The sequence below is a fragment of the Protomyctophum bolini genome (assembly GCF_963924005.1).
Source record: "Protomyctophum bolini genome assembly, chromosome: 2".
Taxonomy (NCBI): Eukaryota; Metazoa; Chordata; class Actinopteri; order Myctophiformes; family Myctophidae; genus Protomyctophum; species Protomyctophum bolini.
In genome coordinates this window covers 39,626,267-39,679,770 of record NC_137863.1, presented here as the reverse complement: position 1 = coordinate 39,679,770, position 53,504 = coordinate 39,626,267, and the positions used below count along the sequence as shown (strand labels likewise).

The 53,504-nt window shown below is 42.3% G+C and overlaps 1 protein-coding gene across 2 annotated transcripts; it reads left to right on the top strand.

Moving 5' to 3' along the window:
* The first annotated feature begins 27,007 nt into the window (after positions 1 to 27,007).
* Positions 27,008 to 41,753, top strand: LOC308328728 (nerve growth factor-like). 2 transcript variants are annotated; one of them, XM_080782833.1, is made up of 3 exons: positions 27,008 to 27,123; positions 38,974 to 39,126; positions 41,050 to 41,753. In XM_080782833.1, exon 3 carries the CDS (start codon positions 41,061 to 41,063, stop codon positions 41,688 to 41,690), a length of 630 nt encoding a protein of 209 aa, XP_080638959.1. In that variant the 5' UTR covers positions 27,008 to 27,123; positions 38,974 to 39,126; positions 41,050 to 41,060; the 3' UTR covers positions 41,691 to 41,753. The 2 variants fall into 2 exon arrangements, with proteins under 2 accessions (XP_080638959.1, XP_080638958.1); XM_080782832.1 differs by having other exon boundaries at positions 27,033 to 27,123; positions 38,957 to 39,126.
* The last annotated feature ends 11,751 nt before the right edge of the window (positions 41,754 to 53,504 follow it).

The following is a 53,504-nucleotide window of genomic DNA, read 5'->3' as shown; positions in this document are numbered from 1 at the left end:
GTTATCAAATGTTTTTTTATTTAAGACAATAAATTACAATAAGATGTTAACACCATGAATGAATAAAGAAAACAAAACACATGTAAAAACAACACATAACAGCAAAAGCAAGGAACACAAAAACAAACAATCCCACCCACCCCTCCCCCCGGGACCAAAGATGCCACAAAAAGACAATGTCAGGACTCCTACCACTGTGCAATGGGAACATACAATAAATAAATAATAATGACTAAATCATGTCCTTAACCAAATCTGCAATACCAGACCAAATCTCAATGTTTTCCTCTTTTGCGCCGTGCAATCTTGCTGTTGACATCTCTAGATAAATGATATCTAGAAAGGTCAAAGCCCATTGGAGAAATGTCAATGTATGAGGTGGTTTCCAGTGCGAAGCAACCATCTTCTTTGCGGCCGTTACGCCAGCAAAGAAGACACGAATACGGGTATTATTTAAAGGCAATTGGGATACATCGTTTAATAAGAATAGAGATGGGGAGGGTGTAATGTTAATTTGTAGAATAATCGAAAGTTTAGCAGCAACCAAATTCCAAAATGTGAGGACATCCGGACACTCCCACACCATATGAAAGAATGTACCTATGGTGTTCGGAGTGCAGAAAGTGCAGTTATGGTTATTTAAAATCCGCATAGCACACAATCTGCGGGGAGTTAAGTATGTCCTATGAACAAAATTTAGATGAATTTGCTGATGATCAGGATTCCTAGAAGATAGGGCAACATTAGACCACACTGTATCCCAGCTCCAATCTGGATCTAGATTTGGTATGTCATTCCTCCATACAGTATCGACAGCCAAGGTCCCATAGCTAGATTCTAATAAATAATCATACAATATGGAAACAAAACCTCTTGATCTAACATCACAGATAAGTCTATGCAAAGGGTGCATTGCAAGGGGGGTCTGCCATGGAACCCCGTATGTCCTCATGGCAGTTCTCAATTGTAGATAGAAAAAGAAAGAGTTACCGGGCAAGTTAAAAATATCACATAAATTCTGGAAAGAACGTAAACCATTGACATCAAATAAATCACCCAAAGTATGAATCCCCTTGGAACTCCATCTGGGAAAACGAATAGGACGATTGTCCAAAAGCAAACCATCATTGTTGAACACTGGGGAAAACGAATTCCATTTCAAATCAATCTTGCGCAATTTTTCAGCCGCTCTCCATACTGTTACTAACTGAGAAATGATTGGCCCAAAGCGAACTTTGCATTGATTATTCGTTATGTTTGAATAGATCAGATCTCTCAATTCAACAGGATGAACCAAACTCTCCTCAAGCTCTCGCCAACAGACTTTTATAGTTGAGTCGAAATATCTTAAAAGGGGGCGAAGAGTGAAAGCCCAATAGTATAATTTGAAGTTAGGCAACGAGAGACCGCCATCAGCTCTGGCCCGCTGTAACAAGGAAAGTTTGAGACGTGGGCGTTTCCTATTCCAAACAAATTTAGATATAGCAGAATGAATCTTAGTCCAATACTGTGCTGGCGGTGGCAGTGGGAGCATAGAACTAACAAAATTAACCCTAGGGAGGACATTCATCTTTATGATTGATACTCGAGCTCGAAGAGAGTTGGGCAATGACGACCATCTGTCTAAATCAAGACAAATTTTATTCAGAGTGTCACTATAATTGTTTTTGACAATAGCTTGAAGAGATGGGAACACATCTATGCCAAGATATTTAAATTTGTTCACTACTGGGATTATGGGAGGCAGAACAACAGATCTCATCTCCTCGTTTAGCGGCAAAAGGGCTGACTTTGTCCAATTGATTTTGTAGCCTGAGATGGCACTGAACTGATCAAAAATCTTAAGAATGTGTGTAATTGACTGTGGAGCATTCTCAATAAACAGCAGGATGTCGTCCGCATATAAAGAAATACGATGTTGTGTGTTGTTAACCGAGATAGGTGTGATCGCTGTGGACTGACGTACTGTCTGCGCCAATGGTTCGAGCGAGAGGGCAAAAAGGAGAGGACTAAGGGGGCAACCTTGTCTTGACGACCTGCCTATCGTGAACAGTTGAGAACAAATCTTGCCTGTTAGTACCATCGCTGTTGGATTTGAGTACAATACTTTAATCAATGTGATGAATGTGGGACCAAATCCCATCTTATCTAGCACCGCCCACAAATAAGGGTGCTCCAAACGGTCAAAGGCCTTCATCGCATCGAGCGACAGCACCGCAGCAGGAGATCGGAGGTCACTAGCTCGGTCAATAATATGCAACAATCGTCTAACATTATCAGTGGCCAATCTGGTGCCTATAAAACCTGTCTGGTCACAATGTACCAACCTAGTCATGTAACCCTGTAAACGACGTGCGAGCACCTTAGCAAATATTTTTAGGTCAGCATTTAACAGTGAGAGCGGCCTGTAACTCCCACATTCCGTGGGGTCTTTGTTCTTCTTCAACAACAAAGATATAATGGCTACATTAACGTCTCTGGAGAAGGAGCCCTTTTCAATCGCAAACTGAAACATATCATGCATGTGCGGACCCAGATCGTCCCAAAACAGAGTGTATAGTTCAGGAGGTATCCCATCCAAACCCGGTGACTTGCCCTTGCGCATCCCACTGACTGCTTCCTTTAATTCCGCTCTAGAAATTGGTCTGTCTAAAGCCTCTGCGTCAGCCTCGCTGAGGGTTGGTAACTGAATTGTAGATAGAAAGTCATTACATTTACCTGAATTATGCACGACCTCAGAGGTGTAGAGCTCATTATAAAAATCACGAAACACAGCATTGACCTCTTTAGGTTCTGTAATCATGGCTCCAGTTGTTGACTTGACACTTATAATATCTGAAAAATGCTCATTAGACTTAAGACGTAGTGCTAGTAGATGACTAGGCCTTGCACTATTGAAATAATAATTTTGTCGTGTACGTTTCATTTGAAACTCAGAACGACGTTTAAGAATGGAGTTAATTTCTTTCTTGACTAGCTCTCTTTGGGTTGCCGTGCGTTCATCAAAGCTATTCTGGAGAGCAGAATCCAACGTGGCAAAGCGGGCCTCTAGTTCAACCAGCTTGGCTGACCTTAACTTCCTCACAGTAGAAGAATAGAGTGTTGAGTTACTTCTGATAAAACCCTTAATTGAATCCCATAAAATTCTAGGGTCATCAACTGAGCCCACATTGATATCTAAGAATTCACGTAAACCAGCTTGGAATTGTTCTACAAATGGTGTACTGCGCAATAGTGTGGTATTAAACCGCCACCTAGGTGCCCTATCCGTCACCTGCCGTAGAGATGCGACACACAACACCGCTTTGTGATCCGATAGAGACATTGGAAGCAATTCAACTTTGTTGATTTTGTGAAACAAATCCCTGGGGGCAAAGATGTAATCGATCCTAGAAAACGAACCATGCCTTCCAGATAGAAAGGATATGAATGGATATGTTAACTTATTAATTAATTCATATGTGGCTAATTATTATTTGAATGAAATACAATATTAAATATAGTATTATTTAAAGGTCATATTTATAATGTGATGTTTATCTGGAAAGATATAATAACTTGTTTCTTTGTCTTTGTTTACTTTGTAGAACCATAGCAACCATGTGTGAAACCCTTATTATCCGGCAACAATAAGCTGGATATTGATCCGAATCCTCGTTTCCTGGTTTGTGGCTCCAGTTGAACTGTAAATCCAGATATCAGACATGACATCCCATGTTAATGGGTGCAAAATGTCCCACAAGGTGATTGTTTGTCACAGTTGTGACATATAGGGGTGGTCTCCATACGGGCATGCACGTGAAACTGTATACTCTCAGGCCAGGTCAAAGTGCAAATAAATATTCAATAATGAAAGGATCACGAGAAGATGTACAGTATAGAAAACAACGTAGTTGAAATAATTGGTCATAATTAAGTTCACCAACTAACTAGTGGGATTGTAAAAGCGGCTGTGGTCATGTTTTGTATATATGAATATAGGAGGATTTGTGTTTGGAAAGCTGTCTTTCCTCCAAGGAATCCTCGCCACCATGGAAATGTGAGCAGTTGCTGCCACGGTAACGTGCAAAACAAACGTGACATACATATGGTTAGCTATAGGGAATGAAACACTCCATAACCTGTTTCATCTTTCATCTTATGGTGTAGTGTGCCACATCTAACACACACGCGCACGTGCACACACACACACACACACACACACACACACACACACACACACACACACACACACACAGTCCCGTGCTGTCACACATCAAATTAGACATGGGTTTATGCATACTGTAAGCATCTTTTAACATAGATGTTTACATTTACAGTCACAGTTAACAGTACCAGAGGCAAACGTGAACACTGAAGAATACACACACACACGCACAGCCACAGCCACACGCACGCACACACACACACACACACACACACACACACACACACACACACACACACACACACACACACACTGTGTGTTTCCTATTTGGCTTTCCATAGCCACTGGGCCTAGTTTGTCTCTCTGAGCCTGCGTAGATTGATTGGTCATGCCTGATGCCTGACACTAGTGCTTGCTTTGTTATTTGCCGTTTCTAGAATGCAGCAGATTTGTTTTTCTTCACCCCGGAAACTCGTGTCTTTATATTTATGATTAAATAAAAATGAGAAGCCTAAAAGAGTAGCCTAAATGTTAGCCTCACAATGCCAAACGTTTATTGGAAGTTTATTGAAAGTTTTTGGAAGGAAGTCAACACAGAACAGTTGTATCCTCAAGAGTTCACCTTTACTGGGCCGGAAAACTCAACAACAGCGTCCGTCCTTGATTATGGATTACTACGTGATTGAAGACATCAATGGTCATAATTGTAATTTTTGCAGAATGGATTTTCATTGATTGTGCCCAATGTTGTCTGCTGCTAAGCTATGGGGTGCTATCTTGCTTAATTTGGAATTTGGAAGCGAGTTGAAACTATAGCTGTTGTTGTGCACTCTGCAATATAGCCATGCCTACTGTGAGAAGTACAGAACTTACTAATATTTGGAAGCCTCGGTAATGTCCATACATCAGTTGTGAGGGGCCTGCATGCAGATTGTAGGAATACCCAATTCTAAACGACACCGCAGCAGCGACATGTGAAGGTCACAGGCAACGGGGAGGAGGCGGCGTGCGTTGGGTAAAAAGATCCAACCTCCTGGATTAGAGATCCCCTGGGACAAAGAGCTCTCTGCCCCCCCCTGTATGACACACTGTCACCATAATGGATTGCTAAGGCTACGCAAAAAGACCCCTCTGGGCATTGGGCCGACATTTATTTCTGACCTGCAAGGAGTTAGTTGAGAGACGGCAGGCATGGGCCTGTGTGCTAATAAAGCCTCTCCAATTGATTGTGGGTTGAGCTTGGCCGTATATTCTGCCTGAAGTGGATGAGATGTAGGAAAACAGGGCTGAAGAGTTAAGCAATCATATTGACCATACAGTGGCAATTAATTGCTCTTACTGTATGTCATACTGCAGAGGTGGGAAACCCAGACTCATAGTGAAATGCATGGTTAAATAAAATGTGTCCTTGAGAACCTTAAAGATGGAGTGCCAATTGTTTTGTATTTTTCCACTTTTTCATGTGTCTGAGGTGACACCCTGGTCACCTCATAGACCTGGTCGATTTTATGTACAATTGTATATTAACTTTGTATTGTAAAACGGGCCAATGAAATAAACAGTAATATAGTGTCATCACACTATCAGCCCCTCCCCTAACCCCTCCCCCTTTATCATACAACTACAGCTGTGGGTGTGGCTTCAGTTCAGGTGGATCACCACCCATCACCATCCACCAGGCAAACCAGGCATACTTAATGAACTGGTGGGCGTATTGAAAAAGTTATCCTCCTTATATTATAATACCTGATGATCATGTTTTGGGTGGAAAAAACCGTGGCACTCCATCTTTAACTTAATTACTGCTCCCTGTCAGCAGGTTGGTGCCTCGTATTGTTTCCTCTGGCTGTGTGAATGTGGTTGGATGGGTGACATATGAAATACGTCGTAAAGCGCTTTGAAGGGTCGGAAAGTCCGAAGGCACTGTATAAATGCTGCTCATTTTTACCATTTGACCCTTTAAGACTATATTTCTCAACATCCATTCAGCATTCAATATTCAGTAACGATGCACATTCAAGCAACAAATCCTACATTATTGCATGCGGTAAAGGGAGTTATGGGAACTGTCTAAAGTAGTGGTTGTCTTGGAACCCCAGGGTATGGCAGCAGTGGTTTTCGCTCAAGACTAATCTACACCCTGCACTCCTGCCACATGCAGTACAGAGGTAGTGGTGTTCTGAGTCCTCAGGACCAAATGGCCATTGATTTTTCTATGAAATATATAACCTTGCGCTTCGCTGAAGTATAGCCATGTTTGAAGTGGCCGGTATCGCCGTTTGCGAGGAGCAGATGGACTGGCTAATGCTCCACAGTCTCCATGCCGAGCCACCGTGAGAGATTGGGGGGAAACAGCCAGGTCACTGGAGAGTCTAGCAGGCTGGAGGAGACAGACACGTAAACGAATCACCATGATGGAGAGGAGTGAGAACTCAATTAAATTGGCCATCATAATAAACAAAGCCAGTCATTAGTTTGTGTTGCATTTGTTTCCACAGCTGCTGATTCACTTGTCTTGTTTGTACGGAGATATGGATGTCAACAAGTCATTCGCCTCCAGTTAGGAGCCAGTTAGGACCTGCCCACTGCAATCGAATCTATTGCGTCAGAGGGCATGATACGCGCAAACGAAAACATGTTAATAACACATTGACACAATAGACCTGAGGAGGAAGTAAGCATATACTGCGCTAAAGAGATGTCAAGGTTGACCTAAAAGCTATTTGATACTTGGTCGCAATTACCCCTTTGACAAGCATCGTACAGGCATGTGATGATTGGAAGATGTAAGATTGTATGGCATTCCAAAATTAATAAAAGGGCATACACAAATACAGAATGTATACAATCAGGGCCGTGCAGAGAGCACTGAGGGGGCAGGTGCCCAAACCCCAGAAAAAGGCACATGTGGATTTTTGGGACGGTCCCATTTAACCCCAGAAATGTAGTAGGCCTACAATGGATGTCTTAATGGAGCACAATATATATGTTCCAAAATATCTTGGCCCATGTCATTGGGCAGTAAAATTAGCATTAAAATATATAATATTGATAAGGGCCGGTTGATGTTGGGCAGGCCATTAAACCCCCCCACGTAAAATCAATGCAAAGAAAAGCGGATAATAATAATAAGTCTTTCTTTGCTGGTCTTTGGGAGTCCTATAGTGATAGCCTTGGTAGAATAGAGGAAATTCAACATTTATGCATTAGGAAATTTCCTCCATGGTATTCCATGCTGGGAGGTGAGCTCCAGCTGATTGTTCACAGCCTGCTTCCAATCACATACTCCAAGTAAACACACTTGCTTGCTTCTTTACACACATACACACACACGCATGCGCACACACGCACGCACACACATGTAGTATAAAGGGAGGAGAAAATAGATAAGCTTAGGGACCTGCTATTTACCCGGCTTTCCTTCCCACCATTGCCCTCCGGGGACAAATTTATTCCATGGACATAAAACACTGACACACATGTACACAACATGCACATACAGTACATGCAAAGACAATGTTGCCTGTCTTACGTACTTGTATACACATATGCATACATTCAAATACATTCACGTGACTTTCTCACACATACTGTACATGCACACACACACACACACACACACACACACACACACACACACACACACACACACACATACAGTATAATCACATGAAGGAACGGGCTGGAACTGCGCAGGTGCAGCACTGCATAAATAGTATTTGTCCCAGGCTTAGACGCATTTAGCTTTTCCCCAAAAGCCTATATCCATGCAATAGACAGAGGCTGCCGTCACAGTCACAAACAAACACATCCCACATGGCAACACAGAGAGGAAATGAAACTGGCCACATATTGGTGACGATAGTAGACTGGACTTGAATCAGGACATGTGAGGATCAATTGCACATTTTATAATGAAGTATACATTATACTTAATAGGCTATACTGTGCTGCTAACTTGATTTTTTTTTTAAGAAAAATCTCTCTATAGAACTTTACCAACCTTTAAATTCTTGTGTTGCTTTTAGATTATTATAAAAAAAATGTATATTGTATACAGTTTGCGTGAGTTTGTTCATTTGTGCCTGATGACGGCCAGCATTTCCTTTCTTCATGTATGCAAGTACACATGGAATATGGCAAAGAAAATAAATCTGGAATAGTGACAGCACCATTATGTGAATCTGTGTATTAGCCCGCCTCAGGAACAACCACAGCCATTGAAATATTTACCAACAGAGCTGCTGTGAGGACCTGACTGGGGTAATAATAATCCAGGTCAACCGAGATGATGAGAGCTTGGGTACATCTGTGGGGAAAAGACCTCCCTCTATACATAGCACACAAACACAGTCTGAGGCACACACCAACCACCATGACACTAAGGCACACGTTGCTATATAGCTCAGAGCTGTAATATATTTCAGACGATATTATATCGGAGAGCATTATAGCATGGCATTAGAGTCGCTGAAAATGGAATCTCCAAGAGCTGTTTTTAATATTGCTTTACCCCCTATTGTAGGGACCACAGGTTATCAGGATGTAATATTTAATAATGAATACTCCATGCGTTATGGAATAGTTATCACAAAATATTACGTCCTGATATTATCCCTATACACTTTATATCATCATGTGAAACTTGGTATATGGTAATGCATTATTGAAAGAGTTATGTTGCCATGATTTCAAGCATGGCTGTTGGCTGATCGAGCCTCTCTGCTTGCAATGAGAGAAGAGCAGTGATATAGGGTCACTGTTGTCTATGAGCCATCAACACTTCAACCCCTTAAGCCCTCGAATAGAAAAAATAACGATCTAGAAGCACATAAATTGTCGCGATGTGATGCATTGAGATTGTAGATTCGCTATATTTGCATAGCAGTCGGATCTGTGGCTCTGGCCAACCGACCGGATGTCCATACGCCTATATATGGGCACATCTGGTTTGTTTATGGTTATGTCTTAGTCATAGCCTTATGCCTACATGTGGGCGTATCATGTTTGTTTATGGTTATGTCTGCGTTATAGTGACATGCCTATACTATGGGTGTGTCGGTTTTGTTCTCATATACAATCCAGAGACCGGACATCCCCGCCCCCCACTATTCATTTCAATGGTGGTTGCTCAGTGGCGTTTGAAGGACCTGGAAGAATGCTTTACACTCCGCATTTATTTTCTATATATGGGCGTATCAGGTTTATTAGTTTACAGTATATGGTTATGTCTATTGTCTGAGTCAGAGTGAGGGCAGGCCGTGTTCTGCGAGCCGGCCCTCCCAGAAGACAAGACCAAAATAGGGACGCTCGGCGATTGAAATGGATACAATCTCTTGCCACAATGGCCTAACCATAACATTCTAACACAGGATTCCCAAAATGACCGATGCAACGTGTCCCTTTCTTCTTTTTTTGGTATTGTCTGAACAATACATCTTATTGACTAATCTAAACTAAAGCAAACAAAGCGGAACATGTGGGGATATACTTCAAACACAAGTCTTCATTAGGCGCTTCACCTTTGAGGAGAATTTGGCAGCCCTCTGAGCGAAATCACAGATGGATCTGTCGAAAAACTTGATTTATTTCCTGCTGTGATTCCTCTAATTACATAGCCTACTCTACCTATTAATGGCCAATTGTTTTTGGCTTTATCTGGAGTGCATGGGGTCCGTGCCAAGCCATTAATCTGTTATAATATAACAGATTACAAAAATGAGTTTCAAAGCACTCATGTGCGTGCTTCCCTTTGGACTTATAATATTATTATATAAAGTCCAAAGGGAAGCACGCACATCGCAACAAAAACATATTCAGGTGCTGAACAACAATTCGCTGGAGGATTAAGGGAGGGAAGTTTGGACACTTCTGGCTCCCAGTAAAATGTTCTCAAACAATGTTTCGACCGCTGTGGGTCTTCATCAGGTCTGAGATCTGAGATCACTTGCAGAGTGGTTCAATACCCATAAATCCTTTTGGCTTCCATTTTGACTGCAATGTTGGTGCTCAGATGTGATGTGTGAAAAATAGGTCAATTGCAAACCCAGTGCAAATTTGGGTCAATAATCTTTAGTTGTTAATTTGGAACATTCCTCAGGGCCTCAGGGTTGATAGCTTATAGCTACTAGAACATGTATATCAAACCAACAGATGGGCATCTCAGGCTAGGGACATATTTTATTATTATTTATTAACAGATACATTTTTCGATGGTGGAAAAAAGTAGGCTACCGGTCAAAACAAGTTGACCCCCCCCCCCCCCCCCCCCCAAGGACCAAAAGTTGTCCCTATGGCCATGGCTTTACTTTAGCCTAATTTATGCTTTAATTTATATCTGAACATCTGTTATTTTCGGTAAGCAACATGCTCATCTATCTATAAATGCACCAAGTCTCTGTCTCTCTGTGTGTATTCCGCGCAACTCGAGAACCGTTCGCCCCAATGACTTCTAATTCGACACACATGTTCCACCCCACCGGACCCACGGTGGTCCAGAACCGCCCCAAAAAGGCCTCTGCCCTTGCTCTGGACAGGGCCCCTGCCCAGGGTCCATATATGGAGGTGGCCTGTTCTGACTTCATTCTGACGTCTGCATAGACTCCATATCCAGAGTTGAGACATTTAGGGGGCAGAAAACAACCCGGTCACGTGGTCCATGTACTCGCACGAGCCCATAGACTCCAATGCATTCCGTAAACTTCCGGTTATCCCCATGCTCAGTAGAAGTCTATGTAGAAGAGTCGTCATTGGACTGGCCCCATGAAGTGAACAGAGTTTGTGTAACTCGGTCTTACTCTATGGCTCTGAGACATAATATCTGGGTGGGGCATGCATTTCCAACTTGCATCGTTCCAAGTAGGCCAGTGCCCAACGGGAACCGAATCGCTGAAGAGGCTCCAACGCATAATATCTGGGTGGGGCATGCATTTCCAACTTGCATCGTTCCAAGTAGGCCAGTGCGGCACCGCTGTAGAGGCCCCATGGGCACCGCGTAATACAAATGTGTTAGAACACCACATGGCATGTTACTGCAGTGACAAAGTCATATAGTACACTTTAATAACATTAAGACATTCCACCATGCAATGGGGCGATGAGATTGTGTGGTTTAGTTATAATCATCAGATGTTCACTTTATCAAATATTGGAGGAAGGATAACTCTAAAATGAAGACTAACCTATAGAAAAACATAGGTAGACTATAGTTGGTATGTAGCGTGCGAGCTGTGAGCTTGTAGATCGAGTATAATCGGCAAAGACATATGGTTCAGAGGGACAAAAGGAGGAGATACCACTGAGGGACTGTGTTTAAATATATAAGTATAGGGTTTAGTGGTTAAAAGTGTCTGTCTATTATGTCTATTATAGGATCTGACACATCATCTTAAAGATTAGCACCAGTTTATGTCTTTATGTGATGCCTGGTGTTCTCTGGTGACTTACTGTAAGCCTTGTCTGACAAACTGGTGCAAGTGCATTCAAGAAAGAATGAAAATTAAGATGAATTAAGCTGTCATCTTGGGAATGAAGAAAAAACAACTTTGCTTCAGGAATAAACATTTATCCTGGCTTGTCTGAGGAGCACACAGGATCATGAATCTTACTCAAGCTGCAGAACATTACAAATACCATTTGGCTTGTCATCGAACATGGTGTTTGTGCAAACGTGACGGAATATGATGATGTGTATTTACTGGCAGAGGGCGGGGCTGGCTTGCCAAACATTCACAGTTTCACACTGAATTGAGGCTGACGATACTGACACAACACAAACACAACATCCTCAACTTGCCCATTTATTGTGTCACATTTCATACCTCTCGCATCACACCAACAAGAGGCACTGGACCCTGTGGCTGCGTCTGCCTCGGCATGAGGGAGAGCTCTCATTCCGGGCTCTCTGTGCAATTGCCTTAGCTCAATGATTTATGAAAAGAAGAACAATCCCTGCACAGATGGGACGTAGATATAAATATTCTGGCCCATCACAGGAAAGCCATTCTTCCGCTCTTGGTGCTACTGGCTCCAGGTGATCTATGACAACACACAGAAGATTAGAGTTTAGGGGCACGCACCTACACTACAGTAAACACTTCCATTACAGGCTGCAGAGGAGGAGAAGGCGACAAACAAAAGATGAATGTGTTTGTGTGCGGTTTACCCTAGTGCACACAAACACATGCACACGCACGCACGCACGTATGCGTGCACACACAGTAGGTGTGTAGAATAATGAGTGAACGGCAAACAACTATACTTATTCCAGATTGTTTCTTTTCTGTTGTCGTTACTCGTTACACATGTGCATGTTGCTGATGTTGGTGAACTAGCTGTGTGTGTGTGTGTGTGTGTGTGTGTGTGTGTGTGTGTGTGTGTGTGTGTGTGTGTGCGTGTGTGCGTGTGTGCGTGTGTGCGTGTGTGCGTGTGTGCGTGTGTGCGTGTGTGCGTGTGTGCGCGTGTGTGCGTGTGTGCGTGTGTGCGTGAAAAGCAAACTACTTATTCCAGATGGTTTCTCTGTTGTCAAACACAAGATTCAACCCCAGGACTAATTTATTTTTAATCCGTGGCCATGTCTTCGTGCTTTTGTAAAGCTATGTGTTGTCACTTACAGGTTCTCAACATTTTGTGTAGCTTATGTATTAGGCCATGGACCTAATACCATACTTCACCTTTCGGCAATTCCGGCTTGGTGGAGATAATAATTGTCTATATACTGTTGATAGAAAGGACAATCTGATCAAAATAGTTGAATAAATTCACTAAATAGTATTATACAATTTTTTTCAAAGACCCTCAACACCTGATCCAATGAATGTAGGCAGACCGTGGTACACACATGGGCACTTTGGCTTTTGATTATCCCAGGAAGCTTTGTTTACATCAACCTTTTTCATTTGTGATGAATGGATGACAACGGACTTTCTATTGGCGCACACGTGGATTGCTATGGATTTCCTTGCATTGTAACAGAATAATTAACCACTTGTCTTAAAATGTAGTGTATAGGCCTATATAATCCATAGACTATGAAAAGAATATCATCTGACAAACAGCAAAAGTAACGAATCTATCACAATGCCTTGCACTGAGAATAAGTAGTCTTTTGTTCGAAATTGTGCAATTTGTGACGGCCCCTGCAGGGCCTATGTCAGGGTTTGTGTGTGCTTTACTAATAGTAATGTCTTTCAGTGTGATGGGACCTGGTTGGAGAGTGGTGGCAATCAAGGATTGGAGGCAGCTGGCCAGTGCCTCCATTCACTATAAAAGAGTAGCCTCGGTCCCAGGCTTACTTATCTGCGAAAAGAAAAGCCTGGTCACAACCTAAGGCAGAGAAGCTATCCGCGGTTGTATCCTCCTCCGGAACAGCCGTCAAATGTATTTCCCCCGGATACGATATTTCCCCGACCAATCACAACACTTGTTTCATTCGCAGAGAATGTAAACTGATTTGTAAAGCATCAACTATTTCATTTCCGCTAAAATCCCGCAACATCCGCTGATAGTCTTTTCAGCTTAGGTCTTGCCCAGGGTGATAAAAGAGCCACCTTGCCAATCGTTCTTTCTCTTCCACCTGGGCCACACAGGGCATATTGTTTGTTTGACTATCAGTTCTCAGTTTGTGGTGGCAGTTTAGTTTCCCTGACAAGTTTTTGTTGGAAACATGTGTTCGTTCTACTTTAAACTTAATAATTCTATTTAATAAATTACATTTTTGCATTTATCCCATGCTTGTTTCCCTTCTTTGTTTTTGTTTTGTTTTGTTACTAGTCAGTCACAGGACAGACAAAGCTTGCACTGGGGTAAGTATTGGCCTTTGTTAATCTCTAGTAGTATTTTGAGCTAACCCTATAGGTAAAGCACGATTCCCCTTGGGACTCGTGAGCATTTTGAAAAGTAGTGTGGGGAGAAAGTGATTGGAGCTATATGCTCGAGGGCACATCTCTAGTCTTGGAGGGGTTGCCAGCTTGCTGGTCACCTTTTCCACGCTAGTGTTTACAGTGCATCAATACCTGCCCAAGTATCCCTTGAAGACTAGTGTGCAGTGTAAGGGATGTTTTTGGATAGGCAGGTAAGAGGGGAGGCTCAATTTACTGTGTTGAGAATCCATTTGGATGGCCAATATATTCTGTCCTGGTTCCTGGGTTTTTTGTTTAAGGCATTTGTGGATGCTCCGTCAGAGGAAGTGTTAAATACCTTTAATAAAGATCAGCTGATAAAAATGGCTGAACATTATAACATTGATGTGGGTGATCAAAGACTAAAAACGGATATAAAAGCTATTGTTAAGTCATGTCTATGATATGGATGTTTTGACTGCACCTCAGTCCACTGCTGCTGCTAATCAGGTTGAGGGTTCAGCCTCTGTTGGTTTAACATTTGAGCAGCAGAAAGAATTGCTAACTTTACAGTTGCAGTTAAAGGAAAAATACTTGACCTTGCAGATGCAGTTAAAGGAAAAGGATGTGGACATGGAGAGGTTGAGACACAGAGCTGAAATGGCTAAACTGGAGATGGAGAATGAGAGACTCTCTCTAATTAAGCTAGGCAAATTGAGTGAGGTCACAAAGAGGCAAGAGTCTGCTGTGGGTCAAACTGGGCCTATACTGACATTGTAAATAGCCTATGTCTGGTTCCCAAGTTTGATGAGCAGGAGGTTGAGGTGTTTTTCACCTTGTTTGAGCGCATTGCTGATGCGAGAGGCTGGGACAACTCAGATTGCACTGTCCTTCTACAATGTGTCTTAACTGGACGTGCACAGGAGGCATTTGCCTCAATGTCTGCAGAAGACAGTACTGACTATGGAAAAGTTAAGGCTGCAGTACTGAAGATATATGAACGTGTACCCGAGGAATACCGCCAGAGATTTAGAACCTGGACTAGGGGTAACAAGTCCTACAGTACATGGAATTTGCCCGTGATCTCGGGACTCATTTTAACCGTTGGTGTGCAGCATCAGAGGTAAATGACTTTCATGACTTGTGCAACTTGTTGGTGTTGGAACAATTCAAGAACTCTGTTCCAGAGCCTGTGGCAATGTACATAAGTGAGAAAAAGGTAAAGACTGTATCAGAGGCTGCTGCACTGGCAGATGATTTCATATTGATAGAGTCAATGTTGACTCTTATTCGGTTACGGCCCCGGGCGATAGAGAAACTGATCCTGCTGGCTGTATGTGTTTCTCTAACTGTTCTGGTGCAAATCTTACGTGTTTGGCCTGATCAACCAGCACAACTGGTGCAAACCAAATTTCAGTGCCGTAGGCCTATACTAACTATTTTGTAAAGAGAAGGAAAACTCATGTATGTGTTAGTAACACTCAGTCAAAATTGGAGGTCTAGATAAAGTTTACATTTGCCTTGACCAAAGCCATGACTAGTTCTTGTTCATGATTTAATTTTTTGCTGTTTCACCACTGTCTTAAACTGCTTCAAAGGTACCTTGCTGAGAGGGGTGTGGGCTACGGCTTAATATAGATGTGAGCAGGGGCTAGAGGGAGGTTGGGTTCTTGGCTATTTGAAAGTAGGTCTATGACTATATTGGTATATGTTTAAAAGTATAGGGGGGGGGGGGGGGGGGGGGGGGAAGTGTGACGGCCCCAGGCTATGTCAGGGTTTGTGTGTGCTTTACTAATAGTAATGTCTTTCAGTGTGATGGGATCTGGTTGGAGAGTGGTGGCAATCAAGGATTGGAGGCAGCTGGCCAGTGCAGTGCCTCCAATCACTATAAAAGAGCCACCTTGCCAGTTGCCAGTGGTTCTTTCTCTCATGGGCTACACCCGATGCAAGGCCACACAGGGCATGTTGTTTGTTTGACTATCAGTTCTCAGTTTGTGGTGGCAGTTTAGTTTCCCCGACAAGTTTTTGTTGGAAACGTGTTCGTTCTACTTTAAACTTAATAATTCTATTTAATAAATTACATTACATTTATCCCATGCTTGTTTCCCTTTGTTATGGTCTGAGAGCCGGACCTTAACCATTTCCACAAAATGTAATGTGGTTAAATAAGGCTCTTCATCCAAGTGTGAGTGCACTGCTCATGATATACAGCATATATAGCCTTTATTGTGAAGGTAATGGATACTGTGAATGATCCTGGTTTAGAAGACACATGGACATGTTCAAAACAACATGCCTCGTTTGTGATGCACTTAAGTTATTGATTTATTGACTGATCTGACCATTAATACAGCTGCACAAATAATTGACAAGACTCTTCAGTTTCTTCTCCTTGCTACATTGATTCAATATGGTTCTATGCAACATGAAAGGCAGCATGCTCCAATCATCTTCTTCTATAGGCTATCTAGTGCTTATTATTGTGCAGCCACACTTTATAGGGTATACCAACTCATAATCTATTCTGATATAACTTTTTTTTCTCTCTCTCTCTGCTATTAAACATTCAGACATTGAGCAACGTTGAGCGGAGAATCCATGCCTGTGCTTTTGATTTCTGATTTCACTATTGGTAATGTGTAGAAGAAAACGTTTGCACACCTAGAAATAAGGCGTATGACTATTGGTAATAATATGAAAATGTACATGTATAATGCATGGTTAAGACAATGTCATATCCCCTGTTCATTTTACAAATTGAACCCTATCGATAGCCAAATAAAATGAAGAAAATGATTTCTTTGAGTGTTAATTATTTAGCCAGATGAAATCACTCACATGATATTTTACTTTCATTTGTGCGTGCACACACACACACACACACACAGTAGGCCTTTATAAGTTCTCATGGCACCATGCTGTTATTTCACAAAAAAAATGAATCTTAAGTAACTGATTATTTAGATTTATTTCTTCCAGCAGCCAGTATGTGCATCTGTTGTTGTTGGCATCACATCAGAAAGGTCCTGGGAGGATTAATTTACTCTCATTCTGCTAATGAGCTGTCGGTCGGGCAAACCTTCACTTCTCCCCTGAGAATATGTACATAGGCATCAAAACAGGATTTGTTATGCTACACAATCAATTCACAGTTCATGGGAATCCAAAGCTAAAATAAGTTAAGTAGATCATATAATGCTAGACCTGAGACTATCTAATATGCCATTGCAATCTAACTATAAGTTGTAAACTATTTAATTATATTAATTATTCACTATTAATGTAACTTATTTTCACATGCTTCCAACAGAAAGAATGTCTTGCACAGAATTATTTTGTAAAGATTTCATCAACACTTTCACCGACCATATCACAACCATTACCTCGTGCACCCACACGAGGGCAGCAAAAATGATCCTAGGTTTAGGTCACTCACAGGCAGGTTCAATGGTATGGTAGTGAGCCATCTTGTTTCAATTCTACAGACATTCAACTGCAGCAAAACAGAGGTCAACCAGATGTATTGAACATGACAGCCAAAGCATAATAATACTATTTTATCCCCCTCTCGCAGTGCAGACTGAGCCAACAACCTGAGCATGGATTAAAGGAGCTTTAAACTGCATAGCCACACCTCAGACCCAGAGGTCTGACAACTGGCAAGGCATGCAACCTTGTGCCAAACACACATGTAACAATTTAAGGTTATGGGGAAGTGAAGAATGATAAACATGGAGACTTACTAACGTAGGCAATAACCCTTTAAGATTAGTCATGGGTGATAAACACACAGGAACTAACTATGGGATTTCCCTTTCAAGATGACATATTCCAGACCATGAAGCATACAGCTGGTGTGATGAAACATATCCTGCAATACATTCAGTCCTTGGGCTACCCTTAATTGTGCACCTACACTATATGTTCCAGACTCCAGTGGACATTGGACTTGCAGTGGACATTGCACTGTTAGGCCCTAACACTGGGGTGCAGTACTTTAGTTAGACTAGTCATTGGTCCGAAAAACGACAACCCACCTCAAACACTAACCTAACCATAACCGCAAGCGTGGGAGCAGGCGCTAGTCCGAGATGCGGACGCATGTCTAACTAATGCTCCGTCGGATTATTATATAGTATGCCTCCCCTAACACTGTGCATGCACACACATTTGGAGCACTGGGATGCCACTTAGAGAGAGTAATAAATAATTGACTAACAGGGTTGTGAGAGCCGTCATCATTCAGAGGATGTTTAATTCTGTTGATATAGACTGGAGACATCTGGTGTCCAGATTGAGAAGTGTTTGGTGCTTGGGGTGCAGTGCTTTCCATGGTGTAAGACAGTGGTTCTGGGTGCAGGGCTTTCCATGGTGTAAGACAGTGGTTCCCAAACTTTACAGGTAGAGACCGAGAGATTAGACATGTGCCTGGGATCCAAACTAGTGAAAATAGCAGTACAATACATCTACTGTACAAGTGCACAGTGTGGTGCTTCTCGCAGCACTGTGATCTTGTAGATCTTAATTAGGCTATTATTATTTGTATTTATGGAATTTCTTAGATTTGTTTGTTGGTTTGTTTTAAAATGTGTACAATAATTGTATTTCTTTTTTGTAGAGGAAAATGTAGGAAAAGACAATTAGATTTTTACTCGAGTCGTGACCCATAAAAATTGGTCTGTGACCGACAAATGGGTCCTTGACCCACTGTTTGGGAAACAGTGGACTGTAGTCCAGTGGACTGCATTGACTATAATGCAGACTGCGGCCATGTTTCCATTGGAGTTTGGAAGCACTCCTTTTCTGTAAAGCAACATCCTGCTGCCTCCTGCATTATGTGCAAATTCAAAACAGGTGGTACGCAGGGATGTTGAGTGATATCCAACGAGCACTTCCACACTAAAAAAGAAAGTAGCTCATAACATGTTGGATAGTGGATTTTTATGAAAGTGAACACTTTTCAGATAATTCAAGCTTTTCGTACAGCTGCAATGTGTGTTTGACGTTGTTTAATACAATCAGATAGGACTTTTCTGTTGGGATGTATGGGCTGTCGGTGGTCAATTGCACCTAATTACCACCCTGCCATTAACTTAATGGCCACGGTCTGCATATGGTCAATTGGAAGACGTGAGAACTGTTTATGGCATACAATGCATTTTACGGACGGACGGACGACCGACAGACAGACAGACAGACAGACAGACACCTGATGTTACTCAGATATGTATGTCCCAGTCTTTGGAGCACAGAGCTTTGTAACCTCTGGCAAGCCACTTCTGGGGGAAAACAAAACTAATTACACAGGAATTTCCCCCTCCCGTCTCCCAGTTGCCGAGGCAGAACAATGAACAAGAAGGTGAAAGGTATTGGGGAGTGGGAGAGGGTGGTGGTACTGGTGGTCTCCAAGAGATAAAGAGATGTACAGAGAAAGACGGGCCAGGATCGAGTCCCAAGATAGAACAGATAATTATAACTTCCTCTCCATATGCTATTTGTGAGAAGAAGACAAAATGGTTACATTTTTTCCAGGCTCAGCTTGGTCTGTCTCCATCATCAGTGAATTCTCTTAAGGCCTATTCATAGTCCAGTTTTCGTTGAAGAGGTGACCACCGAAAACTATTTTTTTCTTCCTATATACAGGATTAATGTTTGTTTGTCATTGTCAACGCCATTGACAATAAAGGGAAAATTGACGTCATCTTGTCCCTAACACAAACATTAAATGCCATTAACAATAAAGATAATTTAATGTTTGATTTGTCACCGTTTGTTTTACATCACCATTACATCACCTAATCATAGCAACATGAGTTAGACTTTTAATATTAGCGCCCCTCACTTCACACGGGTGTGGTTTTTACTAACGAAACGGTGGTCACGGTTCACCGAAAACTGGACTATGGCTAGGCCTTTAGACGTGAGTGAAAAGAGTATGTAAATGTTAAGCCTTGACATTTAAGTTAGCTCCTATTAGCTGCAGGTGTCATCAACGTCAGAAGAATGGCGTCATGTCCTGTCTTTTGTGTCACAGGAATTTGTGTACAAAATAAAAGAAAGAAAATATGTCTTTCTTGACCTGAGCAATAAAATATATCTCAATGGAACCCAACCATTCTTATTCCAACCTTGTGCTGTTGCTGATCCCAATTAGAAGAGAGGAAAAACTCCCTCTAAAATGTTGGAGCTCATCAATTTCAGATGGAGGTCCGTGTTTCACTCAGGGGAAATGTGTCCTTAGCAACGGCAGGATGTTTGATCACTTCCCCAGTTTCAAAGGTGGGAGGGTCACCTGATCCTCTGAGTGGAGGTTTAGGATAGAGAGGGAGGGTTGTGTGCTACTCTATGGCCTGGGGGCGCTTGTATAATAGGCATGCACCCCTTCCACCCCAGGGGCCAACTCTCCCTCCCAGGCCCACAGACAGTGTCCCGCCTAGAGACAGATTTGATTTCAAGGGCCAATTTATCAATTGATGGGTGCTGGACAGGTAGTTGTGAGTGCAACCTTTGAAGACTGAGATCGAATTGAGCTCCTTTACTTGTCCTCACAACCCACTGTTTTCTCATGCTTAAGCCCATATTGTGTTTGGTAAAAGTATTATTTAAAAAAAGAAGAAGAAATGTTTCTACACAGAGAGAGAGAGAGAGAGAGAGTTTATTGTCTTTCAAAAGAGAGGAGCAAATAAATTAAGTACGCTAATTGTTTGAATTCAGTCGTTTTCCTGAGCACAAATGTAAAGTTGTGTGTTGTTTTTTTTATCTCATGGACAGAAATTATATACCGGTAACCCACTTTCAATTGTAGTCAGAGGCCATTAGGTTTATGTCATCTTCAGATTGGACACATGTGGCCCTATTTCTGTTAGTGATAGGATCCGACAGGAAGCACGCACATCTCCAGAAATTCTACAGGTGCTGGTCAAACATATAATGTACAATGAAAAGGAAGGGATGTCCGGTATGATGCAGGTATTACCTGACGAAGACCCACAAGGGTCGAAACGTTGTTCAAACAAATAAATAAATTTCCTGGTAGCAGTGAATCAGTGTGCGGACATCCCTTCCTATTTTTGTCAGTGCCTTACCCTTATTCCTAAACTTTTTTTTTTTGTTTTACTATTATATAATAGTACAAAAGTAATATTTATTTCATTTTGAAATTGTTCAACTATAGCTGATCTACATCGCCATGTTGTGAGCGTGTAGATCGGCTATTTGAGTTACTGTATTGAAAAATGGTAAAAATAAAAAGGCAAAGAAGTTTAGGGATAAGGGGTAAGGCACTGATGAAAATAGGGCCCTTGAACTTTTAGAAAGCCTCTGTCAAGATGGCCTAGCGAGGATGTGAATTACTCAATTGATGGCAATTTCCAGGAAGAACTTCTGATATATAGGGGAACGTTTCACAGAGAAACATCTATGAAATGTGTATGTCACAGCTGTCAGACTTTATTTTCCACTAATTCAGTATTCCTTCAGTACAAAACTGCGTAGTGGCACTGAATTGGTGCCTTAGGGCAGTAACAGTGGGAGGCCACCAACCCACTTATTGAGAGTGGCACACTGGACTATTACAAACGCTTTTATTGTGGCAGAGTGAAATGTTAGCAATAGCATTAGCTGGACTGACGTACATCTTCTGGCACTGACATCAGACAAGTACAGAAATCAATGACCGGGAGCCGTTATGCAATTGTACCATAGACAGGCTCTTCACAATATGGCACATGCACAAAACTACTGTGTCAAAATAAATCATAAATCATGAATTACAGTTTAAAGTATACTGTATAGCCAATGACATCAGCACAGTGATGAGAGCAAGAAGCAGACAAAATTAACAATATGGAGGCAGAGCTCACCCCAGTGGTTGTGAAATATCGCATCCTCCCAGCACTAGTAGTATTTGTCAGCATGTCCTCGTGACAACAGCACTTCGCTGGCCCTCGTCTGTCGGCACCAAGGCCTCACAGAAGGACACAACCTCCCACGGACCCAAACAGAAACAGAACCCTCTCCAAACAAGAGAGAATGGATCCCTCGATCATCGCGCACAGCTGTAAACACAGATGCGCTGTGAACCATGTCATAGAACAAGAGAAGGCAGGACAGGAAGTGGACCCCCTAATGATATCATACATGTGATTCCATAAGGGCCATTACAATTCATATTGAAAATTAGATTCACACTTGCGCTTCACATTTCTGTCCCTATATATTTTTTTTAATGTTCTGTGTGGACCCCAGAAAGATTATCTGTTGCTTTGCACCAGCTAATGGGGATCCTAATAATACTCTAAACTCTAAACAATATGAACTCAACAGAAAGAAGGTCAGTGAGAACCGGCAAAGCTGTCAGAATAACAAAGGTCCAGACAGGCTCACACGGAAATCACATAGAGTTGGTGGCGGTGAGATTTTTTGAATTCTTCCATTCTATACGAAACTTAAGCCCGTGTAGAAATGTTCCTTTTCTGTCGGAGACAACACGCCCATTGTCCTCCGGGGGCTGGAGAGCCTTTTCCTGAAAGGCTATATCTGCCTTGTAGCCTCGGGCTGATCTGGACACTGACTGGGGAGGTCATAGGGAACACGTTTTGGGCTGCAGTGATCCATCAGATCACTGCTTTAATTCAGGTGTTCAATTTGCCTGAGATAATCTCAAGCTTACACATGCCTACAACCACTCTGGAGCGTGCAACCTATTGAACAAAGCCAACATCCCCTCTCTCCCGTCCGCCTCCACTGCTTTTGTGTCAATAGTATATAAATGTCAACAGTGGCTTTGAGATGGACACCTCACACCTGTATTCCGGGGGGTGTGTTCAACTCAAGAATGAGACACCATATTATCTTATATTGATATTTGTTTATTTGGGATGTATTTAGTTTGAAGGAGCAGGCACGTGTCAGTAAACATTATATCTTGTTTACAATATCCAGGATATTGCATAGATCTTGCATATAGAAGGAAGCATGAGGTCAGTCCGCTGACCCCCCCCCCCCAGGTTGGCAGAGGAAGTGTAGTGCCCAGGATTACATTAGAATTAGATAATTGACACGGGTGTCCTGAATATTTCAACATTTCAATGTATTCCAATTATCTATCAAGCATTATTTTTGTGCAAATTATATTTCATGGCATGATGAAAATTCAGAACATTCTACTTACTGTACTTTCAGATACAGACATCATGATATTCTAAGTATGCGGTTCTAGTTGATTAGCCAGTCTGCACTGCATACTGTAAACACACCACAGCTAAGCTGATGATCGCAGAGAGAGTTGATGCTGATGCCTCTGGTTAATTAGATCTGAATGTTTCATAGAATCAAGATTAAGCCCTTATTTCCTGCAGCTGTCTCTTCAAGCTCCGGTTCTGATCCGACGGTGCTGATGAAGGCCAGATGTGGATGGGCCCACAGCGCACAAATTCCCTCTGGTCAGAACCGGTTACAGAGCCGGTTATCAGTAGAATAACACTTCAGATTTAATAATTGGATCATGTGACACCTTTGTGTTGTGTTGTTTTGCAAGGTAAGGGGGATTATAGGAACATATTTACATTTCTGTGTTTTTGTACCTAGTAATTATCCTGCATACATGATCCTAGAGTCTAGGACACCTGGATGTTTATCAGATGAATTGTCTGTGTGTTCTGGATTTGACTCTAGCTGTCACTTTCGATGAATTTAATAACATCATACGTGACTTATTCTATCTCCCACCTGTTCCCCTCTGACCATCAGGTTTAGTGGTTGAAACCAGAGGAAGATTCCTTCACATTTTCTTCCCCGAAACCCATTCTATCTTATCCCCTCTGGAGCTACTGTACACTACAAGACACATAACTCTGTTTTCTGTCATCTGGTGAAGGCAGGTTATTATGTTTTTCCCCACTTGAATAACATATATCTATCTACCAAAACAGACTAGGAGCACATTCATAAGACAGCCCAACATCCCCAAGGCCCATTATGTAAGAGGTGATCTGGATGTCTCTGTCTGAGTCGCAGCTCTCGTCAGATAAAGTAAGATGCATACATTATGTTCTGACGTGCTGTATATCTGCATCCTGACCCTGCATGTAGTTCGCAGGTACTGGTATGTGGAAGTCTCGTAAAACTCCAATTCAAACAGATACTTTCCACAGTCAAAACATGGCTGTCTACCTCCACCAGACAGACATTTCCAAACCCTCCCCTCAACTTCTGTACTCACACAATATTTACACATGACCGCAAAAAAAACAACAGCTACTTTTGGTTTGGCAAGCCATTATGCAATTAGGAATGTGTTCTTAAGTGACCTCCCTGGTTAAAATGAGGTAAAGATGGAAACCGGGAAGCCCATACTTCTGATCTCGGAGTGGGGTGAGGACGGTGGGGTGGGGGTTGGCGGATGGAACTGATGAAACAGAATCATCCCTGTATGATTTATGTTTCCTCTTCGGCTACACTCATTCCCAAACCGTGTCTGAAGATGTCCAAGAACAGTGATAAACAGCATGAGGCCCAGTAGGCTCCCCCAAATGGCTTTTACAGCAGACGGTTGGCCTCCATATCCCCAAGCCTCCCCAGTGCAAAAGCAGGAAGACACCTCTGAAGTGTGCCTTTGTCTCTCGGGGGGATTCCGAAGTTTGATCACTCACAGTTAGGGTTCTGAAGGGGTCAGATACCACGCAAAAACCTTCAGGTGCTGTAAAGAAGCTTAGTAAGTGGCTCTTTGTTAGGGTATCTGTTAAATGCCTAAATTGTAAATGGTGAGTTATGGGGCCTTCCCACAACACTTTCCCCCTGAAAAAGTGTTGTGGGAAATTAGTGCTAGGTACAGTACTGTATGTATTTGTTGATTCTGAGGACAGGGTGAAACGTTCATCAAATAAATCACTAGAGTGTGAAACCTTTTTTTTTCCTTTTTAAGTCTGTTCTCAAAGGTCAGCGCCTCACCATGACCTTTGGTGTGCGTTACCGTTCCTGCTAGATACAGTATGTAAAACAGTTGCAAGTCTGCGGAAAATGTGAAGTGCAAAAGAAAGGCTGTCAAGTTATGATAAAAAAAGATCACAATCAGCAATTTGTTCAGAGTAATAATAATCAAAGCACAGTCAACCCCTGTGTGGAATGGTCAGCATATTTTACTTCCAGATGGTCTCATTTGGATCCAGATGTTGGAGGCTGGTCATGATATAAAGGTAGACATGCTGATTTCTTTTTCTTTTTTCCCTCCATTATTTAAGAGGAGAGGGCAAGAGAGTCAGAGAACAGTTTCAATACAATGACCTTGTGGGAAACGGGAAGAGTAGAGAGAAAGAGGATGGGCACGCGCACACACACACACACACACACACACACACACACACACACACACACACACACACACACACACACACACACACACACACACACACACACACACACACGCGCACACACATGCAGCCAAACATTAACACCATACATTTTCACCACCTGGATTAGTTTAAATTCGCTCACCTCTAATCTCAAAAGTGCTTTTGTAACATTAGTACTATTCACTTGCACAGCCTCATGGTGTTTATCACACCCCTGCACCCAGTAACTCTATCTCCACACAGCCTCATGGTGCTTATCACACCCCTGCACCCAGTAACTCTACCTCCACAAAGTATACATGTTGACAATCTTGCCAGTTCAAAAGGTGAGGCAATTTCAGGACATGAGTTCCAGACCAGCATTTGCAGAAAAATACAAACACCTGGGCAAAGTCCATATAGAGAAATGTCATGAATGGATGAATGAATGAATATATTCTTGAGCTATATGACAGCAAAAATGAATTGTTCTTCACAACACAACAGCTAAGATTGACATGGTCCAAGCTACTGTTAGCTCTAATATTCTAGTTTTTTATGAACAAAATATTTCAAATCGTCAAATCTATAGTGTGAAATGAATAGCTCAGATTGGGTGATTTCATGAACATCTGCTGTTGAAATGCAATTCCATAATAAGGCCAAAACCTTAGTCTGTAAAAAAATGCATCTGGGAAAGAAGGGATGGAAACTTTCAGCAATTTGTATGTTCTTTTGATGTAATGCAATAAAATCAATCAGCAAACCGGACCTGATATGAATGGGTGCATATCTTTGGTCCGATGTACTAACAGTCCAACACGCAATAGTCCGACACCCTAACCCTAACCACACGCGGAAGCCACAGATGAGTCTGACTGCTCTGTTCTGTCTGTTCCAGTGTGTTCAGGGAAAAGAGTCCCAGGCTACCAGAGCACCATGTATTGGTCTGGACTGGACCACAGTGGAATAGCCATGGGGGTGTTTGAGTGATGCATTGGAGCTGCTAATGATAATGTGATTTGTGGGTTATCTTGCAATAGTGGGCATCATTGATATGTACTTACCGGTGTAGGGATATAGATTTATAGGTTCATGTGATGTGGGTTATGTGGGGTTCAGGAAAGTGGGGCATGTTTAACCAGGTGAAATGGTACAGTCTGCACTGATTGGTTCAGCTGACTATAAAAGGCTGCCAGGAAGCACACACCAATTCAGTGTTAGATTCAGTGAGAGGGCATGGTGGAGCTGCACACCAACATGCCCTATTTGTTTGCTGCCTGTATTCTGCCATTTCCCATGATGTCAACCTTCTTTTTGGAATAAACCACGGTGTGGCTGCTTTTTACCTCCTGACTCTGTGCTCATTTCCAGCCGCTTATCGGGCCGACACTACAATCAGAAGCAAGGATGAAACATTTTATGAATTAGTGACTAGAGTGGGGATATCAAAAGCAGAGTCAGGACCCCCCCCTCTAATTGTACATAGTGAGGCTACTGGAAAGTGGAACACATGATTAAGATGATGTTCCATCTCTATTGTTGGCAGGCACTAGGACCTGCAGTACACCCTAGCATGCATGGAGGGAGCCCACAGCTCCTGGGACTCTCCTCACTTACTTTCAGACCAATCAATTTTCCAAACAAGTGCAAGACTTTGAGCGCACTCTGTGGGATATATGACAACGAATGGGATCTTACTGACTTCCCTTCCCAAGCACATCTTGTGGACTTGGATAAAAGTTGGAATATATATCAAATATTTCTTACTCCTGTGGAGGGAAGAAGAGAGCACTGTTGCAGAGAGGTAGGTGACTTTACTCATGGTTCACTCATTCTGCTCTCATCTGGCAAAGCAAGGGAGCCACATGAATTTGTCCCTATACTGTATAAAGAACAACCACACTTTGACATGTTTTTGCATGATGCATTTCAGAGAACAATGCAGGAATGAACTAAACTGTAATTGCTCTTGACTTCTGATCAGACCCAGATGCAGTTTTCCACAGATATTGCAAGCTTGCTGTTCAGCATTATGTCCAATAACCACGGTATTCTTCTACTGTATATCACATTTCACGACAAGTCTTCTTTTAAAACCCTCATGAGAACGTATTGGCTTTGGCTAGAGCTGATTGAGAACCAACTATCTCCCCTAGCTGTCTCCCCACTGGCTGCTGGACTGCTTCTGGCTCATTAGGTTACAATACAGCCTACAGTACATTGTTCCCCCTCTCTCTCTCTCAGGCTGTGCCAGAGGAGACTCGTCCCAGGAGGAATAGACACATTTGGTTAAGGTGCAGTAAAATCCACAGTGTTCATGAAATTGCAGAAATGTTATGTAATTAACACTGAGGATTTCACTGTGTAGTTTTGGTGATACATTCAGATAAAGCCATATAACGGTAATGCAATATACAACATATCAAAGTGTTCAGAGATATTTAGAACTTAGATATTTGATATTAAACTTCCAATATAATTAGCTTATTCACATTCCATGACATTTCATGAACTAAAAACGTGACTTAAATACTGCAAGACTCTTTTTCTGTGTCTTTACTTTATTTGTCTTTACCTGCACCATGAGCACAGGGATGTGCGCACCAGTAAGCTCAAACTTGGAATCCCTAATCACAAATTGCAATAGTAATCGTTCAAGGTTTTTTATGATACTTAGGGTCATCGAAATAACATATTAAATATCATGTAAATTCAGGGGTTGAACGTTGGGGTACCATTGGAAACCTACATAAGGCAAAAAATTCAAATTTGAATTATGCTTTAAGTAGCATGCAACATGTCAAACTAGGGGTTATTCATGATTCTGAATCAATTGCAAGCATTAGTTTTGAGAAACACTCCTTGTGCTAAAAACAGCCATATAGCCGTCTTCACAAATGTGATGAGGTCAGCACAAATGTGGGTGACAGGGTGATTACTTTTCAGGTTTCAGGTGACATGTTATTATGATTTCTGAGTAACCCCTAGTTTGACATGTCGCATCATGCTACTTAAAGCATAATTCAATTTCACCTTATAGATTTTCAATGGTACCCCAACGTTCAACCCCTGAATTTACCCTGATCCAAAAAATAATAATGTTATTTGGATGACCCTAAGGATCATAAAAAAACGATTTATTTTGGGTCACGCCCCTTTTTAGCTTAGATTGACTGGCCTATAAACTATTTCCTGCTATACCTACACCTTAAGTTTAGTTCTGCACTATACCTGTCAAACACTTATCTCTGAGTAAGCCTGTAAGGAACCATGCCATGGCTCAGCTGGGAATGGCTCGGAGGATAATAATAATAAGATTAAGAATAATTGCTAACTGAGTCATTTGAGCTTTTGGGAAAACATTTCTATATGAGCGGAGGAACATCAGCTAAAATCCATAAATAGATTTCACCACACACACCTCGTAAATTCTACCTGTGTGAACTTGAATACTTGTGTGTCTTTGTCTTGTTATCCTTAACATAACAACGATTGGTCCCTTCATGCCTCCGCTGGATGTCTAGCAGGTCCCATGCTCTGAGCTCTTAAGCTACAAAGGTGTCAGAACAGTTTTTTTACTTCAACCCCACACACACACACACACACACACACACACACACACCAAAGCGGGAGCAAGATGTGCTCCAACAAAAATAAACAAGCATTTCGTTGACTGCCAGACGTTTGTAGAATCCCAACATTGGCACATTTGTGACTACTCCAGCATAATTTGATCCATATTGAGGAGGACTGATACTTAGTTTTGATATTTAAATACCATTGTAGGATTGTGGATTCTGCAAATGCTCTCTGCATACAGCACAATACCTAGCATTCAGCCATCGTAAATATTAGACTTCTATAGGATGTGTTTGAAATTCTAATGCAAATAAGAATCTTTGTGAGATGAGTTTGAATCGTCCACGGTACTTGCATCCGGTTTGGTCGGGCTTTTCATTAAATTTGCCCATGGTTCGTGAACGGCAACCCCAAGTGCAACAGTTGCTGCATTCGTGTCATTGGGCTGTTCAATGGAGAGCGGAACTGGGAAGAATTGTGTGTTCCTCCGTACACTTTATGTACTATTAAGGGAGATGGAAAAGAACCTCAGGTCCTACTGTATGTATACTGACTAAAGGAAACTTCAGGAAACAATTTTAGTGTACGTACTGGGCTTTCTTTATCTTCTATCATTCAAATCTATTTTCCATTTAAATCGTTTCAGGTGACATGTTATTCTGATTTTAACCGGCATGTGATTTCTTATCCAATCTTGATTTAGTATAGAATAAATTGTAAATGATGAGCAATTGACAGTGTGTTCATCTTCTTTTAGCTTTCCTGCTGTTGTCATAATCTCTGGCTCTCATAGTCTGGCGTACGATGTTGATTTGTACACACACAGAACTTTTATCCAGCCCAGCTGTTTGCTCTTCATGCCAAGAAATATGTTCCACAGGTGGATTGTCTACTATAGGTCAGATCTTTGGACAAACATGGGGTGGGCTATATCAACACAGGCCAATTCAGGTTTACACCTACAGTAACTGATTGTTGGTGTGGCTGTGGCTATAGGGAAAGCACATTATTTCGCCTTTCCAGTATAGATGAGAGACCAGCCAGATATATGCAGAATTCAGTATGAATAACATCATGACACGCTACAAAAACCAAATGTTTAGATTTGGCCTTCTGGTGATTGAAAAACAATTGGCTTGGATGGGATACTTAGCCCCACCTCTGTGACGCAAAACAAAATTATGTCAAAGTCTCTGTGGAGAGAATCGTATTTGGCTGCCATGAACCTTGTGACTTATTACTAAGATGACTAAATTACCACAAAGTTAAAAGATAGATATGAAATGCAATCAGCACAACTGCACAGTATGAAAATAATGGCAACAAACCACTGTGAAAATATAACCTGGCAAAATAAGCAAAGAACATTATTCAATATAATTTGCGTGAGCAGGCATTTATTTTACATGCAAGTCCCCTCTTCAGTACCACATCGGTAGATCCATGCAGGTTGTCAAAGGTTTGGATCCTATTTCAATATTTAGCCAAACTGTGGACATTTGTATACAGTGCCACAGGCATAATGTAAATGTGAACATCTGTGTGGAGACGAGTAGTCGACTCATTTGCAAGACAGGCCTGTGCTTGTGATTATTTTCTGCTGCCATTCTCTACTGAAGTGGCTCAGGAGGTAGAGTGGCAGTGGTTAGGAACTGGACTGGTTCGATCCCCAGCTCTTCCTGGCTGTCAACTGTCCTTGAGCCTCGAGCAAGGAGTAAACCTGAACCACTCCCCAGGCACTGTTCAATAGTTGCTCACCGCGCTCCTAATAGTTAGGATGGGTTAACCCATTTTGGGCGGGAACCCCTTTTGGTGTTTTAACTAAGCATTATGTTATACTTTAGCTATTGAAAAATAGCAGATCTACAAGCTCATAGCGCGCCACCGAGTGGCGCGCTACGAGCTTGTAGGTCTGCTATTTTTAGAAAAATCGTGAAAATGCGGCACAAATCTTATATATTCTTTCAGAAGACACATTTGGGTGATATAACCTACTTGGCCAATACCCCAGCAGCAACTCAATGGGACACAATTTATTTGAAGTGCCTCTTCAGCACAAAGAGTCGGAATTGCTCTCGGGCCACACATGTTTAGTGTGGGAAGAAATGACACTTTCATTAATCACCTATAATTGACCCTCCTCCATTTAGCTAAAAGCTAACAGTAAAGCCATGCCATTTAAAACACTTCATTATGGATGGATTAATCCTGAGATAGAATGTTCCTGAAGCTCAGAGGATTTATTATTCGTTTCATAGTTTATTTAAGATACAAATCAAAATATAAATTTCTCTGAATGAAAATGATAGCAATAATATTTAGAAATGCAGAAGAAGGCTAACAGGGACACGGACATTTTTTGATAAAGCATTGTGATGTATTCACTGTACAGCAATAATAAGCAGACTCAAGGGCCCTTTGCAGCATGCCGGTATTGGGTGTGAATATCCTGTGGCATGCGTGCTTCCACCTCATAACTATCTCTTGAAACAGCACAGGGACCATTAACATGTCCCACAAGTATGGTTCCAGATACTGTAAGATAAATAATGTTTTCTAACTGACACCGTGGTCATAAACCTACATGTGAGCTGGCCCTTTGTCTTGTAAGTAATGCTGCAAGAGACACAGAAACACAAACACGGGTGTAAACACAGTCTCTATAATTTCAGCAAAAAGTTGCAAAACTTCGAGTCTTGCAGTACACAACTGAATGGCCAAATTTCAGGTATATAACGTATGGTTGGATATTTAAGAATTTTCCTCATTATTTTACTGTGCTGCAATCATGAACAAAGTTCACCTGCCATGGGTGGTTGAAAAGGATTTCCCTGGATGAAAAGATAAATCAAAAGGGCTGTTCTCTTCTCGGTCCAAGTTATATTTGATCTGGCATCTTCTACTGATGCAGTATATTGTCCTCCAATGATTGAATTGGCAATAGACCTGAAACGAAAATCACTCAGCATATAGTCTGCTCTGGGTCTCTCAGGACCAATTGGTCCAACAATATCAACGTGATAACTGATGTCATGGATGATAGTGTATGCGGTTGATTCAAGGTCACCAGACCAATAGTCCACAAAACTGACATTCCGCTCCAGTTCAGAGTGGACCACCAGGCAATGAAAAATGGATCGCAAACCCGTAGTTGGGAATTTATTTAACTACATTGGAGATCTTCGGTGGCACTCCAGCAATTCAGATGTGTTTAGTGAAAATGTGCACCCAGGTCAACTGTGTTTCCTCACAGCTCAAATATCAAACACAGCCATCAATGGCAAATTAAACTTCTTTAACCTTTGCTTGAGGTTAAACCAAAATAATTGAGTGATCATTTTTCAAGCAACAACGTTAAGACCAAGGACGTTTCCCCTATGTTACAGGTCACTAAAGGTTATTTAGTTGTTTGGATCTTCTAAAGGAGCTCAGCATCTCCAATACCCTCTAAATAAATTAACCAATAATCAAATCAAGTAAGATTATGATGGTCAACTTGTTGCCTAACTAGTTCACCTAATCCCGACCTGACCAATCCACAGAATACATAAACAGAAAGTTATGACAAATATTCTTTGAATGAAGTGTTGTGTGACTATATGAGTACTGTTTCGTGAACATTGTCAAATGGATGTTAAATGTCAAATATGAAATGCATTTTCAGGCATGTATGGACGGACATTATTTCTGAATAACACTGGGGAGATCAGTTTCATTTTAAAATTTGTTTAGAAATGGAAACGTATTGGATTTGGTGTCACAAAGAAGTCACAGAATTTGGATGTTTGTCCTATACATATGCACACTCGCTGACCGTCGCTCAAGCTGTAAATCTTTCTGGTCGAGAAGAAGTTGCATAGTGTTGTGTTATCATGAGTCCAAGCTGCATCCAACAAAACCCACATAATTTAATTCTGTCTTGAGGAGACATCTCTGAAAGGATTGTGTTCAATGTTAAGAAGAGCATAAACAATGAGCTTGCATGGTGTTCATGATGTTGCAACAATGGACAGTGATACTGTATTTCAATAAATTCAATCTCTGGCACCAGCAACATTCTGTAGTGTAGCTGTAGGGGATAACCCACCTCAAAGGTAAAGACTCCAGTCTGTTTCCTGGACCAACAGCAATAACAGAAAAGGTCTACCACTGATAGATTTGTCCTCTCTGATGTAGTCTCTGGCTTGAATTGGCTTTTGCCTGGACCCGGTCTGGTTTATAGCTCTCATTGCCAGACAGACTCACACATCTGCCTCAAATCTTTTTTCTGGGCAGAGCCCCAGTCTCTTAACCAGAGGTCATGCACTGTTTTTGATTCCCAACATCGTCCAATAAGAGAAACTTCCTTCCTATAACTAGATGCAACATGACAGCTGTGTGCTTCAATTGTCTGCTATTATTTTTTTAATATATTTTTTATCCCACGATTTTGTAACCCATTTTTCACCCCTGTGTCAATCATCTAATGTGATCCTGGGCTCTACACACCCTCCGCCAACCTGGGGAGAGCAACGGACTTAACTCATGCTTCCTTCATGCTTGAGTGTCCAAGTTGCTCCTTTACACCTGACAGGGGGGAGTTTCCCTGGTTGGACGTAGCGCGTGGAAGGAACACGTTATTCCAACCAGTTCCTTTCCCCTCCATCAGGCGCCCCGGCTGGCCAGGGGGAGGCAGTTTAGAGACCAGGATTACTGCATGTTTTTGTGAGGGTACCTACCCTAGGGGACACGGGGAGAACATGCAAACTCCACACAGAAATTGCCTGCTATTATTTACCAATATGCAGCCTTTGACCAGATGCCAAAAGACAAAATGAGGGCATTAAAATGTCTCTATAACTCCTGTACAAGCTGGGGCAAGTGGAACCCTTACAAACCCTAAAGTTACAATGTCCTTGAATATCGCAAAGTAGAGAAATTATCATATTTACTTGAAATGCATTGTGTAAACAGTCTCAATGTCTTCAATTAGGTAATTTGTGTAAAAAGATGTAATTAGACCCCCATATTTTGCAACATTTAATTGTTTTCATACTGAGTTTGTGGTAACAAAGTAGTAACAAGTTAAACCTCACGTCAAATTGAACAGCTTTGATCTCCAGTGCCTCATTAACTGCTCAGAAAGTTAGAATATTTAATCACATGTTGCACATGTAGTTGTAAGCAACTAGAGGTTCACCCACAGTGCGCCAAGCGTATTTTTTATTTAAATAAAATAAAATAAAAATATATAAAAGGCTTCCCATCATGCACCTGCAACCCAACATGCCTTGCACTGTGTCGATGCGCGTGTCACGTGATCGGCCAATCGGAAACACAGCCGTCCACCTGTTTCTGCGCCGTTTGAAAACCCTTATTTCTCAGAATGTATAGGCTGCATGCATATGCCCTGATTGAACAGAACGCGGACGTTCCGGGCTAATTTCTGATGTTATGCATCGTCGTTACAATATTAACGCTTCTGAAGTGAAATATGTATTAGACGGACAGAGTTAATAATGGCGGATTTCAGAAGCAAAAGCTGGGTTGAAGTGAGTGAAGTGGTTGAAGTGAGTGAAGTGAGTAAACAGCACTTCTGCATCCTCCGCATACGTCACAGTCTATGACTTGGCGACCTGATCTGGCGCACATTTTGTGCGCTTCTGCCTGTCTCAATTGTAACATAAGATGGTGGTATGCTACTGTACTTTCTCATGGCCTCATAAGCAGATGAATCCTAACTTTCCTATTCTGAGGCGAACAACACATAGGACACATAGGCAAATTCGTTTAGGGATAAGGGTTAAGGGGTGGCGCAAGATATAGCCCCTAGACCCTGGTTAACCCCGGTCACCTAAGTATATAGGGCATAAATTGTTAAATGACAACAAGGCTATAATGAGCGTTGATGGTTTGGCAGATGGTGGAAAGGTTTAGCATTCTTGTAGGTAATTGGTTCTAAAGAAAACAATTACATATAAAACAGTTATGGTTACGGTAAAATGCTACATAAAAACCACTTATCATTATTACCCTTTGGCTCTTTCTACAAACCAATTTGAGAATGGATTTTGATTGACACTGTTCACTGACCTCCCCCTGAACCCAAGGCTTGTGGTTGTCACATTCATTACACTGTGACGTTTCTCCCAGACTCTGCCACTTAACAAGTACTGTACTGGTTTAAATGGCTAAATGGCACACTAACTGTTAGGAATGAGGTGTGATAATAATGTGCCTGTGACAGGCTATCTCTCACACCAATTCATTACTCTGGACCGATGTGTCAGCTGCTGCTCTGTGCGTGCGTATGTGCGTGCGTGTGTAAAAAGGAAATTCATATGTGTAAGAACTAAGAATCTATTTGAACAACGATCATGTATTTGTGTGAGCGTGCGCGTGTGTGCGTGTGCACGAGCGTGCGCATGTGTGTGTGTGTGTGTGTGTGTGTGTGTGTGTGTGTGTGTGTGTGTGTGTGTGTGTGTGTGTGTGTGTGTGTGTGTGTGTGTGTGTGTGTGTGTGTGTGTGTGTGTGTGTGTGTGTGTGTGTGTGTGCTCTTTGTCAAACAAAGAGCACACTCCAACACAAATACACTGAACCGGGCCTGACACAAGGATCTGTATTCTGAGAGAGAACACAGTTCCCCCAGTGGGAGTATCAATAGAAGAGAAATTAGAAATGAACCAGCAGTCACCTTCTTACATTGGACCATGGACAAGTATAGTTATAGCTGTGTAAATGGAATTGAGAGTGTTTTCAACAAAAAGTACGTTCTGTAGTATACATAAGATAGATACAAACACAGACCACCTGCGTGCATGTATGGTGAAGCCAACCCACTTCCAGACTTTCTGTTATGGCTGAGTGTCAGCAGTTATTCAATCTAACTCTTTTATGGTGTATTGACAGCGGGAACAGAGAAGTATGTGAATATGTCAACATGGCATGACAAGTTTACCAAAATACAAAATGTTGGGTGCCCTGACGCCATTTTAATAATATGTGGTCTGTTTGAGGGATGGGTGTGTAATCCACCAGCTTGTTTCCCCCCTTTGCTTTGTTTCATATTTCTTTAGTTTATCCTGAAACTCCACATTTTGCAGTGGTACGTATTCTTTGTGGCTGACCAACCAACATTGAAGCCTCAGAATGGAGTAATACTGCATAAACTTCTATGGCAGTACGTACCGTTAACTCATGAAACCAGGCAGAGGATGAGTTGTGTGTTTTTCCTTCTCAGCTCATCTATTGCATGCCGTAAAGGTGCTACATAATGCATGGTTGTTCACATGTCACACAGATTCTGTTTGTGTATTCGATTGGACTGGGTGGCAAATATTGCAATGCTCGCAAATAAAAGATGGAAGGAGCTCGGCCATGCAGGCCACAAATTGCTGCTGAGGAGGACCTCAGGAGCAAAGAGGAGCACCAAATTCGCTAAAATGCAACGGCAATACTATACCAACCACCAATGTTTATACTAACTGTACCCCTTACCTTCTACAGGGCTGCCATTCATTTGACCTGCTGTGTGAGTGTGAAGGCTGAAAGGCCTCCAGCGCACAGCTACGCTTCATCCCGGTGAGCAGTTTTGCATGACTGCCCACAGAAATGCAACGTGTCATTCAAAGCCCATCGGTGACCCTCAGATAAAGTCACCCACAGCTCCCTTCCTCTTTGAATGAAAGCTGGCCCCGACTGTCTCAGGTTACCACGAGGTCTGTGTGACTTTTACCATATGAATGAAACCAGAGGGGCTATTTTCTAGGGGGTGCAGATTGTTCCTGGTCTGCAGACTGTGGATCGTGTGCACGTCTCTGTGTCGCTTGTCAGTCAACCCAGACGAGCTTCATTAAACTGACTCCATTAGAGCTAATGAGTTGTAGGTCAGTGGTTGTGGGTGGCCTTCCTATTCAGGACCAACAGACCAAATAAATGACTGGCATTGCTGATTCAGTTAATCAGTGACAGGAGAAGAAATGTTTTGTCTGCTTTCGCCACAAACCTGGTAGAAAGCCCTGGCAGGCTCAGAGTATCACACGTTGTGAAAAGTCTACAGTGTTACTTTGCCAACCTATAAATTATAATCATGAAAATGCATTATTGGCTGGTGTTCAATTGATGTCATTGGGTTTTGGTGGGCATGGTGGTTTTTGCTTTCCCACTTTCCTTTGGCAAGAAATGTTATAAGATTAACTTACTGTTGCATTTACCTTGGCAAACTATTTGTATTGTAAACTATTTTGTATTTTTTTGGTTCTTGCTACACAGAGAGCCTGTACTATATTCACAAGTCAAGTCACATGTATTTTTTAAGGCATGCACATTTAAAAACAACAAAAGTTAAGTTGATTACATATAGGGCCTAAATGGAAACAAGACTTTGGTGGTGCTATCCCTTTTGGACTGAGCTCGTGTTTGACTGTACTCTGTTGCTGTTTATACATTCTGTCTAAGTAATAAACTATTCAATCGATCAATCAAACCCAGTGTTTTTTTATTCAAAATAACATAATTATGGAGGTTATTAACTGTATATGGATCAACTGAAATCTAACATCCCTTGCACAGGTTTGGGCTGCGTTCATGGACACAGAACATTTACCAATTTACAGTGGCTAATTCCTACCGGGAACATGCTGTCGATGCCAGGGACTGAACCAACACTCATTGGGTTATTAGTAAGCCCCTCAAGGCCAAACAGCTGCCCGTCTGTCTCGCTGTTGCCTCTCTGGTTTAGTTGTGATTGAGAAACCAGAGGCTTCATAAACTGTAGGAAGTCTTAGCTCTGTCGTGATGACAGATTAACAAATGGCCCTCAATAAAACATGCAGACAGATACAGTACATTTGACAAGACATTTTTGCATGCCAGTTGGACTTGATTCATTTGATCACCTGTGCTTTTATTTTGCGCTGTATTGTATTTCTATTCATCTTTGTATGTATCGATTAAATAATGAACTAACACACACACACACACACTGTCTCACTAACACTGCTATACATAGGAGAGCTTAGACAAAGCACAAATCGTAACAGAGTCAGGGTGGCCTAAATCGTGAAGAGCCTTTCCTGTAATTGTGAAGGTCACGTACAGGTTCAAGACCCATGACAGCCAGAGACCACCTCACACTCCTCTACCTCCTCCAACTATTGTTTGTGCCCTGAACTATTCGGTAAAGGAAATGGGTGTGTGTGTGCTCCTAGTCCCACATCTCTTAACGTTCTTGCGAAATCAATCTTTATGAATGGATAGTTGCATACACAGTATCTGCCTTACAAGGTGCCTGCAGGGTAGGTAGAAGAGTGTGTAAGATTTCATAAGGCTGTCATATTTATATCTGCATTTTACTGCGGAGATATCACAGCAAGATCCAGAGAATGTTTCCACTCCTTAAACCTCCGGTCCATGTCATCTCTGTATGTCAGGCATGCATCACGTGCACTGGACCCAAAAACACAAACTGTCCCAACTCTATCAATCTCAGTACATTTACTTAAGTACAATTTTGAGCTAGTTAGTTACTTATTACTTTACTTATTTTACTTTTTTTCCCTCAACCCCAGTAATTGCATATTTTGTGCCAAAAAGTCTTATACTTTGCATAGTAACTAGTTTAATACTTAAGTTTCTTGACAACACTGTTAATCACTTCAGCCCTACATTTCGGCCATTTGAGAATAGTCGATCTAGTCGCACATTGTCAGCATGTAGAGCATGTCAGCATTTTCATAAATTTGAAAACTTGTGAAATGGGACATTCTGCACAATGAGTAGGCTACTTTTACTTTTGGTACTTTAATAAGTACATTTTGATGTCCCTTTTACTCAGTCAAGTACATTTAAAATTCCGGGCTTTTACTTGTAACAGGGTATTTCTACATTGCAGTATTGATACTTTTTACTTAAGTGAAACATTTGAGTCCTTTCCCCAGCACTGATCAGTGTGTGTGTGTGTGTGTGTGTGTGTGTGTGTGTGTGTGTGTGTGTGTGTGTGTGTGTGTGTGTGTGTGTGTGTTTACAGTGGGTTTTATGATGAGACGTCTCAGACACTCTCTCAACCTGTCTCTCAACAGGACAGGGGAACGCCAAGGCAGCGGAGAGCAGAGCAGAGCAGAGCTGTGTTGAATGGGGGCCGGCACCACCAGGCCAAATACCACGATTCTGGAACACAATGTGTTCTGAGCACATACCCTAGGACCCTGCCAGAAAGGGGCCACGGTTCATGTGGAAACACTGTATATAGGTATGAGGCCAATCAATGAATTCACACCAGAGTGTAGTCCTGATACTGATTTTGTATAACTGACATGACCAGCTTTAATAATTGTTATGAGCTATATGAGATTCAATGAACTTTCAAGTTGGTGTAAGTTATATTATTTGGTAAAAAACAATATATTGATACTGACCATGATGTTGACCATGATACTGACATCATACTAACATGATACTAACCATTAATAATAATAATAATAATAATAATAATGGATTGCATTTTTATTGTGCTTTTCTATACTCAAAGCGCTTTACAGTGGTCCATTCATTCATACATTGGGAGCTGAACAGTCAACGCCAGCGTCCTCACTTCCCACATTCACACACCAATGGTGGCAACCACTAAGATACTAAGACATACCGGTACGAACATGATACTGTTGAGAACAATAGAGGTTACACTCCAGCTACAGACAGGAGCAAACTTGACAATGTTTCGAGTCGACCCTCTAGTCTAGGGATCTTCTTCAGGTCAGTTTCAATCAAAAATTGACCTGAAGAAGTGTAGCTGGACTGCAGTGCAGGGTCTATTTTTCTCAATGTTAGCATTTTTGGGCCAGCACCCAGATTGATGTGCGTATACTGTTATTTACGTTTGCACTGATATGATACTGACCAGTCAGTGTTTCTGAACAAACACGAGAATATATGGAAATATTGAACAGTTATTTTAACAAACAACTGTGTTAATAACCAATCTTTACAGGTTACAAAGGTGCATTTTACTCATATGTTGCTGTGCAGTGCCATTCATAGAGAGGTTGTATTCTTTACAGAACATAGAAATACAGGACAATATTAAAGTTTGACAGGAAGTTAACCCTAACCATACAGAATTAAGAGCATCCACTTTATAGCATTATGGCAACCTGTAAGTTACTGTAACAACATTATTAGGTGCCTTAAGTAACCCACACCACCCCCAACCCCCACCTCAGTATTTACAATGGTTCCACATGTTGAACATACCATATAATAAACCTTACATAAGATCGTAAACATGTAACATAGTTGCAGTGCCACAACATGTGTCTAACATTTGTTTGTTCTGCTTTGAGACCATTTTGAGATGTTGTTTCCTTATAAGCCAGTAAAACAGCTAACAGCTGGTGCTAATGTGCTGCCGAGTCTTCATAATGTGAAGAAAAGACAATGCTATCATTTCTGAGTCCACTGTCACAACAGCATCACTCATCGTAATCCAGGGATGAAACTGAAGTGCTGCATGGATGAAAAGGATCAAGCAAAGTATAAATCTTTATTGTATTTGTCTCACAGAGCTGCTAGTTGGCAGCAATCATTTTAAGTAACACCAACCATGCAGCGCCGCAAACAGCCCTAAACAAACAATTACTGTACATTGTTACACGGCTTCATCCTTTAGCAATGCGTTTAGTATAGTATATGATAAGGTTGGTATATTATCTAATCTCTGTGTACGTGTGTGCGCGTGACTCATGCGTGGTGTGAGTGTGTGTACCCAATACCATGTAAACTCGCGTCACCAGGCTTTCCACCTCGGAGCAAAGCCTGTGTTACTAAATCGCTGTGTGATCCGATCATCCGGTCGGGAGCGGACGGTAACTTACGTCATGTTGTAGTCACTGGTTTGTAGTCATCAGGCAGGAAACCACAACTGGAATAAGAACTATACCCAAAATAATTCCCAGTGATCATACTGTAATTTTAGGCCTACCAGATGAAGGTCGATTTGACATATGGCTCTAGTAATAACGTCGGACAATAACAAAAGTTGTCATCTACCTGTTTCATACCTCAACGTCTGTCACTAGCATTAATGTACAGTACTAAATTAATATCACTATATATAATGAGCTGATATTTCACGTGTAATTTGCCCACTGTGTGTTTTTTCTGTTGCCTGTACCAGGTTGAGTGCCCATGAGGTCGTCTATGCTGGTCCTGCTCCTCTTCGTCAGTGCCCAAGCTGTGGCCACTATTGGAGGAGACTCCTGCCCCTCTACCACAGGACGGCAGCAGCAGGACCCTGTTCGGACCCCCGCCTCCGTGCCCACAGTGGACCCCAAACTCTTCACCAAGCGTCGCTACCGCTCACCCCGGGTGCTCTTCAGCGCCCAGGCCCCTGACACGGAGCCCACTGCAGGGGGGAGCCGGGTGTCCGGCGGCGGCAGCAGGGCCCGTCGGCGGGCGGGACAGCCGCAACACAGAGGGGTGTACTCGGTGTGCGACAGCATCAGCAACTGGGTCGGCAACAAGACCAAGGCCACGGACATCTCGGGGAATGAAGTGACGGTGCTGCCGGACGTGAACATCAACAATGTCAACAAGAAACAGTACTTCTTTGAGACGACGTGTCACAGCGGCGGCAGCAGCAGGACGGGCGGCTCGGCCTGTCTGGGCATCGACGGGAGGCACTGGAACTCCTACTGCACCGACTCGCACACGTTCGTACGGGCACTGACCACGTTTAAGAACCTCGTGGCGTGGAGGCTCATACGCATCAATGTGGCCTGTGTGTGCGTGCTCAGCCGCAAGTCATGGCGGCAGTGACTGATTGTGTGCACGCCAAAGAGTAAGACTCTCTGTTATCATGCATCATGATCACACACACACACACACACACGCACACACGCACGCACACACACACACACACACACACACACACACACACACACACACACACACACACACACACACACACACACACACACACCGACTCACACAAGTACATGTACACCTATACAAACATACACACACAGATGCACACACTCAGATTCACATACACAAACTCAGACCTATACAGGTGCATATTCACAAATGCACCCCCACACAACTTTTACCACCAATGCCTATTATTCATCCTCTGCACAAAGTAAATTATTTCTATATGTCAAGATATCAGGAATGCATGTGTGCGTAAACCAGACCTGGGTTGAAAAGGTATTATCAAATAATGCTTAGTGCTCGTTTCAATTCACGTGTAGGAACAGTGCCCAGATCAGTACAGTATCAGCTTCATCTTAATCTGCTAGATTTGTTTTCAAATGCCTTCTAGTGTAAAGTTCCACTCTGTAACTTTAGTAGTCTTTCTGGCGACACCTCTGGTTGCTGCGTTGTCTGCTGTTACTGCGAATCCCAGAATCACTTACTGCTCCAAAACAAATGCTTTCTTTAGGGTCATAGCAGTGAGATAGGTATTTAAGAATGCCAGAAATGGTACTTACATATTTTAACTTACATATACATTACAAATGCATAAATAAATACATTTTCAGTGCATTCAAGACATTTTCATTTTGGCATGATTGTTTCCGGGGCAGACACTCAAGACTGAAATAATGTTGAGAGAGAAGTTGTCAAAAAACACATTGTGGAATGTTGTGAATATTGTGAAGAATATACTATATATAGAGAAAGATTATATAACTTTTGTTTAATTGAAAAGGTTACACAGAAAGACTATTGTGTAGCAAGCACCACCTTTGTGACATAGAATTAGACAAACCATATTTTTTGTGAAATACTAATTGACCCAGGTCTGACATGAACAGAACTTTTGTTAATCTGTTGTCATTGCTGATATTGTTATTTATTAATTAAACACTGAAGTACACATACTGTATATTTCTAAAACTATGAAACATTTCAAAGATTCCTTTTCAGGCAAACATGTCCACCGTAAGATGAACCTAAATAGGTTGGAATGGGGTTTCTAGGTGTAAGTATGTAGGACTAATAGCATGCCAAAGTTTGTCCTATTGCCATTGAGAATGCATTGGGCATTTACGTTAAATAACTCAGAAACTACAAAACATTTCAAAGTAAAAAGTTCCAGCATGTGTGCCCACAGTAAGCTGAATTATAAATAGTGTGAATGGAGTTTCTAGGTGAAAGTGACTTTTTGTCGTGCCATAGAGCTGCCATTGAGCCCCATTATACATTTCTCAAATTTGAAAGCACTACTGTATGAGGTTTAGTATGGAGCTCATTTTGCCAATGGTAATTAGTGCATCACTACAAGACTATAGTCTCTCTTTTCAAAGGAAAAGAGCGCACTGTTCTTTTTGGCGATGGGTTCTCAGATTGCTACAAGACAGAATATCAATATGACAGACACTGGTTGATGTGTTTTTTGCTAAGTTTGAAAGAAATGAAACCGGCTCATGTTTTCTGCTTGGTGTGTTTGTTTAAAAAAACAAAGCAACTATGTAGTCAAACAGATGAAAGGAATTTAGTATGCTAGTATTTTGTGTTCTGGTGAGGGTTTGGAAATTGACAGCAGACATGAGAGCTGCAAGGAAAACAAAGCATGAACCAGAAACAAGCTGAAACATTTACTGTGCAATATCAGTGCACTGCCAACTGATTATATGTCTTTGTATGGGATTTTTTATAGCTTTGCCAGTAACGGTCCATTTTTGCCTAAGACAATAACGTTGACACATCCCAGCCAGGGGACACTCGGTCAGAAATTTACTGTGGAGAATGTACAGCCCAATTTTAAATCATCCATGACTTTTACATTGTGACCTCAGGTAGTTAGCCTATGTGTAAACAAAACAAGGCAGAAAAGTGTTCAGTGTTCAGTGTTCAGGTCATCAGCAGGCCTATGAGGGCATGTTTATGGAACTCAGTGATGCACGGGAATCAGAGGAAAACATTTTGTAACTGTAAACTATGAGTGTGGCCCTGCAGAGGGGCTAAATAATTTGTTTACTACTACAGTAGTTTGTGTTTACCACCACAAAGAAAGGCTCCCAGGCAGGGGAGCCGTAAGTGAGGTGCCGTAAGAGGACCTGAAGCTGCGGCCTCTTAAATCAGTTAGTTTGTAGCTGCATAGCATAGGAGCTCAGACACTATACAGGGTTCCTCCAAATGTTACTGCAGGCCAGGGTAGATCACTGAAACATCAGCTGCATCAAAATCCAACACCGCCCTCTAGCGTTTTGTGGCTGAAATCACACAGTGAACTCTTAAACATGTTCTTGACCTAGATATATTCGAGAGCTTCGGCTTTATAAGAGAATAAAATGGAATGAATGTGTCATGAATTATTAGACTTTATTACACATTACATTTCACCCACGTTGAAATAGAGGAAAGTGACTGATGAGCTTAAAGACATAGGCCTACCGGCATTTTTTTTACTTGCAGTGTCTCCACTGGTGAGGTTCTATTCAAAATTAAGTTTCTCAAATTATTATAGGGTCAAGACGTCAATGTTGAGATTGGCTAAGAAAACGTAATCCCTTAAATTTCTCAGGTAATTGTGCTTGTTTCGAGAATATACACAGATTGCAAGGCAGTGAATCCATTTGTATCCCTCTGCTGGCAATCTTTAGTATAACTCAAACAATACAATTTTATGGTTCTGATTCAGAACCATAAAATTGTATTGTTTGAGTTATACTATAACTTCTGATTGTTATAAACTCACAGAGATCAGTTACAACTTTTGGGAAATTGAATCCCTTGGAAGCCACATGAAAGAAATGCATTCTGAGAAGGAAGACATGGCAGTGTATCCCAAGCCGTGCATATCCACGGATATCCTATATCATAGGGATGGATGCAGTGGAATTAGGAGTCCTATTGGCGGAGACCAATATTGGAAAATGGTCACAGGAAAAATGGAGACTGAATGAAGGACTATAGTTGCACTGGAAAGTGTATTTGGATGGCTGGTGCAAGGAGAAGTCCATGGTCCAAAATGATGAAAAACGCGGATAAAAAAATCAAATCCTCAAAAATGATGACAAACGGTGTGCTATAGTATGCCGTACGCGTACGATATGGGCTATAGCCCATGGTCCAAAATTATGAAAAACGAGGATATTTTTTTATTTCAAAAAACGATGTCACTTATGGAGTTCAGGTTAGGGTTAGGGTTAGGGTTAGGGTTAGGTTCAGGTTCCACGGGCTAATAATGTGTAAATTTGGGGGTCCTTGACTAGAAAAGGTTTGGGAACCACTGTTGTAGAGGGACTATAGAATAGATAGATGTTGATAGTATTAAAGAAGAACAAAAGAAACAAAAAATAAGTGTGAATTGTCTGGAGCCAGTGGCTCAGTGTGTTAAAACCCTGCCACATCATCGGGAGATGGTGAGTTCAAACCCCACTCAAATTTTTACTTTCAAGACCAATTTCAGAAGAACAAAAGAAACAAAAAATAAGTGTGAATTGTCTGGAGCCAGTGGCTCAGTGTGTTAGAATGCTGCCACATGATCGGGAGATGGTGGCTTCAAAGCCCACTCAGGTTCAAACAAAAAAATAAAGGGGCCAATCCCACCCCATTCTTTACTGACACTTTGCATTCCACACTAACATCAACTAGCACAGAAAAGCTGTGTTGTAGTAACCAGCAGTTAGCTCAGTGTGATGAGTAGCTGTACTTGTGATCCACAGGTCCAGGGTTCGAATCCCACATTAGTCATGTGGCTCTGTGACACTTTGCTATATTTCTAAAACTATGACATGAAATATAGTGCTTTCTGAGTAGTTTCTGAGTTATTTAGTTAGCCTCGATTCTCATCATTTTGGACCATGCTGGAAGTTTGTACTTTGAAATGTTTTGTAGTTTATAGCTGATCATTTTCTGAATTTTGAATTTTGAATTTTTTTGAAAAATTGCGAAATTGCGGAAATTGCGGAAAAAATAATGGGTTATAGCCCATTATTTTTTGATTTTTTTTGAAAATTGCTAAATTGAATTAAGGAAAAAACGATTGGTTATAGGACATCGTTTTTTGAATTTTTTTTTTTTCAAATCCTCCAAAATGATGAAAAACGGCGTGCTATAGCCCATGGTCCAAAATGATGAGAAACAAGGCAAACTTTTTTTTTCAAAATTTCAAAAAACGATGGGCTATAACCCATGTTTTTTGAAATTTTGAAAAAAAAAAGTTAGCCTCGTTTCTCATCATTTTGGACCATGGGCTATAGCCCATATCGTACGGCATACTATAGCGCGCCGTTTTTCATCATTTTTGATGATTTGACAAAAATGAAAAAATGAAAAAAACGATGGGTTATAGCCCATGTTTTTTGAAATTTTGAAAAAAAAAGTTAGCCTCGTTTCTCATCATTTTGGACCATGGGCTATAGCCCATATCGTACGGCATACTATAGCGCGCTGTTTTTCATCATTTTTGATGATTTGACAAAAATGAAAAAAACGATGGGTTATAGCCCATGTTTTTTGAAATTTTGAAAAAAAAAGTTAGCCTCGTTTCTCTTCATTTTGGACCATGGGCTATAGCCCATATCGTACGGCATACTATAGCGCGCCGTTTTTCATCATTTTTGATGATTTGACAAAAATGAAAAAAATGAAAAAAACGATGGGTTATAGCCCATGTTTTTTGAAATTTTGAAAAAAAAAGTTATCCTCGTTTCTCATCATTTATTATATAGGCTATAATTTCTTTATGTGCTGATCGACCAATATGTTGGGGACACATGCCTACATATTTTATCTGAGATTTGGGAACAATTTATTGATTCAGCATGAAGACTAAAGCCTTCTGAATAAATCTATACGCAAGTGTATGCCTCCGCAAATGTCTACGCCACCTAAAGAGGATTTGACGGAGTTTCCGACCAACCTACGTGAGCGTCAAGTTCACGGCCATTTCCTTGAATTCCAAATTAAAATGTGGGAAATCCACGTAAATTCCGCTAGCACGTCACGTCATGTTATCATCGTAAACGCCGTTGTGAATTTGGACCATGGTGTTGCAAAGCAAAAGAAAGCGCTGGTAGTGTACTATCCAAGCTTCTGCCTGGATATAGGGTTCGAAGCCCTACAGCGCTGTAACCTGCTAACCTTAGTCCTGTTGTATGTTCACATTAAATATGAAATTCACTATTTCACCAGTGTGAAGTCAACTTGGAGAAATGGAGAGCAAAGGGTTAAATCTGGACTGACAATCATTGCCACTGACACTCTGCTGATTGTCACTCACTCACTCACTCCCCAATTGCCTCACTAATCAGTATCAGTGCATTCACTGCACCTGAGAGTAGGGCGTTGGCCAAACACAGGAAACACCCAAACCTCCATGAGAAACAGCAGTGTGCATCCAAACAGGAGCAACACACACAAACAGCAGAGCAGAACGGCGCAGCCATATAAATGCTGGAGAGACAGCCGGTGAGAGAACTGTATATCTGTGACAGATCATGCCAGTTGCATGCCAGTTCATGGACACTTGTTATTGTTTGTTGTTGTTTATGATGACTTGAGTTGAAGTTAAAGGAAACATGATGGCCAATTGGACATGAACAATGAACATGATCATTTGATTTAAAATACATTTGAATTGATTATTGATTGATAAAAACGTTTCAATGATGCTAATTAATTCAGTTTATTTAATTTACATTTCATGAGTTTATTATGTTTAAAAACTGTTTAGAAACGAATTGAGCAAAAAATGAATTGATTTAGAAATGAGTTGATTAAGAGACACTTAAGTAAAAATGATATTTAGGTGTTTAGAACATGTAAAGTATGTGTATTGATTGAATGTGCATTATACTTACATTAGTTCTTTTTTATTTTCCCTTTAAGGTTTTTCACCTTACCTGACTTACCCACTAACTGACTTACACAATACCTGTACAACTGTACTCAACTACAAAGTAAAGAAGAGTAAAAAGAAGGAAACTGTGTGGTCATTGTATGAGTGAAACCCAGTAACAATCTCCATATGGTCTGTGCCATCCCTTTCAAGCAGGGAAACTGCAAAAAATACTAAATAGCTTGACAACCAGTGTTAAGATGCTGTGTTTAGATTACCCCACCTGAAACTAATCTATAATACGATATGGGCTATAGCCCATGGTCCAAAATGATGAGAAACGAGGCTAACTCTTTTTTTCAAAATTTCAAAAAACATGGGATATAACCCATCGTTTTTATTTTTTCATTTTTTTCAAATCCTCAAAAATGATGAAAAGCGGCGTGCTATAGTATGCCGTACGATATGGGCTATAGCCCATGGTCCAAAATGATGAGAAACGAGGCTAACTTTTTTTTTCAAAATTTCAAAAAACATGGGCTATAACCCATCGTTTTTTTATATTTTCATTTTTTTCAAATCCTCAAAAATGATGAAAAACGGCGTGCTATAGTATGCCGTACGATATGGGCTATAGCCCATGGTCCAAAATGATGAGAAACGAGGATAACTAAAAAATAAATAAAACAAATCACACTCTTCATTAGGAGTGACATATTGGGTAAGACTAAGATAACGGTTGTAAAAAGCCCCTTGCTGGGCTTGAACCTAGAACCTTCTGTTTGCGAAGCCTGTGTCTTAACCGCTGCTACAACTTTGCTTATACATTAGAGACAAACCTACAAAGGTACAACCTTGCAAAGATGCAAAATGAAAAAAGAATAACTAAAGGCCCTGCTCTTTGTAATACACATACAAACTTGGAAAAACATCCTTGATGTAAGAGTGAGCTAAATATTGTATAAATGTCCGTACTAGTAGGCCTACTTGTGTGCAACAAGCAAGTAGGCACTCGATAGGGTGCAGTTCTAGTTTATTTTGCCATAACACCCACATTTTACTGTGTCGAAAGTGTGCATTGTTTTTTAACCTCCTAAAGAACCTCTATATTCTGAAAGGTGGGTTAAGTCAGACATTTTCAACTGCATCAAGTTCGAACCTGCTGAAGATTTAAAGGTCGGTCCCTGTTTCAATCCTGGATTTAGGCAGTTCAAATGAGGTACAGAAAACCCTTCGACTCTTTGGCTGATCTCACGGAGTGAAAAACTTTATGAGTTTACAGAAGAACAAAAGAAACAAAAAATAAGTGTGAATTGTCTGGAGCCAGTGGCTCAGTGTGTTAGAATGCTGCCACATGATCGGGAGATGGTGGGTTCAAAGCCCACTCAGGTTCAAACAAAAAAATAAAGGGGCCAATCCCACCCCATTCTTTACTGACACTTTGCATTCCACACTAACATCAACTAGCACAGAAAAGCTGTGTTGTAGTAACCAGCAGTTAGCTCAGTGTGATGAGTGGCAGTGCTTGTGATCCACAGGTCCAGTGTTCAAATCCTGGTCAAAACTGTGACACTTTGCTTTACACACTGATTTCCAGAAGGACAACTTTAAAGCAGCCCAGAAATTCACCATGTTTGTGTGCCTCAATGGCCCAGTGGATAAGTCAAATGTATACCAAAAGTATACCTAGTAGAAGTGTGCCGGTTCGAACCTGACTCATATCTTTACGTTCAAGACCGATTTCAGAAGAAGAAAACAAACAAAAAAGCTTTGTATTAGTATCCAGCAGTTAGCTCACTGTGATGAGAGGCTGTCATTGAGAGCCACAGGTCCAGGGTTCAAATCCTGGTCAAAACTGTGACACTTTGCTTTACACACTGATTTCCAGAAGGACAACTTTAAAGCAGCCCAGAAATTCACCATGTTTGTGTGCCTCAATGGCCCAGTGGATAAGTCAAATGTATACCAAAAGTATACCTAGTAGAAGTGTGCCGGTTCGAACCTGACTCATATCTTTACGTTCAAGACCGATTTCAGAAGAAGAAAACAAACAAAAAAGCTTTGTAGTAGTATCCAGCAGTTAGCTCAGTGTGATGAGTGGCAGTGCTTGTGATCCACAGGTCCAGGGTTCAAATCCAGGTCAAAACTGTGACACTTTGCTTTACACAATGATTTCCAGAAGGACAACTTTAAAGCAGCCCAGAAATTCACCATGTTTGTGTGCCTCAATGGCCCAGTGGATAAGTCAAATGTATACCAAAAGTATACCTAGTAGAAGTGTGCCGGTTCGAACCTGACTCATATCTTTACGTTCAAGACCGATTTCAGAAGAAGAAAACAAACAAAAAAGCTTTGTATTAGTATCCAGCAGTTAGCTCACTGTGATGAGAGGCTGTCATTGAGAGCCACAGGTCCAGGGTTCAAATCCTGGTCAAAACTGTGACACTTTGCTTTACACACTGATTTCCAGAAGGACAACTTTAAAGCAGCCCAGAAATTCACCATGTTTGTGTGCCTCAATGGCCCAGTGGATAAGTCAAATGTATACCAAAAGTATACCTAGTAGAAGTGTGCCGGTTCGAACCTGACTCATATCTTTACGTTCAAGACCGATTTCAGAAGAAGAAAACAAACAAAAAAGCTTTGTATTAGTATCCAGCAGTTAGCTCACTGTGATGAGAGGCTGTCATTGAGAGCCACAGGTCCAGGGTTCAAATCCTGGTCAAAACTGTGACACTTTGCTTTACACACTGATTTCCAGAAGGACAACTTTAAAGCAGCCCAGAAATTCACCATGTTTGTGTGCCTCAATGGCCCAGTGGATAAGTCAAATGTATACCAAAAGTATACCTAGTAGAAGTGTGCCGGTTCGAACCTGACTCATATCTTTACGTTCAAGACCGATTTCAGAAGAAGAAAACAAACAAAAAAGCTTTGTATTAGTATCCAGCAGTTAGCTCACTGTGATGAGAGGCTGTCATTGAGAGCCACAGGTCCAGGGTTCAAATCCTGGTCAAAACTGTGACACTTTGCTTTACACACTGATTTCCAGAAGGACAACTTTAAAGCAGCCCAGAAATTCACCATGTTTGTGTGCCTCAATGGCCCAGTGGATAAGTCAAATGTATACCAAAAGTATACCTAGTAGAAGTGTGCCGGTTCGAACCTGACTCATATCTTTACGTTCAAGACCGATTTCAGAAGAAGAAAACAAACAAAAAAGCTTTGTATTAGTATCCAGCAGTTAGCTCACTGTGATGAGAGGCTGTCATTGAGAGCCACAGGTCCAGGGTTCAAATCCTGGTCAAAACTGTGACACTTTGCTTTACACACTGATTTCCAGAAGGACAACTTTAAAGCAGCCCAGAAATTCACCATGTTTGTGTGCCTCAATGGCCCAGTGGATAAGTCAAATGTATACCAAAAGTATACCTAGTAGAAGTGTGCCGGTTCGAACCTGACTCATATCTTTACGTTCAAGACCGATTTCAGAAGAAGAAAACAAACAAAAAAGCTTTGTATTAGTATCCAGAAGTTAGCTCACTGTGATGAGAGGCTGTCATTGAGAGCCACAGGTCCAGGGTTCAAATCCTGGTCAAAACTGTGACACTTTGCTTTACACACTGATTTCCAGAAGGACAACTTTAAAGCAGCCCAGAAATTCACCATGTTTGTGTGCCTCAATGGCCCAATGGATAAGTCAAATGTATACCAAAAGTATACCTAGTAGAAGTGTGCCGGTTCGAACCCGACTCACTCCTAGTAGGCGGTGATGGTTCAAATCACTGACACCTAGAGTTGGAGTGGCCCAGTGGATAAATCAGATGATATCCATAGAATACCTAGTACAAGTATGCTGGTTCAAATCACCAACACCTAGAGTAGGAGGAGAGTAGGGGGCAGGTAGGAGGAGAGTAGGGGTCAGGTAGGAGGAGAGTAGGGTTCCGTTAGGAGGAGAGCAGGGTGGTCAGGTAGGAGGAGAGTAGAGGTCAGGCAGGAGGAGAGTATGGTTGAGGTAGGAGGAGAGTAAGGTTCAGGTAGGAGGAGAGCAGGGTGGTCAGGTAGGAGGAGAGTAGGAAGACAGTAGGGGTCAGGTAGGAAGAGAGTAGGGGTCAGGTAGGAAGGGGAGGGGCCAGGCAGGGAGAGAGTAGGAAGGAGAGGGGTCAGGCAGGAGTAGAGTCGGAAGGGGAGGGGTCAGGCAGGAGGATAGTAGGAAGGGGAGGGGCCAGGCAGGAGGAGAGTATGAAGGGGAGGGGCCAGGCAGGGGGATAGTAGGAAGGGGAGGGGCCAGGCATAGGGATAGTAGGAAGGGGAGGGGCCAGTAAGGGGAGGGGCCAGGCAGGGATAGGGGAGGGGCCAGGCATTAGGAGAGTAGGAAGGGGACGGGCCAGGCAGGAGGAGAGTAGGAAGGGGACGGGCCAGGCAGGGGGACAGTAGGAAGGGGAGGGGCCAGGCAGGAGGAGAGTAGGAAGGGGAGGGGCCAGGCAGGAGGAGAGCAGGAAGTGGAGGGGCCAGGCAGGGGGAGAGTAGGAAGTGGAGGGGCCAGGCAGGGGGAGAGTAGGAAGGGGAGGGGGCCAGGCAGGGGGAGAGTGGGGAGGACCCAGGCAGGAGTATGGGGAGGGGCCAGGCAGGGGGAGAGTAGGAAGGGGAGGGGCCAGGCAGGGGGAGAGTAGGAAGGGGAGGGGCCAGGCAGGGGGAGAGTAGGAAGGGGAGGGGCCAGGCAGGGGGAGAGTAGGAAGGGGATGGGCCAGGCAGGGGGAGAGTAGGAAGGGGATGGGCCAGGCAGGGGGAGAGTAGGAAGGTGAGGGGCCAGGCAGGGGGAGAGTAGGAAGTGGAGGGGCCAGGCAGGGGGAGAGTAGGAAGTGGAGGGGCCAGGCAGGGGGAGAGTAGGAAGGGGAGGGGCCAGGCAGGGGGAGAGTAGGAAGGGGAGGGGCCAGGCAGGGGGAGAGTAGGAAGGGGAGGGGCCAGGCAGGGGGAGAGTGGGGAGCACCCAGGCAGGAGTATGGGGAGGGTCCAGGCAGGGGGAGAGTAGGAAGGGGAGGGGCCAGGCAGGGGAGAGTAGGAAGGGGAGGGGCCAGGCAGGGGGAGAGTAGGAAGGGGATGGGCCAGGCAGGGGGAGAGTAGGAAGGGGAGGGGCCAGGCAGGGGGAGAGAAGCCAAAGGGGGTCTTCCTGATTTTTTTTATAATTTTCAAATTTCAAGTAGTAGTAGTAGTAGTAGTAGTAGTAGTAGTATTAGTACTACTACTACTACTACTACTACTACTACTACTACTACTACTACTACTACTTGAAATTTGAAAATTATAAAAAAAATCAGGAAGACCCCCTTTGGCTTCTCTCCCCCTGCCTGGCCCCTCCCCTTCCTACTCTCCCCCTGCCTGGCCCCTCCCCTTCCTACTCTCCCCCTGCCTGGCCCCTCCCCTTCCTACTCTCCCCCTGCCTGGCCCCTCCCCTTCCTACTCTCCCCCTGCCTGGCCCCTCCCCATACTCCTGCCTGGGTCCTCCCCACTCTCCCCCTGCCTGGCCCCTCCCCTTCCTACTCTCCCCCTGCCTGGCCCCTCCACTTCCTACTCTCCCCCTGCCTGGCCCCTCCACTTCCTGCTCTCCTCCTGCCTGGCCCCTCCCCTTCCTACTCTCCTCCTGCCTGGCCCCTCCCCTTCCTACTGTCCCCCTGCCTGGCCCGTCCCCTTCCTACTCTCCTCCTGCCTGGCCCGTCCCCTTCCTACTCTCCTAATGCCTGGCCCCTCCCCTATCCCTGCCTGGCCCCTCCCCTTCCTGGCCCCTCCCCTTCCTACTATCCCTATGCCTGGCCCCTCCCCTTCCTACTATCCCCCTGCCT

What these genes read in the sequence shown, in the direction of transcription:
- LOC308328728 (XM_080782833.1), top strand. Translation starts at nt 41,061, where the DNA reads ATGAGGTCGTCTATGCTGGTCCTGCTCCTCTTCGTCAGTGCCCAAGCT.